At 40.0% G+C, this 62,080-nt stretch overlaps 2 long non-coding RNA genes across 2 annotated transcripts; one reads left to right on the top strand and one right to left on the bottom strand.

Annotated features, from left to right (window-relative positions):
• Positions 1–1,720: 1,720 nt before the first annotated feature.
• Positions 1,721–6,304, bottom strand: LOC121889702. Its single transcript, XR_006093605.1, has 4 exons — positions 6,257–6,304; positions 4,789–4,939; positions 2,919–2,957; positions 1,721–1,880 (listed from the first exon to the last, which is right to left on the bottom strand). It is a non-coding gene; the product is annotated as an uncharacterized LOC121889702 (long non-coding RNA).
• An 11,987-nt stretch (positions 6,305–18,291) lies between these two features.
• On the top strand, positions 18,292–21,408 carry LOC121889691. Its single transcript, XR_006093602.1, has 3 exons — positions 18,292–18,434; positions 20,845–20,980; positions 21,065–21,408. It is a non-coding gene; the product is annotated as an uncharacterized LOC121889691 (long non-coding RNA).
• The last annotated feature ends 40,672 nt before the right edge of the window (positions 21,409–62,080 follow it).

Raw genomic sequence — 62,080 nt, 5'->3', positions numbered from 1 at the left:
ATACAATGTTTATTCTGTGTACCCCTGTATGAATTATAACATTTGTGCATTGGCCACTTTATTTTACTACAGTACACTGAGGAATTAAAATTTTTGAAAAATGTATACATCTTTATATTGTGTTCATCATGTAAAGAGGTTGTTCTGGGGGAAAACCATGAGCATCATTATTCATTGCAGTTACAGGTGTTTACGGTAGTGTTGAATTGATCTCACCAGTGTGTAATGGCTATTTTGTAGGTGTGTGTGTATTTTATGGCTTTTGTGTGATGTCTGAAAGTTTGGTTTAGATGTAAGTTTACATGGTTTTGAGTGGAGAGTTTGGTTTTGACACAGAAGTTGGAAGTTTGTGAAGATGAGTGTGCAGTTATGTAATTGTGTTTAGAGTTTTGGGAAATGGAGCATAATTTTAAGAAATGTGTCTTAACAATTGAGAAAAACTAAGTATCATAAATAGAGAAATGATCCAGACACTGGAATAAATTTACATCAAACATAAATAATTCAGAATAAAAACAAAGGAGGAGTTCCTCAGTCAAACAACGGGGATCTGTGATTGGTTTTTAGGTTCGCACATTCACATCTCACTCACACCTCTGGCTGATTGGTCGACTGAAGGTTCTGCTTCTTCAGGTGCAACACTGCAAAATATATTCTGTTAACTATCATAGAAGACTAAAAGTAACCAGAAAACATTCACATTTTAGGAACTGGAACCAGAGAATTTTGAGCAAAAATGACTCAAAACAATTAATCGATTATCCAGATAGTTGGCGATTCATTTTCTGTCAATCAATTAATCAACTAATTGTTGCAGCTCTTGTTAAATGTGAGGTTTCTGTGATCCAGCTTAACATACCCACCACACTTTCCCAGGAATTAAAGGGGGTGGCCACTCCCACTGACATCATCAGTCAAGTAAGGGGCGAGTTTGTTGTTTGTTAGAGGAGAGAGAGAAGGACGTCCATGTAGCTGTGTGCATGTGAACACACCTTAAGTTTGTTGACGTCTGACCTCCTATCATCTTCCTCGTTGCTCTAATTAAACTTCTCCACATGCTTCCTTGTAAAACATGACTTCCTGCTGACATTTGAAACAAGGACATACATCCACTGTTCAGTTAGTGATAAATACACAGAGTATTAAACAAAGTTAGACTGATAATGGATTTTTAAATGCAGATAACAATATAATTATTTGAGAGTAAAAAAAAAAAGTTAATATGAATAGCTGAACATAAACATAAACATCTTTCAGTAAGGGTGCCTCAAATGTGCTTTTTAAAGATGACCCTAACATTAAACAAAACAATTTTGCAATGTAAACTTGGGTATCAAATTATACTAAAATCTGATTCTGGTTCTGATTCTGATGAACACAAGCTCTGATCCAGCAAACTACCCTGTTTGTGTCCTGTGTGGGGCCACTGAGGGCTGAAATGCATCATGAAATGGTGTCCACATGTGGACTCCAAGTTATTGGGCCCTAGTGGGCAGCCCACACCAAGCCCAAAAGGGTGGACACAGTGTGGACTGGACACTAAAAGCCCATTTCACTGGTGGTGTGGGCCCACTGAGGGCCCGCTTTGGGCCCACAGTTTATTTTACAGTTGTGACTGACCAACAGTGGGCCAAGAGAATCCCAATAAGACAAGCAGCTTTTTCAAGAAAATCAAAATTTATTTTTAAAGTTTTTAAATGATATAATACAACATAATAAACACAATTCAGTATAACATAGGCCTAAAACTCTCAACAATAATCATAAAACATTCTAATAATTATAAAAAAGAACAAAACAACAATGAACCCTTCAAGGCAGCAGGAGGCAGGAACAGAGAACAGTCTGTTGTACGGAGGACCAGCTGTGGCATCTTAAACCTGAAACATTTACACACACACACAAAAAAAAAGTCCACCTAAATCCATACTGTGCATGTGCCATACCCCGATCACGGCTAGTGTCCAGAGCTAGCTAGTTATGGGTGGATACGGTAGGAAAAAAAATGCACTTATTCTCTGGTGCACCAATTTTTTTTATCTCATACACAGATTTTCATGTTTTGAGCACGGTCCTGGCACATTTTGGATAGTTGGAGATTTTTTTTCTGAGAATGGTGATAAGGTCATCAACAGAATTTTGGGTCACTCCAAACTGAACTGCCAGTTGAGAAAGGTCTCCAAGTAGCTCATCAAACTTCTCTCTGCATTGTTGTTACTCTTAAGGTCACTGGAAAAATCAACGTTGTTTTCTACATTACACTGTTGATTATTCACTAGAAAAATCTATAAACTGTCTGGACATTACTCCCAGGTGTCCGTAAGGTCAGTGACAGTCTCAGTGTTCATCAGATTTGCTGGAGGAATTAAAGTAGTTTGTAGGTAACTGACAAGTTTCTGGACTCTTCTTCATTTTGTCACAGAACTCACATCTCCAAAATGTTCTATGTTTTCCAGTGTTTTATAGATACACAAAAAAGAAAAATAAGGAAAATACTGTAGTTTGGGGCAGCAATCACAAATGGAAAAAAGGTCAGATTAACTTTCTCCTACTTGAATCAATGTATTGTGAAGTGCAGGCATATATACTGGAGATCGTCTGTTTTTTCTCTCTTGAATGTTCCCAAAAAGCTGTGCACTTATATATTTAACAAGTGTTTATATTTCATTGTTTCACTGTATTTGTTAAAAAGACTACAGGGATTATTTTCACATTCCTCAACCAATAATGAAGACGGATTATCAAACTGGACTTTAGATTGTGCATTGCATTCAGCCTCTACTTTTACATAATTTAATTATTTATTAATAATTTATGTTTAATTTTTTTCCATTGTGCAGTCCATATTTCCTTTCTACAACAGGCACAAAAGCCTCGGAGCATCTGGACATCTGTTTTTTACAGCAGTGGTTTCAAACCTGGGGGGTGAGGCCCTGCAGAGGAGTCATAAGATGAATCTGAGGGGTCATGAGATGATTAATGAGAGAAAGAAAGAAAGAATATTAGGAAACATATTCTGCTATACCAAATGTTTTTTAGACTACTGTCATATTCTCTCTTGTGAAATACTGATAGTTTTATCCTCACAGCTTCTAAAAAATATTCACATTAAACAATCTGAGAACTGCAAATATCTCCGTTAACAAATGAATACTGAGTCAAAACAGGTTCACGTTGTTCTACAGGACAAATACTGTTGTTTTGATGTTATTCTTGTCTTATTGCTTTCTTGTCATGTTAGTTCTGTGTGAATGTTTTTGCATAGAGCTCTATTCTGTACACACAACATCTATTTCCTGTCTGTCCGTCCTGCAGAGGGATCCCTCCTCTGTTGCTCTTCTTGAACTTTCTAACATTTTTCCCTGTTAAAGGGTTTTTTAGGGAGTTTTTCCTCATTTGAATCGAGGGTCTAAGGACAGAGGATGTTGTATTGCTGTACAGATTGTAAAGCCCCCTGAGGTAAATTTGTAATTCCCATTGAGATTAATAACTTCTCTCTGGCTGGACTGCAACAGCAGGGTTAGCCATACACACACACACACACAGTTGTCCATGAGTGAGTGAGTGATGATGATCGGGGGCTTTACAGAGTGATTTAGAAATAATATAAATGTATTTATATATTATTATAACTAACTAATTACTATGTAATCTTTTTATCTCTTTTGATGTTTTCACATCACAAATGATGATCAACAGCATTAAAATATGAGTCTAGCAGGTAAAACATGACACTCGTGTTATATCAGATTAGCGTAGGTGTGTTGCTGTAAGTGCAGTAACTGGACGGAGAGATGAGCCTCCTGAATTTGCAACCAAAGTTGTCAAAACTTTCATTTATAATTTCCACTGCAGCCTCTAGATGAACATTTAATATCTAGGAATTCACATTAAAGCGACTTTACTGACTATCACTGTAACAGATTCGCCACAATTTTGCACACCTGTACATGTTCCAGCCATGTATAATAGGTTTTGATCTGGTCTAGTTCAAGGGAGACATGGACAAGAAAGGCAGCAGCACAGATAAAAACAAGCAGTATCAGACAGATTACAACAATACAATAAGAACTGATATTGGAGCAGAAGCATCGACTTATAAACGTTTTGAAAGGAAGAAATATCCACCAAACAGTGACATTCAAACGAATCAGCATTCAGTTCTTTCATTTTGGATTTAAAAGCATTTAACAAGATTAACTCATTAAATTTAAGTCTGTCAGAAACAGATTCCAGGTTAGAAGCTGCAGAATACATAAACATCCTTTTTTTTCCAAGCTGCACCAAAAGCATAAAGAGCGTAAAGAGTATTATCCAGGACTTTTCTTTGAAATATACACACAGATTGGAGGGGGAGCATGTCAAGAATTGCTTTATAAATGAATATGCACCAGTGTAAGAGCACATGGGTGGCTGGAGCAGGCCAACCTACCCGACTGTATAACTCACAGTGGTGAGTTAGGGACTGTTCGTTATTTACCAGAGGGAGGTGGGGGTGGCTGGGTGGTGGTTTTTCTTTTTATCTTGACCCTCCCCAGAGCTACAGACATTTTTTCCGTGATCCTCTCTGAGTGACTGGGGGGAAAATGCATGACCTTCCCTAATAAACTTGCATCTATTTTAAAATATAGACATTTTTCATGTGTTAAAGGGTAAAAAAAGCCCTTAAACTGTGGTTGTTTTATATCTCTTTAGCCCTGAAAATTCTTCTTTCAGATTTGTTTAATTATTTATTTTTTATTTCTCTCTTAATTTTGTGATGCTGCAATTAATTTTTTTTTTTTTTACCTGAATCCATACCGTGCATGTGCCGTACCCTAATCGCACCCTCGGTGTCGCTGCATATGATGTTTGGGACATCAGGACATCGCATTGTGGCCAATCTTCAGGATGTAAGAAGTATGCACAACCTGTGCAACAACCATGCAACCTGATGACTCTGTAGCATGTAAGCAGAGTATTGTGGGATAAATTATTATAATAACAATAAGTCACGTTAGTTGACCATTGCTTAAGTTAAGCACCTTGGAAGTGGCTAGGGTCCAGAGCTAGCTAGTTATGGGTGGATACGGTAGGAAAAAAATGCACTTATTCTCTGGTGCACCAATTTTTTTGGTTTCATCAACAGAATTTTGGGTCACTCCAGTTGAGAAAGGTCTCCAGGTAGCTCATCAAACGTCTCTCTGCATTGTCACTCTTAAGGTCACTGGAAAAATCTATGTTGTTTTCTACATTAGACTGTTGATTATTCACTAGAAATCTATAAACTGTCTGGACATTACTCCCAGGTGTCCGTAAGGTCAGTGACAGTCTCAGTGTTCATCAGATTTGCTGGAGGAATTAAGGTAGTTTGTAGGTAACTGAAAAGTTTCTGGACTCTTCTCCATTTTGTCACAGAACTCACATCTCCAAAATGTTCTATGTTTTCCAGTGTTTTATAGATACACAAAAAAGAAAAATAAGGAAAATACTGTAGTTTGGGGCAGCAATCACAAATGGGGAAAAAAGGTCAGATTAACTTTCTCCTACTTGAATCAATGTATTGTGAAGTGCAGGCATATATACTGGAGATCGTCTGTTTTTTCTCTCCTTAATGTTCCCAAAAAGCTGTGCACTTATATATTTAACAAGTGTTTATATTTCATTGTTTCACTGTATTTGTTAAAAAGACTACAGGGATTATTTTCACATTCCTCAACCAATATCAGTTCACTGAGTCTTGTGATTTCTGATTCTGTGCACAATGAGTAGAGCCACATTTTAAGAATTGTGATCTTGTATTGTTAAAGGGCCTAATTTCTCAGTGTGCATACCAGGCAGATTGTGCAAGCTTGGTGTGATTGGACATGCCAGGATAGGATGCATTTTGAAATGAGAGATGTTGGCTTGTTCCTTGTTGTGTGTTAGAAGGATGAAGTGTGTGGGATCGTGACCTCAACCAGAGTTACTGTGGTGAAGCAGGGCCTGTAGTGACAGTTGTTAAGGTGGATACACTACTAAGGAGTGTAGATTACTAAGGAGAAAAATACTATACTGCCCCATATTTCAATAGCTATTAGGCTAATAAGTGGGCATCCTCAAGTGACAGAAAAAGAGGTGGGTACACTCTGTATAGCTGCACTGCATCCCTGCAGTGTGGTGTTTCATTATGTGAGGTTGTTTTGTATTCTCAGACAGAACTCTCTCCTTGTGCTGTCAGGCAAATAAAAATCAGGAAGACTAGCTAGCATCATTAGGCTTGACATAACTGGCTTACTTTTCTCCAAATGAGAAGAAAGTCGTCCAGAAAACAGTAGAAACACCTGAAACAATATTGTGACATGATCAATAGTTGGTCATAAAAAGCAATTAAACTATATAACAGAATTACAAATAATGTCAATTGAATTAAAGTCTTAAAGAGTAGAATATTGATCACTATATTTCTATTTGTATGTACGTCTAAATATGTGTAAATACACACACATACATATATACACTATATACACACACACGTTAAATAAGTTATACATACAATAAAAGTCAGAATAACACGTATTAAAATTCATTTTTATAACATTTATTAAAATGTATATTTAAAAGGCTGCAGCCTGTACACAAGCAAATGAAGAAAAGATCATCAATTTGACAACATATGCTGCAAACTCTGTTAACACAACACAATACAAACACAACACATTAGGAATGATTTATGTGAGGCTTGGATGCATCTTCATCACACAGCATCGAAACACTTGGGTTCATGCTAAAGATAATTATGGCTAGGCTTGATAGATTTCACTGTTTGAAACCTCAGGCCAATGTTCTTCAAAGTTGCTTAATATGCCCATTATGTAAAAATGCTTTCAGTCTCTTTTGGAGTAACTATGATAAAACAAAATCTGAATACACTTCTTAACAACAGTAGTGGGATATAGGGAAGGGTAAAATAGATAAAATAGTAGTAAAATAGTTAAAGCTCTCTGTGTCCACAGTACAGTCAATGTCACAAGGGACATGACCAGGTCTATGAAAGCTCTGGAGAGAGAAATAATGGAGCTGCGAGATTTGGCAGAGTTAAAGGAGAAAGAGAACAAATTAAACCTCTCAAAAGCAAAAAGTCACTTCTATCTGACCTGCTGGGTTTTTCAGCTTGAGGTGCTCTGGTTCGCTCCCGTTTCCAAAATGTTGCCAAAATGGATGCTCCCTCTATCGTTGTCTTCAGCTTCAAATGCAGGAATGGACAAAAAAAACTTGTGCAATCCCAGTGGTCGGACACTCGGCACCTGCTGCAGGAGTCTGCAGAGATTTGCAGATCTCCAGTCACCGTCTATGAGGAGCTCTTCAAGAAGGAGTTCCAGGAGAGACCAGAGGTGGTGCAGTCGTTCTTCGAGGGCCTATTCAAGGTTCCCATGGAGGCCAATGCAGACTTGGATGCACAGAACTCCACTGATGAGCTACATGCTGCACTGCAGAGCCTTGAGAGTAGTCAGGCATTGATGGCCTTCCTGCAGATCTCTACAAAGTTTTCTAGCCTGTGATTGGCAAGGATTTACTGATCATTCTCAGAGACGGCCTTAATAAAGGACAGTTTTCTTTGAGCGGCAGGAGAGCAGTCCTCACCCTTCTCCCTAAGAAAGTTGATCTACAGGAGATTAAGAACTGGCAGCCTGTAGCTCTGCTCTGCACTGACTACAAGATTTTGTCCAAGCTGTTGGTCATGAGACTGAGCAAAATGATGGAGCATGTCATTCATGTTGACCAAACCTTTTGTGTACCCAGCAGGCTGATATCTGACAACATTACTCTGAATGCCAGGATCCTACCTGGTGCATCTGCGTTGCATATCCGATCTGACACAGTTTTGTTCTGTTCTCTACATGGCGTCCTACCCCACAGGGAGTCTGCTACAACTTGTTGTTTTAAAAGCAGACTAAAAACATATCTTTTTTCACCAGCTATTAGTTAGGATTAAAGTGTGTGATTAACGAGTAAAATCCTCATTTTAGAATCAGTATTATTATTGTTATTCCTTTTTAATGATAATAATACCTCTATATCCTACTCTCTTTATTGTAATACCTTCTTACCTTCAAATTCTAGATGTTGTCTTATATGTTTTTATATATGTAACTCTTTATTTTATGCTTTTATCTCATATGTTTTATATATGCAATGTTAATGTAATTAAATATGTTTTTGTCATGTAGCTTTACCTATTTTTTTGTTTTTCTTTTTAAGCACATTGGGTTTATACACGTATGAAATGTGCTATGTGCTATATAAATATGCTTGACTTGACTTAATTGTGTTTATTTCTGATATATGAGAGTGTGGGAATCTGTGCAGGGTGTTTTATTTTGAAAATTAACCGGATGCTCTACGCTGTTTCTGTGTTTGACTTCCTGTCTGCTCAATCTGCTCTTTGCAGCTTTGATTCCATCAAAAATAGACTTGGTGCGTATGTTTAGCAAAGCGGAGCAGAGAGCCACTTCTGGGACGCTTCTGAAATGCAATGAAGCACGTCTGGTTGGATGATAAGCATTCACTAGAGTGTCCACGATCAGCTCTGGCGGTTGTGTCGGAGCCAGAGTGTGACGCACACCCGCCCAGTGGAATCAAGCTGTAATTTGTGATATTTTAGACCTCTCCAGACCATTGGGCTGTGAACTTGGTCTGATTTATATAGATCAAGAAAATGCTTTTGACCAAGTTGAACACCAGTGCTTGTGGCAGACACTGAATGCCTTTTAGTTCAGCTCTGATCTCATAGCCAAGATCCAGGTCTTGTACAGTGACATTGAGAGTGTACTAAAGGTTAACGTTGGTTTAAGTGTTACTTTTATGGTTCAGAGGGGAGTCAGACAGGGCTGTTCCCTGTCTGGCATGCTGTATTCCCTGGCTGTAGAGCCTCTCCTGCATAAACCAGGACTGCATCTTTCAGGTATAAACCCTCCTCGTTGTGAGAAAGTTTTTAAATGATCTACTTACGCCGATGATGTTATTGTCCTTGTTATAAAACAAGGTGATGTTAATGTCCCTGTTGAAACTGTTGTTACTATCCTCTGCTAAGGTAAACTGGGGAAAAAGTGAATCCTTAGTCTGTGATGAGCTGAGCAGGTTTTACCATGGACTGTTTACTGTGTGGGGAATGTTCCACAAACAGAACCTGACAAACTGTGTTTCCCTGTCTTGGCTTTTGAGAGAGCCAGTAGCGCAAGGGACCTGTTTCAACTCAGAGCGCACAGCGGGACCCTTTGTGCTGCAGTGGCTCTGCTCAGCAGGGATCATCATGGTGGGTCATGTGATGGAACAATATGGACCTCATCGGGGCGGCTGTGGCTCAGGAGGTAGAGCGGGTCGTGCACTGATCGGAAGACCAGCGGTTTGATTCGCGGCTCCTCCAGTCTGCATGTCGAAGCGTCGAAGATACAGAACCCCAAATTGCTCCTGATGGCTGTGCCATCAGTATATGAATGTGTGTGAATAGTTAGTTCCCTTTGATGGGCAGGTTGGGACCTTATATGGTACCTGTACCCATTCAGCGTATACATGTGTGTGAATGGGTGAATGTGACACGTAGTGTAAAAAGCGTTTTGAGTGGTTTGAAGACTAGAAAGGTGCTATACAAGTACAGTCCATTTACCATTTGATCAACAATACAGATCTGGCCTCTTGTTTGGGAGAGCTGCTCAACACCTGGAAATGTGAGCTGACAGACTGAGCTCTCTTTATTACATGCACACGATAACTGACACTGTCAACCAAATGTTGATGATCCTTTCCCTGCAGTAACACTTGTTTCTGATTTTAAAGACTGCACTGGTCAACTGTTGGAGTCCAGCGAGGCTCCAGCAAACAGGTTAAAAGTCATGGGAGGCAAAACTATATACAGGACTGAAGCCCCTTGGAGAGCTCATCTATGGCTTAAAATTGAGGTCAAGCCTGTGTGGAGAGCACCATATAAACCAAAAGGGTTGGAGATTTGCAGTGTAGAATTCTGCACAGTATTGTGGCTGTCAATGCTTGTTTCTGTTATTAACCCCAATGTAAGTGATATCTGTCCTTTCTGCTGACAGAGAGAAAGTTTATCACTGCTTTTTGGACTGTGGCAGACTGTGTTCCCTGTTTCAGAGGATGTTTGGATAAACTACAGTCAGAGGTGGGGAGTGAGATGGGAGTTGTTTGGGTTTGGGTCGAGCAAAAATGACTAAATCTACCTCAGCAGAAGGAATAAGATAGAAGACTCTTTGGACTTGGTGTGAATACTATTTCTGTCAGGACATGAAGGCCAGATTGAAAGTTGATTTCAGTTTTTATAGCACAACAAACAATATGGAAGAGTTCACAAGCATATGGCGCCTTAAAAATGTTTTATGTTCTGTTGTAGAGAATGACCTGATTTCTGTCCTCATTTTGAGCTCAATTATGTTTTTTTCTATTCATTTATTTTTATTTATTTACATCTTTTTTTAAATTTTCTTTTTCTGCTTTTTGAAAATACAGCATCACTGTATTTAGAAAACTCTGTTTTGAACAAAAAGAGGTTTTTAAAATTAAAAAACATAAATATCTGTCTCTCTTTTGGCACCTGCAAGTCTAAGATATTCATTTACTGCATTTACTGTTCATATTTTTTGACATAAATGTGTTATTCCCAATAGTAGTTTTTAAGTATGGACATAGATACAGCCTACAAACTTGTGAAATTACAATAGTAAATGTTATGCTTACTATGCTTACTACTGTGATTAATAAACACCTGGAACTATCCAGGAACTCACATTAATCTCAGGTTCCTCCAGTAAAAATGCAGGTTTAGTTCCTGAGTTCCTCAAAACTTTCTTGGTGCCACGCAGTAAACTTCCTGAGGTGGAAAAGCCCTAACAGTAGTGAAAACACAAGTGTAGCATCCGAAGTGGAGGTTTCAATTAAAATGTGGCTCCATAATGCAAGAGACCAGGATGGGGGAAGGACCAGAAGGACCAGAGGATAAATGGCAGAGATCCACTGATGCCCCTGATGAGATTCATTATATTATTATATTATATACTTATTGTCTTCTAATGTGGTTCTATGTTGTTATATAAAAAGAAATGTTTTTTTTCTGGCCACATCCACATGCTCAGTTTTGTACTCAATTTTCAATATATTTTATTCATTTTTTCCTTCTCACCTGACTGTAAATAAATGTAAGTATTGTATTTATTACTGCTACTTTTAACAAGCGCAATTATTCTGTATAGATCCACAGAGCATGGCCACAGGGACACTGGAGCACTGTGCCCACGTGGGCCCACAGTATACTCACTAGCATGCTCCTGGTATTCCCCCAGTATGCAATATGCCCACAGTGTGGGCTGTCACACTGTGGCTCATAGAGGGGCCCACACATGCCCTCCATTCCATGCTGGTAATGTGGGTTGCTCCTGCGGGCTTAATTTTCTGCCTGCATTGGCCCCACATGGGCCTCAAAGGGGCATGTTTGCTGGGTTTGACCTGCTGGTGCAGAAAGAAGCTGAGGAGAATGAAAAAGAAGAAGAGAAAGCGCAAGGAGGAGATGGCAAAGAAGGAGGAGGAAAAAAAGACAAAACAGGCACCTCCTCCAGCTGAAGTAGATGGGAACACTACGCTATCTGCAATAGAGTGGTCTCACTCAGGAGATGATGCCATAGATGAATGGGTCCAGTGTGACCTCTGCAATTTATGATTTCATGTGGAGTGTGCAGAGGTGGAGGAAGTGCCAGACGATGACTGGCCGCACCATAAGTGCTGTCTGTCCGCATAAAAGTGCACACAGACATGTACATTTGTCATTTTAATCAGTTTTATCATTAATGTTTTTTTTAATTTTGGTTGCCTTTAACTGTGTTTTTAATTTAAATCATTAACTTTTCTTAGTCAGTTAATGTAAATTATGCCATGGTCTGGGTGAATACTCGATTCTGGTTGGCTGCACAGTGTCCATTAATTCCTACTCTGCTCTCAATTAATGCACTGGCTAAAATGAGTAACCGTAGCAACAGGGACGCAGTCAAAATCTCCGTTTACAATTTATTGCATTACATTAACAAGCTAACATCTAATTACAACAATGACTTAAACATTTCTTAAACTTATTTGGATAATATGACATCTTTGATGACTGAGATGCAGCTGAAGAAAGATAAATTGAAAAGGAAAAAGGAGAAACAGCACGAGGAGTTAACGCCAGGAGAATTAAATCAAATATAAAATTAAAAAGATGAGATTAACACAAAAAAAGAACGAATTGAGAAGGTAATACATTAAGTGCTTCGTCCTCTGAGCACCATTGGATGGTGACTGTAACACAAACTGCAGGAAGTACACTGCCCCTCTGAACTTAGTGATACTTCTCACATCCTATTCGCTGTTCAACTTGCTAGTTCAGGTTGCGGCCGACAGTACACATGGTCTATCATTTGTTCGTGAAAATCTTGATAGTGGAGTGGTGAACAATGTTTCCATTATATAAGAACCTTATGGGATGGTAATGATTGTTCCAGGACCCTCAGGTGTTACCAGGGAAACTGAGATATGGCTTGTTAAAATCATTAGATTTTGATTGCAAAGTGCATGAAAATATAAATTAAGTCTTTTTTTTTTTTCTTTGGCAAATGACCATAGTATAAGCTGGATAACGCCCTTTAAGGTGTCCATAATCAGGAATTAATGGAGTCCATGGAGGCCACCATGTGATGTGTGGCCTCCCCATCGTCCATTAAATCTAAATAAAAAGGTACTCACCTTTCTTCTTTGTAAGTCCTAGTTTAAATCATGTTTTCTTCAGTTAAAAATAAATAAATGGCTTTATCGTCGGTTTTATCGTCCACTTTCGCTGTTTAAATCAAGTTATGCACTCTGTACGGAACACCGTTGACCTTTATGATCTTCCGTACGCAGGCAGGCACTTTTCTCAAACACTATTGGTCCAAAACACATCAATCAAAGTGTAAACTGTCCGATGGATACTCCCCCCAGAGAATGGGCACACAAACATGCTTGTCTGTCTCTTAACAACAGAGGAATGGTCGCTGACGTGTGCTGAAGGCCGAAAAGTGTATGGAACATGATTAGTCTACGTTAGCTTGTTGTCCTTTGCTATTATTAGCAGCCAAATTATTTCTTTTTGTCAAAAGTTATTTGCAGCACTGAAATACAAAACAGCATGGACATAAAAAGATATTTTTATGGAGTCAATTCAAAAAAGTCAATTTGTGAGCTTTCTTTACTTAAATAATCAACAGTGCTGCTAACTAATGAGCTAACGTTAGCCCTGAGTTTAAAGCCTTTTCACTAACATTTTCTTTAAGCTGTCTTGAGGTTGTTATGGCCAAAAATGAACTATCAGCTAAATTAAAGTAAGACTGAGGTCCTCATTATTGGTCCTGAAAATATCGCTCCTGATATACTACTACTACTACTACTAATACTAATAATAATATCTTTATTTATATAGCATCTTTAAAAACAGAGTTTACAAAGTGCTTTGACAGACAAAGCAAAGGCAGTACAATACTAAGTCTGACATTAAGAAGACAGCAGTAGAAGACAAAGAAAAATAATAGAGAGATGATAAAAAGATTAAAAGATGATAGAGAGATGATCGAAAGACAAAAGCAAGTCTGTAGAAATGGGTTTCAAGACGTGATTTAAAAGAAGTTACTTATCTCCTCAGGCAGGTTGTTCCAAACAAACGAGGGGCCCTGATGGCATGTTCATCTTTAGATTTAAGCCTCGACTTTAAGCCTCGGCAGCCTGGAGACCCAGACGTGCTTTAAAAATGATCAGTAAAATCTTAAAATCAATTCTAAAATGAACAGGGAGCCAATGGAGAGAAGCCAGGATTGGGGTGATGTGATCTGTTAAAACCAGTAAGAAGCCGAGCTAATGCGTTCTGAACTAGTTGGGAAGCAAGAGAGGGATTTTTGTTTTATGCTGGAAAGGAGAGTTACAGTAATCTAGTCTGAAGAAAATGAAAGTGTGAATGATTTTTTCAAGGTCAGAGTGGGAGAGCATTGGCTTAATTCTAGAAATGGTTCTTATTTGGAGGAAGCAGGACTGGACAACTTTTTTAATGTGTGGTTTGAAACTTAAATCAGAATCAAACAGTACTCCTAGATTTCTGGCAGTGGGGGTTCATGTAGGTGGATAGGGGACCAAGACTGATGGGGTTTTTCGGATTAGGGGGACTGAACAGTATGATTTCTGTTTTTGAGTTGTTGAGTTGAAGGAAATGTTGTGCCATCCAACAGTTGGCATTGCTGAGATAATCTACAGCAGCAGCTAGGCTTCTTGGGCCAAAGGGTCTCAGGGGAAGGTGTATCGGTGTCGTCTGCACAGCGATGAAAAGAAACGTTGTGTTGTTGAATGATTTGGCCGAGTGGAAGCATGTAGATGGAAAATAAAATTGGACCTAAAATTGAACCTTGCAGAACACCACTGGTAATGTGGGCTGAGGAAGAAGTGAAGTTACCGATGGTGACCGAGAGGGTTCTTTCTAAAAATTAAGAATAAAACCAATCAACTGCAGTGATTAAAATTGCGCTCTCCCCCCCCATCAGCTGCTAAAAGGAGGTCATTAGTTACCTTGAGGAGGGCAGTTTCTGTGCTATGTAAAAGCTCTAAAACCAGACTGAAATTTCTCAAAGATCTTTTTGACACAAAAGCTAAAAGTTGGGTTGAAACCGCTTTTTCTAAAACTTTGCTTAAAAAGGGAAGTTCAGAAATTGGTCTAAAATTATTAAAAACTGAGGGATCAAGGCTGGGTTTCTTTAAAAGTGGTTGCACCACAGCATGTTTAAAAAAAAAAATATATATATATAGTCAACTCTCTAGAATCTCTGTCCTCAAATCTCAGCAAACACGCAAGAAATCTATATACATTAAAATTTGGTAAACAAATAAATTCGGTCTTCAGCAGTAACTTTTTTCACATCAAGTCAATGGCAAAAATAAAACCTTTTCTGTGAGTCTGGAGACACTTTTTTTTACATGCTTTTATCACCTCACATCTCACTTACTCCCTGTATGTGGGAGTCAGTCCGTCCTCCCTGTCTTGTCTGCAACAGCAAGACTCTGGCACCAAAGAGAGAGAAAGATGTCAGCTCTGTACTGGCCTCCCTCCACTGGTTACCAGTCAAAAATATGGGATTGATTTTAAGATGGCACCAACCTACATCTCTGATCCTCTAATTTGCTGCTGTCTGACATTTGATATGATTCCTTTTGGAAGATACATTTTGGGTTTCTTTTTACTGGACAGAACAACAGCACTGCCTCTGTGGACTTTGGGTTCCTTATATGACTAGATATCAACACATCTCAATAAAGTCTATAAATGCAAATATATTAAAATGAACAGATCAGTCTTTATTAAATTCAGATTTATTTCATATATAACAGATAAGAGATTGGATTTTTTTTATCTGCATTACAGATTGGATTACGTAATTGACTGCATCTCACAAGGTTATTTTTCCTTCTAAGAAAGTCCGTCAGTGTCAGTATTGAAGCTGAGCTGGTAAGTAAGCAAGTACACAACTACCAAACTTCATGTACTCTATTGAGAAATATAACCTCCGGGTCTGAAAAATTAAGCCGATGCGAAAGTGCCAAAAACTGCAGTTCCTCAAATGGCCATTTGAGGCTGCAAAAGCAAGTGAATCCCCATAGACCCCCATGTTAAAATGTCCAACTTTACAGCAGAAATAAACATGTTTACAGCCTGGTATTAAGAATGATTTTGTTCTCTATAGCTAATTTCCCTCTTCATGACAACTGTACGGGGGTTTATATAACTCATCTGTTTAAATTTTATTAAGGCTTAAAGTTATGCATAATTAAGGGTGTTGCCGCTTTGAGTGACAGGTGGGTGCTGTCACAGGCAAGTCGCTACCACGGCGACAACGTTGGTTCAGTAACGTAACGTAACCCCGGATTCACAGAGCATAGGTATAGCTGTCGCTAGCAGCTAACATTTTGGTCACCTCAAAAAAAGTCTTGTTCAGCATTTGGTTGTATTAAAAGACCTTCTGAGGAGTCAAATGCTCAGTTTTTTCCAGTAAGTACATTTTGTTTTCATGGTTTCAATCCTGTTTTTCGCTAGCAAAAATTAACATCAGCATCATCACGGTTAACCAAAGACTGTAAATGCACCGTGCTAACCAAGCTAGCAGCTAGCATTACAGTCAGATCCACCCTCTAGTCCAAATATGGTCACTACTGGCTACAAAATAGGAGTCCATTACAGGACTACATCCATGTTACAGTCTATGATTGTTACCAAATCTGCTTCTTACCCACCACAGCTATTAGGGTTTCCTGGTGGTTTTGCTGCATTGTTCTTGTCCACATCTGATTGTAACGTTTGTTCTTGATCACCACTTCTTCATTAATAACACAGTAAATGCAGTAAGAGTTGTTTATTTCTTCTTTTTCCTCTTTTTGGAGTGTTCAGCCTTTGCCCTAATTGCAAGCCGCTGCAATGACTTTGGACAACAGAACAACAAACACATAGTTAATATGTGGTGAGAAATTGAGGTAGTTACAATGTTTTCCTTGAAATATCTTTCTCTGTTTCTCTCTCTTGTGGAAACCTTGTTGCTTTCATCGCAGGCAGATGGTTCATGTTCCCTTGTTTTCTCTTTTTAGCAATAGCAATCGTTCCCCCTCTCCCCTTAATACCACAATAATGAGCTCTACTGCTCTAGCAAAACAATCACTCCCCTTATTCTCAGAGGTAAACAATTCTTTCAGGATTATGGACCAGACTACATGTCACACCCCAGTGGTTCACTTGTAAAGGCTTATTTGAATTATATTTAAAAAAAAAAAAAAAAAAAAAGAAAGAAAGAAAGAAAGAAAAGAATTAAATCCCTGACATTGTTGGCAAACATACAGAGGTAATTAGGAGTCACTAAGCAGTTTACTGAAGATGCAGACACAAAAAGGTTAAATTACAACTTATTGTGTGTGGGGGTGGCGGGTGGGGGGGGTTAGTTTTTGGACTTTTTCTCTAATCTTTGATTTTTGCTGAAATATTGGATCATTTGAACATTTATTGAAATGAAAGCATGTGAGAAGTTTAGAGGGAAAAATCACTATTTGGTGGAGCTGTTAACAACTCATAGACATGTGAAATGTGACCCCGACTACACACTGCTTTTTGTAAGACGTCAAAAGACAAAAAGGTTGGAAACCACTGGTTTCATCTTTAACAATGTGTTGTATTTTAAAAGCTTGTTATATTATCCATTGTGTCAAATCTTCATCTGAAAAGTAACTAAAGCTGTCAAATAAATGTAGTGGAGTAGAAAGTACAATATTTCCCTCTGAAATGTAGAAAGTAGCATCACATGGAAATACTCAACACTGCTGCAGTTATTCATGTCCCCATTGGAAGATGAAACTTAGTATTTTCGACCTCTGACCTTTCTTCCTGTACTGCTGTCAGCTTTAATTTCCATTTGTACACAAGAAGTGTCCACATAAAACGGGCAGGTTGCTGTGATATTCACTGTGCCATCAGTGTGTGAACGACTAGATCTCCTCTGATGGGCAGGTTGGGACCTTGCATGGTAGCCCCTGTATCCATTCAGCATATGAATGTGTGTGAATGGGTGAATGTGATTCGCAGTGTAAAAGCGCTTTGAGTGGTTGGAAGACTAGAAAGGCGCTTTACAAGTACAGTCCATTTACAATGATATGATGGTTGTATTAATGAACGCTAAACACTAATTATGTGGTTTAAAGGAGCAGAGGTTTGCCAGAAGTTACCTGTTGAAGAGCTGAGAATGATTACTTAACGATTTTAGTACTAAAGTACAAGTACCTCAAAATTGTACTTAAATACAGTACTTGAGTAATTGTACTTAGTTACTTTCCACCACTGCATCAGACACAAAGAAGAAATGTTCATGTGCTAGTTTCTGCTTTATTTTCTTACTGACTAATGTTGTTTACCAGCATCTATCTCCAGACAAATGATTACCTGTCCGTAACTCTGGTTTCTAAACATCATGTTTAATAAGGTTCTGTAGTTATGTAGTGAGTGGAGCAGGTGGACCCAAATGCAGGAGACAACAGGCAGGATCAGACGCAGAATATTTAATGATAAACATGAAACACTGAAACACTAACCATAACCGCAGATGACTCGACAAAGACTGAACTGAAAACTGGACTATAAATACAGAGTCTGATTACAAACTGAACACATGTGAGTGAAACAAGACACAGGTGAAACACATGAGGCAATCAACAAAGGCGGGAAAACACAGGAAGTAAAAGGTAACAAAACACAAGGAGAAAACATTTCAAAATAAAACAAGTAATCAGACAACAGGTGACACAACACACGAGCAGACTGGGAGCTGATAAACTGGGGAGGACACTATGAGCAGGGCCGGGCTAACGAGGGTGATGCAGGGCAGGTGAGAGGAGAAGCACATAAACACGGGAGGAGTTAAGGAACACACAAGAGAAATACAGAGAAAAACAAATACAGGCGACACAAGTGCAACATAGAAAACCCAAGAGAACAAAAACACAAAGAGTCCAAAAACAACAGACAAAGTCCAGGCAGGATGTGACAATTGAGGGGACATCCGGCTTTGGATGATGTAATAGGCTAGTGATCTCCTCTCTTCTCATCAGGGTACTTCCAGATCAAAATGGTAGCAGCCAGGTTTGACTCCTGTTGATACAGAATCTTATATTTTTCACAGAACTGTTCCGCTGTAACCAACCAGTCAACAAACCATGTATTTTTTAAATAAGGTTCGAAAGAGAATCAAAACCCATGCCCTATTAAAACAGAGTCTTTACATCCAATATGCCTCCTAATGGTTCAGTCCCCTTGGCTTATTTTCCAAAGTCCTGAGTGCACTAGTGCGCGCTCACAAAAGCAAAAGCTATTCATCACTTTGTTCACGTATTAGTCATCAGGTCCAACATGTTGGGGTAGGCTTACCGTAATACCTGGCTTAGTTATTACAACTTTATTACTATAACACCTGAAAGTGTGTTGTATTCCAGCACTAGTGTCTCCTGCTCTCTTGGTCTGATTAGCTGATTAGCTTAGTTAATGATCGCTGTCTTGCTCTCAGCTCAGGGGGGAACTAAAGGTCCTGAAAGAATGATCAATTAAGGTAGAAGTTATTTTCTGAAGTTGTAAGTAAGACTGATGATATTTTGCCTGAGGCTTTGGGGGGGGCTTTTAACCCTTACAGTCCACACACACACACACACACACTTCCTGAACTGCTGCTTCAAGGAGACAAATCAAATCAATTCACTTGTAAGAACTCATCAGAAAAAATAGAAATAAAACTGCACTGAACTAAAAAGACAGCTCAACAAAGTTAGGTTTGTATAAGAGTATCGCTAAAGGAACACAGAGAACTTCAAGAAAAAGCAAAACCTCATTCAAAATCTCACTGACATTTATAGTAATGTAGATAATACAAATCCAGCCCTGGAACGTAACCTTACTCAAATGTCATTTGGTTCACTCCATGTTTAGATAAGAATGGTAGTTTTTTTAAAAAAACAACAATCTAATAAAATCAACATTTATGCTCTTAAGTTTTCAAACAGAACATGAAGTGGATTTTTGCCTTGCATCCATTCATCGTGCAAATTTGGGATTATTTGCTCAACCAGCCAATTTGTGAGTGTTATTCCTGCCATAGTGTCATCACTTATCGAGGCTGAAGCTGTGATACAGCGTTGAAAGATGGAGATCAGCTAAAAGGGGAAACAAGTGAAGGAGAGAGAATTGAGATATCTGTGTAGTTCCTTAATTTGAGTCTTGGATAGTTATTTGGGTAACCTTACTTAACCTCATGATTACATAAGCACAAGTTGAAATATCTTCAATTCACGCAGATATGTCTTTGCATCTATTTACGTCTTTCCATTGACTTTGTCTGCAATCACATCACCTCTAAAATTCAAAAAATCAACATTACTGTGAGATTCAGACATTAATCTAACAGACCTGTCACATTAATAGCTGTTAGCTATATTGATGAACATTTCAGTAGATTATGTTATAACTACAGAAGTTAAAGAAGCAAAATACATGAAAGTTGGTTTGTGATTGTGGAGAGCTGTGTGTGTGTGCGCCCCTCTGTTAATTAAAGACACATAATTTGAGGCGTTTGTGCTCTCTGCAGTTTTCATTATGGACCAATCTGTGGGCTGAAATGTGGAGAAACGCCTGAAACACTAGAAACAGCTTCACTTAGTTAATCAGACGCAAAACAAGGACAAATTGCACTCAGCCGGGTGGTGACTGAATAAGGGCCGTCATGCCCTGACTTTCCAGTGATCACGGCAGCAGTGATTGTAGCCAGGCGAAGGCATCGTCATGCCGGGCGTGCTCGAGCAGATATTTCAAATGAGAATATCACTTTTTGATTTAAGTGAGAGAGACATCGTTTGCACATACAGGTTGCCAGATCATACAGTCCTCGCTCTAGTCAATGACATCAAGGATGACATTTAGCGTGCCCACTCAAAGATGCCATGCAGTACCTGGCATTGTGAGACTGATGTCAACACTTCAGATTTTTGCATCTGGCTCCTTCTAGACACCCACCACATGTCTCTCTGGGCTCTCACAATCATCTGTCTGCAGGGCCATGTGGGCAGATTCATAAGATTCCCCCAAAACTGATGGGAAATAGAGGAGACAAAGTAAACATTCTTTAATGTTTCTGGCTTCCCTGAATGTTGTGGGTGCTATTGACTGTACACATGTCTCTCTAGTACCACCATGGGACAGCGAGAATGTGTTCAGAAATAGGAGTCATTCACAGTCATTCTATCAACGTACAGGCAGTGTTCGACGGAAATAGTGTCCTAATGAATGTAGTTGCCAAATTCCCCGGGTCTGTGCATGACAGCTACATCTTCAGGAACAGCAGTGTCCACAGAATGGTGCAGAACATGGATGACAACTGCTGGTTAATGAGTAAGAAAGTTTTATTTTAGAAAACATTTGTACTGTAATAATGATGGCAAATGTAGGTAAAAAATATGTGGTTTTGTATTATAGGTGACGGCGGCTACCAACTGCAACCATGAACGATGAATCCAGCGCGCAATCCATCAACGGACAAGGAAGAGGCTTACAACCGGGCAAACATCAGGACACGTGGTGTGACTGAGCGCACCTTTGGCATCCTGAAAAGCTGATTCAGATGCCTGGATCGTAGCGGTGGGGCAATGATGTACAGTCCCCCCATGGTATGCCAGATCTGCTACATCTTCCATAACGTAACCATGAGAGCCAGTCTGCGTCTTGAGGAGCACGAGGATGAGCCTGAAGAAGAGGAGCCACCTTGCCAGATGTGCGAGCAGATGAGGGCAGGCATGTCAGAGAAAACATCATTAAACATTATTTTGGGTAAAATGCTGTGTTTCCATTTTTCAACGTTTCCAGTCGTCCGTTTTTTTTAACGATATTTAAACCTGCTCTATATGAAAAGTGTCTTGAGATAACTTTTGTTGTGATTTGGCGCTAAATAAAACTGATAAGCTGTGTTTTCAGTTGCAAACATCTCGGCAACAGTTCCTCTTCGCTCGACCTAAACAAGACAATCGTCTGTAAATACAATCTGTTAATATTTTAACATCCATACACTCGGCGGCAGCTGTGGCTCAGGAGGTAAACGGGTCGTTCACTAATCGCAGAGTGCTTCACAAACAAAAGCAAATACATCAGTAAAACCCAAACAATCAACACAACTCAACTTATCACCCTGGAAATAGTAGTTCACTAGCCTCACTGATAGGTCACAGTGGGATTTATTTTAGCTTAAAGAACCAGGACCATGGACAGCTCCGCTCTAACTCATATATTCTGTTAGGTTGCAGTGACAGGACACAGTTGCTGGATAAAACTCCCCATACGTCCTCATTTTTGGAAACACATGGGAATAAAAACGAGAGCACAAAGTGAAAGACAAATAGGGTCATTATATAAACGAATAAACAAATCATTTAGTAAACTCATGGGCTTACATTTCCATTCAGTTGAGTTTGGTCATTTTCTTATTTTTTCCTCTCTCTTAATAGCCATCAGGTGGTTTGGATGGAAGTGGCACTCTAGCGGGGCCCTCCTGACGTGACCTCTTACCCCTCACAACCGATGCATTAGACTCAAGCGCAGCAACGATTCAACCCATGGCCCCTATCGTTTCGGTGTGGCTGGCCTGTGTTTGGGCTCTCGAGCCTGAGATGTTTTGGTTCAGGCCTGCCAGAGCACCGACCAGCTGACGTGAGCTACTGGCTATTGACCTGATGCATATGCCTTTCAGCTCAATTTTTTTAATCCCTTTAGGGTTGAGGTAGGGTTGAGGTATATTGTTGCTTTGCAGAGGTTTGTTTTTGTTGTCCAGCATAGAGGAGTTGGTCAGTCTCCTCATAACTGACAGGCACTGAGGCAGATGGGGGGGAGGGTCAATATAGGAAGGGCCAGTCATCAGCTGATCTAAAAAGGGGTGGCACATCTTAATATGTTATATTTTTAATCAAACTAACGCCAGTTAAACATATGAAAGATGTTGCATACAGAAAAGGGCATTTTTGGAACGTAGTAGCCTATAAATACCTTATACCTTACCATTACCTCATGCTAACATGCTCACAATGACAATGCTAACATGCTTATGTTTTATAACATTCGGTAATTAGCACTAAACATAAAGTACAGCTGAGGCTGAATGTCATTGTTCTGCAGGTATTTGGTCATAAACCAAAGTATTGGACAAATTAAAATCAGATGATGGCAATAGATGTTATTAAAAGTTATCCTGAGGGAAACATGAATGTGTGAAACTAATTTCATGACAATTCATCCAATAGTTGTTGAGCCATTTCACTCAAAAGCATGAATATCAACCTCATGGTGGCGCTAGAAGAGAAATCAGAGGATCACCAAAGTCGGTAGGATTTATCCTGCAGGGAACATGAATGTAGGTGCTGAGATATATAAGTCTAAAATCAGTACATGTGTAGAAAATGTTTAAAAATTTATTAAAAAAACAAAAAAATATGATTTGTATATATTTAACTGATTGATTGATTTTATCAGACACACTTGTACAATCTAATGTATCTGATACAACATTATATTCAGTCCATCTTGTTTGTACAGTGAATTAAACTACAGTAGAAGATCACACCGGATCATACGAGTGTATCTAACGTGTGTGTGTGTGTGTGTGTGTGTGTGTGTGTGTGTGTGTGGCCCTTGAGAGCAGACAACACATTTATTCAGTTTCCACAGCTTTAATCCCAACGATGTTGGAGGGATTGATGAACAGACTCCAGATCAGCGTTCAAATGACACCTGAGCTTTTACACTAATACCTGTAATACCCTGAACCTGAAGTCTAATCTTGTCTTCATGACAACCTGATCATGCAGCCACAGTGACACCGGCGCTGTGGGGTTGCACCACAGAGGTCACAGGTTAATTACTTTTTAATGCAAAATTTAACTGAAAGTGAAATGCATTTAAAAATCATTAAGTATTCATTCTCAGATCTTCAACATGTCATTCCTGGCAAACCTCTGCTCCCATTAAAACTCCATAATTAGTGTGTAGCGTTCATTAATACAACCATCACATCATTGTTTAGTGAATGTCACAGCAACCTGCCCGTTTGATTTAGATGTTTCTTGTATACAAGTGGAAATGAAAGCTGACAGCAGTACAGGAAGAAAGATCAGAGGTCAAAAATATTAAGTTTCATCTTCCGATGGGGACACGAATAACTGCAGCAGTGTTGAGTATTTCCATTTGATGCTACTTTATACTTCTACTCCACTACATTTCAGAGGGAAATATTTCTACTTTTTACTGGACTACATTTTTCCTGCAGCTGCAGTTACGTCTCAGATTCAGATTTTACATTCAAAATGTTAAAAATACAGAACATTGTTAAAGATTAAACCAGTGGTTCCCAGCCTCTTTAGCTGCAACTGACTTTTTTTTTTCATAATTGATTAATCTGACAAATGCCGTTACAATTTCCTAAAGCTCAGTGTAACAACCCAAAAGTTTCAATTTGCTATATACAATGGAAAACCCACAAATGCAGCAAATTTATATAAAATAAGTTAATTTTCTGTCGATCGATTAATCAATTGACTAATCCTTGCAGCTCAAGGTCAGCCTGGTCACGCACATCTATTTGTTCATTTTATAGAAACAGCTCTGTATCGTTTAGCCTGCCATGCAGTGCCACAGCGAGTGAGGATGAGGAGGAGGCACTACTGTGGAAGCGAAAATAAAGAAGAAGTAATACACAAAACACTAAAGGTTGCACAACACCAATGACTAGGTGAAAACAACTCCTTTAAAGGAGATTGTTTTTGAAAGTTCTGGTTACAATCTCTGGGAAAACAAAACTTTTACCGGATCGATTTGACCTACGCCGGTCATTGACCCCGTCCAAAAAACATCAGGCCACCAGACAAACAGGAGACACCTGGAAATATTAGGAAAGGGGGGAGCAAAGTACACCACAAACACACATAGCAGACATTACGAAATGTCCAAATGGTGCAGAGACATCTACACCCATTGGTCAAAATCCTAGTGATCATTTTTCTCACCAAAGTACCAAAAACACAGACAGGAAGTCACGTCTGCTTTTGGTATAAATAGGTGTGAAGTTGAAGGAGAGCTGCGTTGGTGATTTTCTGAATTCTTTATGTTCGTGTGTAATGAAATAAACTCCTGTTGGTTGTCTGCTCATCTCTCTGGTCTCAGCGTTTGGTGCTTTTAATATAACCTGATTTGAAACCCTTATACTACCATCCTCCTCGACTTTGTCCTCTTTGTAGACAACAAAAACAAGACGGGGCAGAGCGAGAAGGAAGATGATAGCACCTACGGCCACGGAGCATTCGCTGGACCCAGATCTTGAGACGCTGATCAATATCTACTGACTGTCTTGTGTCTCTATCTACAATACAAACGTCTTTCAGACGACAGTAGATGTATACAGGTTTTTATTGTGAATTACATTTGAAGGCGTGGTGTAACAACAGGTGTGTCACTGCAGAGTCCTTTCAGGCCCAAACCAGTTTCTTCCAGATCAACAATAAGTCGACAGTGAAAAACATTTAAGGATGACTGGACTGAGAAATATTTGATTTGCTATAAACAGCGTCCATAATAAAGAGTGGGAACGCAGAACACCACCACAACACAAACATGACTGTTTTGAACAAAGATATTCCAAAAACATGAAGTCATGATATCAGCAGACTAACTGGTACATTACTGGTTACGTTCTGGTACAGAAACAGGCAGGTTGTTTAATGTCTCCCTGAAGAGAAAACACTCCGTTTTATGTTTTATTGCTCATTATGTGATGATTTATTTAGTAAAATATCCTTAATTGCTGAATAATTTTTTTTCTGGATGAATGATGATAAAGAACTTGAGCTGTGTTTGAGGACAGGAAGCTTTTTTTTTGTGGCTGATTTTATTTGATGCAGAAAACAAAGTTCTTTTTTATTTATTTTTTTTTTTTGAAAAATGTGTTGTTCTTGTCTGTTTGACAAATGTTTCACCACAGCAGCTGTATTTTGGTGTCTTATGAGTCCATGTGGGGCTGGACGCTTAATGTGCATGACACAATAAATAAAGAACTACACACACACACACACACACACACACACACACAGTTGTGTTTCTGTCACTTCGGAGGACATTACATTGACTTACATTTATTTCCTGGAGACTTAACCTAACCTTGACCTCAAACCAAAGTATGCATTCTAAAATTTTATGATTTACATTATGGGGACATGCTGTTGTTCCCCAAAAGTCCCCACAATGTCTGTTAACTGGTTTATGTCCCCACAACATGAGGAATACCTGTCTCACACACACACACACACACACACCATTACTGGTAATGAGTCATGTTCATGTATAGATATGGACATCCACTCTCTCATATCATATGTAGACCTACACACGTACAGGAATTCTCTCTCTCTCTCTCTCTCTCTCTCTCACACACACACACACACACACACACACACACACACACACACACTCCTGCATGTCTGATGCAATCAGGTTAATGATATTAATCCCATGTTTCAGGCGATTACTCAAATGTCCATATGACCCGGATACTGTGTGTATGCCGTGAGCTCACAAAGCTTTATTATCGTCATTATTATTATTGTTATTATTATTATTATTTTATGCGGCGAGATCTCCTTGTCAGATTAAATTGTAATTAAAATGCATTCACCTACATCTGATATCCGGATTATAACAGCACAGCAGCAAAAAAAAAAAAAAACGGGGACAAGCTGTTCTAAAAACATCAGGCCTGCTGGGGATGAAAAGTAAATACATGTACAACTGAGACACAACTTTGTAAACTACAGTTTTTTTTTTTTATTAAAGTTATAATCCTTCAGATTTTTATGAAATCAAACCCAGTTTTTGACACAATTTATGATCAGTATTTTGTCATTAATAAACATGAATTTACAGTGTAATTATACAGGAAACAATGCAGCATGTGTTTCAGTGTTAGTGTTTGTTTATTTGCACATAATATAATCAAATAAATACATACAAACTGGGAAGTATCAAAATTTCTGTAATTTTGCTTTTAAAAAAATTATTTAAGAGATTAATCATTTTTTTAGTAAAATAGTTGAATAACCTCTTATATTGCTTCTGAAAATGTATTTTTTATTGTAAACTGTTTTATAACCTTAATCAACTTGGATAGATTTGTGTATTTATAGGTGCATTTTTTCATTTCTTTTTCCATTTTGTCCCTCCAAAACACTTTGTAATCTCTGGTTTTGATAAGTTCTATATGTAAATAAATGTTATTATTATCAAAATAGTCACTGATTAATACAGTGAATGATAAAATACTTCAACTCTGATTGTAATGCCCTTATAGTCCTGTGTATTTAAAGGTATAATATGTAATTATTCCACATTAAAATGTCTAAAAACAACTAGACCTATGTTATATATGTTGTTGAGTTGTGTGCTTACATTATCCCAAATGTTTCCAACAATGTTCAAACCCAGAGAAATCTGTAATTTAATCAAAGTAACGGACCGTTTCATTTGGTCGCCTGTCGATGGCGTCATACCTCCTCTACCAAAGAGTAAACACGCACAAGATGCACATGGCGGCGCTGTGTTTGTCCGCTACAATGGCGTCTACCAAAGAGTAACTTACACACATACAAGATAATACATCGGCATTGTGGTTGTTCCACACAAACTGTTATAAATGGACTTTTATTCAGTTTTATGCCACATTTTCATGATAAATTTAGGTGGTTTTTAACTATATCTTTTAGCCGGAAGAAGGATTTTAGTCATTGGACATCTGGATCTTAAGTTATCAGAGAAATAAACTGGACAAACGTTAGCAGCAGCTCAGCTAACAGCCACTCCAGGAAGTCCGGTGGTCACCGTACATCGTCGGAGAAATATTGATTTTTTTAGGTGAAACAGCTTTAATTAGTATTTTAACGATTTTAATCTGCGTGTACGTTTGTTTCTGGAGAGGAGGAGACCTCTGTGGATAATTCAGCTCCCGGTAAAAACATCCCGAACGATTAACACTGGAGTAATCCTATCCAGGAGAAGCTGGTTATTTAACAACAAAGACAACAACTCCCATGATCCCTTGCTACTTCACACCGTCATCACACTCCATCTTTTGTTATTATTTTGATTGAGACGCCTAGCGACTGATATTACATATTTTGCGTTTAAGTTAGTTCCTATAATGTAATTTCAAAGTTTATTATGGAATATGAGTTAGTAGTTTTTAGTAGTTATTAGTTTGCACAGACTGTGACAAAGAGTAAATTGTAATGTCTATGGCCAAATCATTTTTGTACAACACATTTCAAGCAATAATGTTGTGGCTAAAATGTCAAACTACAGTGATAATGAACAGAATCTGTATTTTTCCTTCATAATACTCTCGTGTCTCTTCAGTTTTTGTATCTCACTGTGTTTCAATCTCCTCTGTGCTGTTTCTACGCGAGTTCCTGTCCTCCCAGTCAAAGGCTGCCATGTTGCTCTGACTCAATCATTTGTCTGCTCTATTCAGCAACTGCCAAGAACAGAATATCTCAGACAGAAAATTTGGTCTTGCAAGTTTGCAAAAGCAACAAAAGGACACGACAGCTCCGGGGAGGAAAATACACAGAAGCCAGTCAGTCGAGTTCAACGGTTTAAGAGTTTTCTCCGAAGCACAAGGTGGAGAAACTTAAGATGTAACACTGCGAGCAAGCTCAGTGTTTCTTCTTTTCTATAAATAAGACAAAAGAAGTGCAAACACAGCAGAATAAGATAATAAAAAAAAACAAGGAATTTAAAACTGCAAGTGGAAAAGATAAGAAGTGAACCAACTAAAAGGAAATTGATTAAAACTAATCAAGTGGCAGCTCTACTGATTTCTGCAAGAAACACAAAACACAAAGCAAAACAGCTCCAGGATTCATTCTCATACTGGGTAAAAAAAAAAAAAAAATCCATGCAATGGCAACTTCCCGCCATTTTATTTACCACATTAAAAGTCTACATTGCACTTATCACACTCCTCTCTTTTCTCATTATTCACAATTTTCATCATGCAACTTTCATATTGCCTCATAATGCATTGTCTCACACATTTACACAATTGATTAGCGCTCACAGGGAAGTCAGAGCTAAATCTGATACTGTTAAGTTCAGGGATTCATCACCCTCAGCTCTGCAGCAGTGTTTCCATTTAAAAAAAAAAAAAAAACGTTTCAGAGGTGTGTTTGCCAGCTGGAGGCCTGCAGCACATTGACAGAATCAGAATATTTATTATACTGTTAATGATTGAATGTCTTGTGCAGCGTTGTAGAGATTCAGTCATCCTGTCCAAAAATGTTGAGGTGGAGTTTTGTTAACTGGTAATGTGAGACAGACTCTGGCCACCAACTATATTTCTGACCTCTGGACACCTAATGAGCATGTATGTAACTGCAGGTTCCTTACATATCTGAATATACACATTAAGGCGCAATATAGGACACAATGACACACAGCTAAGCATAATATAATGTGGATCCTTATCTCCTTTTTTTGCCCTCAACAAAGGATTCCTCAGAAAGAGCAAGACATGCAGCAACTTGTCCCCAAATCTCTTAATTGATAAATCCATCAGGTCCTGGAGCTTTTGCGTTTTGCGTATTGTAAAGGGCTGCTCTGGTTTCCACCGTAGACAGAAGTTCTTCTGATTGCTCCATGAATGTTTCACTAACTTCAGGTAAATTTGTGCTCTGAAAAAAATCAATCGAGTGCTGATGGGTCATGGACCACCTCAGAAGTATAGAGAGAGGAATAAAAGATTATAAACTCATTATTAATGTCCTGCTCATCATTATAAATCTGAGATTTGTGTTTAAGGATGCTTGTGATCAGAGTAGAGGCCGTCGTATCTGAATGTTCATACAGGCTAGAGAAAGATTGAAATAGTAGCTGTTCTGTACGGCGGATGGTCATCATATGAAACTCTGTCTGCAGAGTTGACCTCTCCTTGAAAAGTTTAGGAGTGGGAGCAGTTGAGTATTTATAGTCAAATTGTTGAATTTGGTCAGAGAGATCTTTAAGATGCCGTTTCCTAGTAGTCCTGCCCTCTGAAGAGGCATATCAAATAATCTCTCCTCTTAGACAAGCTTTAAGGGATTCCCAGAGAATGGATTTGCTAACATCTGGCGTATCATTTATGGACAAGAAAATATCAATTTGTGTATTGATACAGGTAACAAATGCCTCATCAGCAAGTGAGATGTTGTTAAAATGCCAAGGGTCCATGGTCAGAAACGACATGTCGTCATACGTGCCATCTCTAGAAAATAATCAATGCGAGTATAGGAATGATGCACAAGACAATGAGTAATGTCTTAAATCAGGATATAGGAAACACAAGGGATTAGACATATTATACATCTGTAGAAAGGAATTAATAGTCTTCACTGATCTTCTTACATCGTAGGAAGTGTTAGAAGAGGAATCCAATACCGGGCTTAACACACAGTTGAAGTCTCTCCATAGAATAAGCCTGTGTGTGTGTTGAAGTTACGTAGTGAATATATGATAATATGATGATGAATAACACCCTCGGTGTTCTAAAACAATTAACTGTAATATTGTCATCATTACTCCTGGTCAGCAATGAATTAGCCATGATCATCAGAGGTTAATAAGGGATTGACTGCTGACACCATCACACACACACACACTGACACAAAATATGTAGTGATACGTGCAAACATAAAATACATACCCCCACAAATTACTACTCCCTGAACACACTCGGTACTTTTCAATTACGCTGCTGTATGCAGAGACAAACGGCGCTCCTTAGTGTGTTATAAGTTTCAGTTGTCACAACTACAGAAAAACTAAAATCCCCACCATCAATATCCAAATATAAATTAGAGATCAGCTCATGATAAAATAGGAAACAAAAAAAGAAAAAGAAATAGCAGTCTCGTCTGAAATGAGGATAAGAAGTTACCTTTGTAGGCTATATGTCAAAATGTAAACATACTGGTACCATAACTTGGCCAAGACTGGGTCCAGTCCAGACAGACTTGTGATCACAAACTGATCAGCAGAATAATGATCCCTTAAAAAAATGTCCCTTTCCTGCAAGAAAAAGCCAAAGAACTTTAGTCCACGCTTCACCAGATTGCAGGACATGGATGCAACAACCACTTTCTTCTTTACTTTAGAGAAGTCAGTTGTTCGGAGAATTAAAATGGTGCGTCTTTGTCTCCTGATGGAAAGGTGACCTGCAGATTCAGCTGAGATGAGGAAGCATGCAGTGGACTCCTACACAGACTTTTTCAGGGCAGGCAGCTGTGATGTGGACTCAGCTGAGTCTAGAGGATCAGGACACCTTAAGCTCGCACATAACTCTGGATGAACTGACCACTACCAGGCAAAGCTCCAGGAATAGACAGCTTACCATCAGACTTCTGGAGGGTTTTGGGACAGGAACTACTGGACGTTTTTAAAGAGTGTATAAAAAGACACTTCCTGCTCCCTGTAGGCATGCAGCTCTCTCTCTGCTGCCTAAGAAGGGAGATTTAATCCCTTTTAAAAAAACTGTAGACCAGTACCTCTTTTATGCACAGAATATAAGATTCTCTCCAAGGTTTTATCAAACACTGAAAATCTTTATTGAACTGTTGATAGTTGATGCAGGTGCAGATCAGTCCTACTGTGTTCCAGACACTTCTTCTATGCTGGATAATTTATTTCTGAGATGTTTGATATCTGTAAATTATATAATATCAATGTTGGTATTATATCTATTGATCAGAGGAAGACTTTTGACAATGTAGATCATGCTTTTCTTTTTTCTACCTTGCAGGCTTTTGGTGTTTGGGGGGGCAGCGGCAGGGGGGGGGGTTCCTGTCCTGAGTAAAGCTGTTTGCTTTGTTGTGCTTGTTGTGTAGTGAGGGTGGGGGGAGGGTTGAGCTGTCGGGAGCAGGCCCCATCTCAGGCAAGATTTACAGCATGGCCATCGAGCCTCTTCTGTGCAGGTTCAGGCTGACGGGTCTCTCTTTGCAAGAGCTGGCTTCAGCCCTCCTGTTGTTGTATCAGTATACACCAACAATACAAATGTATTTATCCGGGAAGGGAAGGGACACCTATGTGAGGATGGTGCTCATTTATTACAGCTCAGCGTTCAACACCATAGTGACCTCCAGACCTGTAAGTAACTCAAGGATCTCGGCCTGAACACAGCACTGTGTGACTGGTTCCTGGACTTTCTGATGGACCGCCTCCAGGTGGTGAGAGTGGACAACTGCACCTCTTCTCCACTGACTGTCAGTATGGGAGCGCCACAGGGCTGTGTCCTCAGCCCCCTCCCATATTCCCTCTACACCCAGGACTGCGTGGTAACACAGGCTTCAAACACCATCGTGAAGTTTGCGGACAACACAGCAGTTGTGGGGTTGATCTGCCGCGGTGACGAGATGACCTACAGAGACGTGACCACCCGGGAATAGTAGTGCCAGGACAACCACCTCTTCCTGAACGTCTCCAAGACCAAGGAGGTCATTGTGGATTACAGGAATGGAGGGGCACTCACCCCTCAGTCACCATCAACAGCACAGTGGTGGTGAGGGTGGACAACTTCAAATATATGGGAGTTAACATCCATGAGTACCTGACGTGGGCTAGCTACACCACCACTGTTGTTAAAAAGGCTCAACTGCATCTGCATAGCCTCAGGCACCTGAAGAAATTTGGCCTGAGGCCCCAAATCCTCAGTGACTTCTACCAGGGCACCATAGAGAGCCTGCTGGCAGGCTGCTTCACCACCTGGTACAGCAACTGTACCATCATGGACCGCGAGGCACTGGGGAGGGTGGTGTGACCTAAGACATCACCTGGTGTGAGCTGCCCAGTCTGCAGGAGCTGAACACCCAGCGCTGCCTCAGGAGGTCCCTGATGGTCATTAAGGACCCAGCACACCCACACACAACAGCCTGTTCTCCCTGCTGCCCTCAAAGAGGAGATACAGGACAAATCATGCACCAGCAGACTGAGGAACAGCATTTTTCCTCACACACACACACACACACACACACACACACACACATAGAGAGGAGTCCAATGTAACCATCTGTGCAATACCTGATTAATGATTATATATGCACCTTTATTGCTTTTACACCTTTTATTGCTGTTATACTTTTTATTGCTAGATATATTCTCTGTTTATATTTATTGCTTTTATACCTTTTATTGCTTTTACCCCTAATTGCTATTTATATTCTGTTTTTATATTTTTATGCCTTACATATGGATGACTTACAATGAAGCCTCCCAGCCAAAGAATTTCACACCAGTGTACTTGTACAACCAGAGTGACAATAAATATCTTGCATCTTGAATCTTGATCAGGGAGATGTCCAGCCGTTAAAAAAAGCTTGGTCTTATATGAAAAACTTCTTCATCCAGGGTTAACTGGGGAAAAATGAGGCTTGTTTGATGGGTCAGTGGAGCTTCGGGAGCACTCCTGGTCTTCCTGGGAACCTTAGGTGTAGAAAACAGGACAGTGAGAAGTAAAGACTTTCAGAGGCAGAACTGGGAGGGAGTGCTGGTGAATCTAGATGCCAAGTTGTCTAAATGGAAATGGTTGTACTCCAGCTGTCCTACAGGGGAAGAGCTCTGATAGTCAACAACCTGGTCGCCTCATCTCTATGGCACAGACTCATCATTTTAGTACCACTGCCAGGCCTTGTGGAAGAGGTGCAGTGGCTTCTGGTGAACTTCTTCTGCTCTGGTCAGCACTGGCTGGGGGTGTCGGCCCTGTATCTCTCTGTGACAGAGGGAGGACAAGGACTTAAAGACATTCTGTCCAGAACTGAAGCCTTCAGACAGCAGAGAGGCTGCTGTATGGCTGCGGTCACTACTGGTTGGCTCCTGCACAGCTGCTTCTCAGGAAAGCTGGCTGGCTTGGGCTGCATAAAAAGCTTTTTCTGCTTAGATCATCTGAAGCAGACTTGACTAGACTTATACCTTTTTACAGCTTTGTGGTAGATGCCTGGCAGATGCTGAAGGTCACACAAACTCCTGACTTCAGACTGGGAATGTGGCTTTTTGAGGAGCCACTGTTTTATAATGACTTTCTTACAAATACCACACTTTCCTCTGCTACATGAAGGATTAAGTTTGTTGAGGCTGGTTTCAATACAGCCGTGTGAAGGTGCTGAACTTTTGCTCTCTGGCAGAAACCAAGGAGTCAGGGTGGAATGAGGTTTTTGCTTCAGACTGTACCCCTAGGGAAACATTGGAGCATTTATTGGTCTTTTGTCCTCAGTTGGTGGGCTTATTTAGAGCACTGCTGGAATGGATGGAAGCTTTAGGAGAGAAATCCTCTGTCCCCTTGTTTGTTTTTGGGGCCTAAATATGCAGTAAGAAAAAGACTGACTCTGGTTCTAGTCAATTTGTTGTTTGGAACTGCTGGAAGACCAGAAAGAATCAGATGTTGGGTCGGAGCTGGACTGATGTGGTGCAGAGTCTGAAGGGTTTGATTGCGTTTTGACCAGTAATCTGGACTCTTTCAGGGCTCTGTGGGGGATCAGACAGGTTTAATGTTCACTGAGGGAAGATGGTTCACTGGTCCTTAATTTTTAATTTATGGCTTAAAAAGTCTGTGTGTGTGTGTGTGTTTGTTGTGTGTGTGTGTGTGTGTGTGTGTGTGTGTGTGTGTGTGTGTGTGACAGAGAAGTGTTTTGTGTAAATGATATTTGATGGAGCTGCAGTAATGACGATAACACAAACTATACAATCATATTACAACAACAATAACAATACAAAACGGCATGAAGAACAAGAGAGGCTATGGAAGGTAAGTAAGAGTAACATAAGATATAAACAGAACAAATTAATTATTCATTGACAAACATTAATTATTAGCCATGTGTGACAGGGGGCTCACAGAGCTGTGGAGCTCATGGCAGACTGCTGCCAGTCTACAGCAGTCCTCCTTCTCTCACTGCAGGACCGGAAGTTTCTCCGAATCATTTAGATAGAGGAACGCTGGGGATATTTTTATTACTTTTGCAAAATATTGGTTGCAGTGAGTTAGGAAGTGCAGCTCTCTGGTCACAATAAGAACACAACCTCTCCTCTCTGGGAAGCAGGTCTGTCTGTGCCGACCTTCTTCCTCTGCCAGGTTTTGCTCACTCAGTCTGTACTTAGTCAGTGTTCTCCTCAGTTTTGTATCAGACACTGTTGTCAGGTAGGTTGCCACAGTGTACTGTCTGTTTAGGGATATGTATGTACTCACTTTGTTCTGAGATTTTGTTATTTCTATCCAGAAATGTAAATACTGTATATTTAACAGTAGAGGATATTGAGTTGGAAGCTCTTCTCTGCATCTGGAGGATACTTTTGCAGAACTCTGCATGCAGGATTTCAATGGGATGTTTGTCCCATTTTTTCCAGTCTTTCTCAAGATTTCTTGGATCTTATGAGTCTTTTAGTTCAAACTAAATTGTTGCAGGTGCCACACACTCTAAAGGCCATACTTTAGATCTGGTACTCACCAGTGATTTCCTCCCCATCATTGTGAACCTTGTTGACTTTTATGTCTCAGATCATATTGTTTTTAATGTTCCTTTATCTCCTCCCACTGGTAAGCCTCGTGCCCCTGTCCTGTCACGTGTTCTTAATGCTGATTCTACCAGTAATTTCTGTAACGTTTTCTCTAACACCTTAACCTCAAACTCTTTTATGCAGCAACAGTGCCTGGATGCTCCGGCTAATTCTTTCAACAATATCTGCCTTTATACCCTTAACCATATTGCTCCTCTCAAAATCAGAAAGAAAAAGCATAATCCTTCTCCACGGCTCAATGAGCACACTCAGGCCCTCAAGAGACAATGCAGAAAAGCTGGATGAATATACTTTTTTAGGGTTATTGATTCTGTTGTGAGCGGTTCCTCTACCTCTAATACTGTTCTCAGCACTGAATTAGAGGAGGAATTTCTAATTATTTTGTTAAAAAGGTGGAGAATATTAGAGCTCTGATTGTTTCAGACATGCGATCCTATCTGTCCCCCCACTCAAACTGTGCAATGCTGACTCAATTTCAGCCAATTTCCCTCTCAGTCCTCGAAAACCACCATCTCTCATATTAAATTCTCTTGACAGTTTAATATTATTCGCTCTAAACTTTTAACAGACGTATCGCCTACTGTCATCCCCTGCATTTTGTCAATTAATAATTGCTCCTTGGCCACTGGTATTTTATCCTTCTTATTTTAAACATGCAACTGTGCAACCCATGTTAAAGAAACCTAACCTTGACCCACTCATCTTCAGCAATTACCAACCTATTTCTAAAATATTTTTCTTATCTAAGGTGTTGGAGAAAGTTATTGCCTCTCAACTGATTGCTTACATGAAAGTTAATAGCATTTTTGATAACCATAACTGTGATTTTAGAGCTCTACACAGTACTGAGACGACCTTAGTTATGGTGACAAATGACTTACTCCATGCTGCAGATAAAGGCGAAAGCTCTAGACATGAGTGTGGCCTCTGATATAGTAGACCTCAACCTCTCAACTTATTATGCTCATATCTGTCTAATAGAACCATTTCTGTTGTAGCTGGAAATTCCCCATCTTCTGTTTCCCATTTTCAGTCATGGCGTTCCTCAAGGGTCCATCTCCTGCTCCCCTGCTCTCCTTTTATATGCTGCACCTGCGTCAGGTCATTGATAAACATAATGTACGGTACGATGTTATGCTGACGACACCTTGTTATATGTTGTAAGGGAAATTCCACTTACAACTTCAATTTCACTATTAAATGATGTTTAATTTCCACTATGTTTAATTATTCTAAATCTTAAGCATGTAAACATTAACTGAGAGAGCTTCCACTGTGAAAGATGTCTTAGTCTCTGAGAGTGTGAACAAAGAATAACTGTTCATAAAGGCCGAGACTAAAGGTGCAGATAACGTGTGAGATGGTGTCAGGTGTCTCAGCAGCTGCGGAAGCTCCACGGGAAAGAGAAATATGATACAGGCTGGCTGTTGTATCCTAATTACTTCTGAGAGTGACTGAATGTTTGTAGCTATCATGCCAGGTGGCTATACATCTGTACGTTTCACCTTGCCTATTCGCTCTTTGTCTAACACTGAGCCCGTGTGCATGCGTATTAAAAGTGTAATAATATTATACAAAATCTTTTTCTCATTCCTCTTTGTCAGAGTCCCGTTACAATCCACTAATCATAGCAGCCTAACCGACTTACTGCCTGCCTTTCCGATATCGATTGCTGGACTTCTCAAAACTTCCTCAAACGTAATGACGACAAAACAGAAATTCTCTTGTTTGCTGCACCCAGTTCTTCCAGTCAGATAGTCTCCAATCTTGGAGCCCTGTTACATAACATAAAGACAACTGCAAGAAATTTGGCTGTTTTATTTGATTCTGGCCTTTGTTTTTCTGACTAAGTAAAGAAGGTTGTTCAGTCATGTTTATTTGAACTTAAGTTAATTAAAAAAAAATAGATCCTTCTCATCCTTTGAAGATTTACACAGGGTTGTCCATGCCTTTATTTTTTCTCTTCCAGATTTCTGTAATTCCCTCCACACAGGTATTACACACTGACTATCACTGGTTCAAGAGGATGAGATCATATAACTCCAACTCCGGCCTCCCTGCTGGCCTCTGGCCTTGTTCATGTTCGCATTGATGTTAAAATTTCATTGTTGACCTTCAAGCCTTTACATGACCAGGCCCCTAATTACATCAAAGATCTACTAACCCTCGTATGAGCCTGCGTGCCCTCTCAGATTGGCTGATAGTGGCTTACTGGTTGTTCCCAGAGCCCGACTGCTGACTAACTATCAGGCTGGAATGACATACCCGTTGAGATTAGGTTTGCTGAATCTATCACTGCTTTTAAATCTCCTCATAAAACATTCTTTTTAAGAAAAGCTTTTACCGCTGGGTGAATTTTATTTTATTTTGTTTTATTTATTCATATTTTATTGTATTTTATGTTTTTGTGAAGCATTTTGTAACAATGTTAAGAAAAGCGCTATATAGATATAGTTATTATTAGCTTATCAGCTGACTGAGTTTTGGGTTTTTAGTGCTTTGAATGGAAGTGTGTCTTATGGACTTGAATTTAGATGTGCCCAAAATGTTATTACCCATTTTTGTATGTTTAACTGTAATGAGAACGTCCCAGTTCTGCTTGGCAGGCATTATTCGGTGTTTTCCTTTGAACATTTAGAGTTCTTTGACAGAATTCAGTGTGGAGGGCCTCTGAGCGGGCCCCAGACCTCACGTCCATATAACTCTATTGGTAAAATTATTGGATAATTGGAATGTTAATGCTGAATAACTTACAGGAGGGCTTTAAATCAAAATCCTTCGCATTTGATTGGGCCGCTAAAAAAGTGGGCAGGGCTTATTAGAGTTGATCAGATATGGAGCTATAAAGGTCTCCCACACCTGCTGTTCGATCAGGAGGACGAGGGAGAGATGAATGAATCGGACCTCAGCCACATTCTTTTTGAAATGAAAAAGTTTTTCCCCCACTGATATCCAAACACACATCTCTTCCTGTCTCTCTCCATATCTACTACGACCCTCAAACAGTGTAGTGTGGTTTTATATGAGCGGTGTGACATTTGATTGGATGAATTTTTGTAAACACCCCTGAGGGCAGGATGAGTCATCAAACATTTGAAACCATTTTACAGGAAGATAAAAGACATAAAAAATACTCTGATACTGATTTTCTGACATATATTTGACATATAACAAGAGATAAATGAACACTGAACACAGTAACTCAGGATTAAACCTGGGGAAATGTATTTTTTCATTTCATGGGGCCTTTAATCTGTCTGTGATCTGAGAGGGGGGGGTTTGTGCTCTGACAGTGAAAGCACTGAATGAGGAGGGGTCCATATCTGAGACGGTATAGTCAACTACATTCATCCCAAGAGCTAAGCAGTAGGTGAAACGTGCCAAACTGTCCCCCTCTGATCCTCCCATTTAACATATACAGGCCTGAGGCTCCTTCCCATGTCTGTTCATTGCTTTGTCAGGGTTGCTCCTCATGGCTGTGGGTGACTGTCTGAATATATGTTTATCTCCTGTGTGGTCTAGTTTCTAAGTCTGTTTGTGCATTGAAGTCCCTACACAAGTATTTTGCCTTTGGCTTGAAAGTGACATATCTCTTCATGGTGTGATGACTGCACACAGATATAAATCTACCTTGCAAATGTCTATGTGTTTTATCATTTCATTTTTTTAGCCAAATGTGGTTTTGCTTTGTTTTACGGTCGTGATGTGTTTGATGAGATCAGCTGTGAGCCACATCTCCATCCCCCTGAGTCTCTACCATGGTGCACTGTGCTCAGCTTAACTGAAGGCTCTGTGATTTCACTGCAGCCTAAAGGGACACTGACTGCATCAGATCGACACCACGTTTCTAATACAATCAAAATATCAGTATCCTTTATGTTATTTAAGAAGTCAGGGTCTGTGCTCTGAGGCTGTAGTCAGACCAAATCAGGTGGTGCAGTGAAAACACCAGTCCTCCCCTTCATTTTAATGGGGGTAATGTGTTTCGGCTGCGGCCGGAAAGTTGAGCCAGAGTCAGCTTTTGGAGAAACGCAACCCGACATCAATGCAGCTGTAGGCTGCGGTGGCCAATCACAGCTGGAGATCAGACTGATCAGAGTTGTAAACTCTGCCATGAGGGAGCACAAAGACATCACTAGGATTAGGGGAGGACATTTCTCTTCATATGATAACATTAAAAGTAAAGTTAGACTTTGCTGTCGGCTTCTCGACTCATTTTAGAAAAGACGAGAGAAAAACAGAGAGAGCTGAGAGCACCAGAGAGAGAGAGAGCAGCTGTGGTCGAGCAAGGTAGAGAGTGAATGAGGAGAGGGAGCGCTGGTAGCGAGGAAGTCGGTGAATCAGATCAATAAAACGTTATTTTCTGATTGTTTCACAGCAGTTACGTTCTAGAGTACAAATAAACACACCCACAACCCCCCCACACCTCCGCTCGACCCTGCAGCTGAACGCCGCACCGCTGGATTTGAGAATTAATACTTGTGTGTGTGTGTGTGTCTCTCTCTGAGTGGTCGCGTGAGAGCTTCGTCATGCTAAACACTGATATGGAGTTTACCAAACTCACCAGAAAACATGGCTTTAAAATCTCGCCTGGTTTTCCTTGTTCAGTGGAGGATTGTAGTTTGGTAGTTAGAGAGGTACCGACAAAAAGAGTCACGATTTCAAACACTCCGCTGTTTATTAATAATGAGTTTTTGATAAGAGATCTGTTGAGACATAGAAATGTAGTTTCACCGATCAGGAAACTGCCGTCTGGCTGCAAGTCGCTGCTGTTGAAACATGTAGTTTCACACAGACGGCAGGTGTATATATATATTATCTTGAATAAAAAGGCAAAAGAGCTGAATCTGGTTGTTAATCTGAAGGTTGAGATTATGTAATTTTTGTAAACTCTGGGAGAGTCGTTTGTTTTTGTGCATGTCCTGAGAAACTCTCCTCTGTTGACAAAACGCAGAGTGAAGACGTGAAACAAACAGAATAAAACCAGTTCAGAGTCCAGGCGACAAGGACAAAACTGAAACACCCAAACAGAGTGAAAAGTCTGAAAAAGAAAAAGAAAAATGATGAAGAACAGGCAGAAGTAGAACAGGCTGCAGCACCAAACACTACAGGTAAAGCTGCTGAAGGTGTAGTGTTGAGCAGCAATGAGGATTTGATGGAGGAAGAAAATATCTGTAAGGTTCCTGTACCGAAGAGAAAGTAGACAGCTAATACGAGTGGCTCTCCAGCCAAAAAAGGAGAAATAACCAGGGGAGATGCAGGCAGCAGGAGGTACAACTGTCAGAAGCTGAGTTAAGTATGGAGGAGGAGGAGGAGGAGGAGGAGGAGGAAGACGACTGTGGTGCAGAGAGCCAGATTCACTCTGTTGCTACACAGCAAGAGAAGAATTATGATACACGACAGATCAAGAAATTCTTCCAACAGACATAAAATGAAAAATGTTAAAATTGAGTTTGCAGATAAAGAGATGTTTCTACATGCTGGTAAATCCCAGATGAGCAACAAAAAAAAAGGGAGGATGCAGCGATCTACAGGTTAAAGAAAATAGTCCTGAAAATCAAACAGGAACTACAGCATGAAGAGTCAGTAGCAGAATAAGACGGATTATCTCTCGTTCTGGTTAATGTTGTTTGTTTTCTCACATCAGTCTCAATGAGCGACTTCAAAGTCTGTACACTTAATGGAGCGAGAGATGTGAGAAAGAGAGCATGTCTTTTTGAACTTGTAAAGCTAAAGTTCATTAACGTCATGTTTATCCAGGAAACAGAGCGACAGCATGACGGAGACTGACTGGAAGAAGGATGGTGAAGTTATTTAAGTAAAACCAGTAAAGTAGTGGCACTCCTCTTTTCTAAAAACTTCCTACCACAGTCTTATGCGGTAGAAGAAATAGTGAAAGGTCAATTGATGGTAGTTAGAGCCAAATATGAGTCCTTTTGTAAACATATAGGCTCCAAATGTAGGGCCTGACAGAGTTCAGTGTGGTTTTATGTCAGTGTGGGCCTGAAGAGCTTTTATATCTGGAAGTAGATTTTAACTGGTAGACAGGAATCATATTGAACCCCATGCTGCCTCCAGACATGCAATCAAGCAGCCGACAGAAACTCAGTTTATTTGATGTATGGAGGAAGATGCATGAGGAAGATAGACAGTATATGTGGGTTCACTGTAGAGAAAACTCTTTTACTATGGAACAAGTAGATCGTTTTTATTCTTTTAAGCATCATTTTAGTATTTTTAAAGAATGTAGGATTCGGCCTGTAGGGCAGATGTTTTTTCAACATGCAATGTTTTTATAAGTCAAACAAAAGTCTGCTTATTGGCATTTTAACACTGTTCTGTTATTAGATGCACATTTTAAAGAACATTTTTATATTTTTGGGGGATTTTTTTTTAAAACTAGGAAAAGTGAGTTTACATGGTTGAAACAGCGAGGGGGGGGGGGGGGGTTGTGTGAAGGTACAGATTAAGCAGCTTTGTCAACAGTACCCTCTCAATGTCTCTCTTGACATCACCAAATCTATGAGGGATCTAGAGATTGAAATAGTGGAGCTGCAGAGTTCTGCAGAGTCCACAGGAAACCGAGGCTGCTTTGAAGACCTTAAATCCAAAAAAAGACATGCTGGCTGACCTGCTGGGCGTTAAGGCAGTCTGGTTTTGCTCTCAGAGCGCTGCTCTGATGGACTTATCTTTGAAGATTTTCTTCAGCCTGTAAAAGAAGAACGGTTAGAGCAGGTTCATCCACACTCCGCGATCGATTACAGGACAGCTGCTGACTGAAGCCACTGAGATCCGGCAGAGAGCTGTGGACTTTTCCTCTCCTCTGTACAGCAGTCAGTACACTGAGGATGAGCGGGTGTTTGATTCTTTTTGCAGTGGGCTTCCCAGAGTCTCAGAGGGGACCAACAAGGAGTTGGTGGGTCCTCAGACCTGCAGAGCATGCAGGGGGGGAAGCTCCTGGGACTGACCGACTCCTACTAAAGTTCTATACGGCTTTTTGGACTGAACTGTGTGATGACGTCACTGAAGTCTTCACTGAATGCCTTAGTGACTCATCTTTGTCCCAGAGCTGCAGGAGAACAGTTCTTACATTGTTGCCCAAAAAAGGCGACCTACAAGATATGAAGAACTGACGACCGGTCTCTCTGCTGCATGCGGATTACAAACTGCTCTCCAAAGTTCTTTCCAACAGACTGAAGATGATAGATCAGGTCATCCACCAGACCTAAACCTGCTGTGTTCCCATCATGTCAATTGTTGACAATGTGTCACTAATTCGGGATGTTTTGGAAGTCTCTGGTTCAGGGTTAGGGTTAGGGTGGTTAGGGTTAACCCTTTGATGCTAGTCTGGTTTCTTTGGACCAGGAAAAGGCGTTTGACCGGGTTGAGCACCAATATCTTTGGAAAGTGTTAGAAAGGTTTGGCCTCAACCTTGGACTTATTGCCAAGATTAAGGTTCTGTATGAACCTTATATCAATGATCTGTTTTTACCTGATTTCAACACACAAGTTTTATCTGCATATGCAGACGATATCGTTGTCCTTGTAAAAAAAAAAATCAAGATGATGTAAATTTGTTTGGAAAGTTTGTAAAAAGATTTGGAACAATCTCGACCGCTAAAGTAAAAGAGAAGCTTTGACAGTTGGAAGGTGTCCTCATGTCTACCTCAGCTGCCAGGAGGGATAAATTGGAAGAAGGGGGGGGGGGGGGGGGGGGGGGGTTCAAGTACCTAGGAGTGTTTTTAGGAGATGAAAAGACTGTTGGGAAAAACTGGGAGGGAGTGGTGGAATAGATGGAGGGGAGATAAACAAAGTGGAAATGGCTGCTGCTATAAATATCTTACAGAGGAAGAGTTTTAATTGTTAATAACTTGGCAGCCTCCACCCTCTGGCACAAGCTAGCACGTATGGAATCCCCCGTTGGATTGCTACAAAAAGTACAGTCTATTCTGGTGAACTTTTTTTGGGGGGAGGGATAAACTGCACTGGGTACCACAGAATGTAATATACCTATCAAAAGAGGAAGGAGGGCCGGGTTTAGTGCATCTAGAGAGCAGAGTAGCAGCTTTTAGACAACAGTTCATACAGCGTTACCTGGAGACCATCATGAGCTGTATTTTAAAGAACATACAGGACTTGGGTTTAGAAGCCTCTTTGTTTTTATTAAACTGTGGTTTTTAAGAGTGTGCATTACCTGCCCCCTTTTTTTTTATCAAGGACTGTTCAGAGCTTGAACTCTTTTTATGAGGTGCAGACTGGAGCCTACAGTATCATTGTTTTGGTTCCTAGAGGAGCCTCTAATCCACGGGGCCACGCTGGACATTCAGAATGACAGCAAACCTGGTCTCACTCGGAGACTATGCTCAGCTGTAACTGTTAAACTTAAGCATATCGTGGATGCTGCAGGTCTGACTGACTTCGTTGCTGGGCTTGAGGGACATTCTGAATGCCTGGATTAAAAGATCAAGGGTCTCAAAATAGACCAGACCGGACTAACGGGACCTTTACTGGTCTCTTATTTGGCTGCTAAAATGGACCTTTACATGTTAAATGGGAAAGTCTTGTACAAGTGTTGTGTTGTAGCCTTGAACAAAAGAATGCTGAATGAGAGAAAGGACACTGTATGGAGAACAAAGTTAAAAGTGGTCGATGAACAAAAGGTCAGGTGACCTGTAGTGGAGGATCCTGCAGGGAGTGCTGGCAGTCAACAACTTCATTTCAAAAATAAATCCAACTGTATCCGTTAAGTTTCCTTTCTGTCGGTCGCCTGAGACGCTCTTTCATTGTTACATAGAGTGTAAAAGACTTCAGCTGCTTTTTTAAGCTCTAAAAACCGTTTTCTCACATTGTAATGAGAAATAGACTGAAGTTGTTTTTATCTTTGGCGCAGGGTACAAGAGGAAAGATGCAGAGTGTCAGCTTCTATATTTTGTAGTGGGACAAGCTAAACTATCGATTTATAAAAGTAGGATAAGTCGAATTTGAAATGGTTCAGATTTATTTCCTCTGTTCATTGCACCGGTGAAAGCCAGAGTCCGAGTGGATTTCAGATTCTTTTCCCTACTGGAGAACTTAGATGAGTTTGTGTGTGATAAATGTGTCCTGACTGATACATTTTTTATTTGTAAATAAAGGTTTTTTAAAAATCAAATCTCTCTCTCTGTCTCTCTCTCTGCCCCACTGGATTCCCTTGTAAAGACATATGAAATTAATTTCAAGCCTCAATGAATTGCAATGACTTCTCCAACTGGGAATCTGCGTCTCTGTATTGTAGATTTTTGAAGCGAAGTAAGGGATATGTATCTAATGAGGCGCCTGCCAGATTGCTGCCTTTACCCCTCCAGCGGGGCAGGAAGTGAGGGGAGAGAAAGCAAAAACTTCTAGAGACACTAAACAGCAGATGCAAAATGTAGATTTCACATTCACTGCTGTCGAAACCTTTGACATCATCTCTATCAAAACTAGAAAGATGAGTTTAATTTGGAAAAAGTAAAGTAGACTCTACAGAAGAAGGAGAAAAAGACTCATTTTTCTGTCTCCTGTAATAATTACAGTTGCAATCGCTGACTGTTTTTCAGTGAACTCGTTGCTCCTCCTGTCATTTAAATCCTGTCACGTCCTTCTGAGATTTTCTTTCATGGGAAAAAACTGCTTGTTCTTTTACTTCAAATTTGACTTTTGTGTGAAAATGAAGGAACACCAATATGTCGGCCTGTTGGGGAACCAATAAGATGCAAAAAACAGAGATAAAAGCATCAGGAGAGCAAGAGCCCATAAAAGCTCATCAGATGTGCTGTTGTAATGTCAGCTGCAGGACTTTCAGACATGTTTTTACACCAGAATAGTCTCCATTAAAAGTCATGTGAATCAGCTGTTTGCAGCTTCTGTTTGCAGTGTAACATGGAAGCACAGACAACTATCACTGGATTACTTTGATACTGAAGAAAACTTGAAAACGTTCTGCAGCCTGTTTTTTCTCTGGTTTCTAAGTGGATTTATGGAGGTTTATTTGCGATGGACATCAGAGATAATGATGTCCTCGGGAAGTCACAATGAATGATATCAATATGTGTTGTCTGTGTGTTTAGATTTGACTGAGTTGTGACTCTGAGACGGAGGACGAGTTTTTTGCTTTGTCTGTTACAAACTAGGGATGTGCAGAGAGCCCGGTATTTGTATTTGTATCTGTATTTGTTGAGGCAGCAAAATTATTTGTATTTGTATTTGGATAAAAAGTGGACAGAGGCTCAAAATTCCTGTTTTTGTTTTTATTACGCTAGAAAATTAAAGTGTTACAATAAGTGTTCATGAAGCGTGTGTCAGTAGTTCAGCTTTATCTCTGGGGAACACTCCCAACTCTGGGAGTGATGTCCAAATTAGGAAATGTGCGTCATGTAGCAGGTGGATGTGACTCCCCTCACTGAGACCTGCTGATAGACGTCACAGCGGAGCAGAGGAGAGACACTGAGATAGTGATGTAACCGACCTGCACTCTGGTATTTGACAGGGTTTATTTTTCTTTCTGAAAACAAATAATTTTTGAAATATTTGTATGAAACAAATATTTGTAAAAAAACAAAACAAAAAAAAACACACTATTTGTGCTTTGCTGAATAATGTATTTGTATTTGGGCACACCTCTATCAAAGACCGTATCATTTGTCTTTTCCCCATAGTTAAAATACAGATCTTGAGGTAAACTGCCAAAGAACTGAAACTGAAAATGTAATTCCCCACCTCCTCCTATGATGTTAATCTGTTCCAAATGGGGGTTGAGGTAAGAAAAACAAAAGATTGGTGCGCAGTTGCATCAATGAAGAAGAAAAAGACAAAATATTTTAATGTGAGTGAGAGGCAAACAGATGGAGATGGAGAAACTGGTGTAATTCCTGAGAGACACATTTCCAATCCTGAGATGGAGGCACAGAGGGGCTGAGGGACAGACAGTCATCTGGAAAAAGGGAAAGTGATGATACATGATCGAGGTCTGGACTCTTAATAGAAGCGACTACTTGGCTTTTCACCCGTGGGACCTGGTCCTATCTGAGCGGGAGAGGTCAGGTGCAGGAGAGGAGGGGGTAGCAGAAGGAGAAATGAAAAGGAGACGGGATGGAGAGAAAGAGGAGTCATGTGGAAAACAACATTTACTTTCCACATTCACACCCAACAGCTGCAGACCTGCAGGGTTCTCTGACAGCCCCATATCTGATAAAACATTTGATGTTTAGACTGCAACCAGATGAGAGGAGAGAAAAAAACCGAGTGTTATTGTGAAATAGATGGGGAGATAGAGGGAAAAAAAGGGGGAATGATGGGAATCTCATAAATCCTCGAGACAGAAAGGGAGGCAGAGAGCAACAGAGAGTATTAGTGAGTGAGTGAAAATGAGATCCAGAGAAAGAAAGAAAGAAAGAGAGAGTGAAGGTGAGGGCAGCGGAAGTGATACGAATCTCATAGATCCTACAGACAGAAAGAGAGACTGAGAGAGAAAGTAAACAGAGTTAGTGAGTGAGGTTTTATTGATGATCCGGTGTGTGAAGGCTGACGTTAATAGCTGCTATTTTGAGAGTAGCAGGGTTTTTATGGATGTCAACGTCGGTCGCATCGGGCTGAAATATCTCAGCTATTGGATGGATCGCTATGAAGTTTGTACAAACATTCATTTTCTCTTCAGGATGAATTTTAATAACTTTGATTCTCTGACTTTTTATCTACCGTCACCATCTGGTCAAAATTTAAATTTGCCCAATACTTTATATTATTATTATTTATATTATTATTATTATTATTATTAATAAAAATTGCTGGGTTAATATTTTACCCAGTTTGGGTCAGTAAAGCATCAACACAACATTGTGTTAACTTGAACAATCAGTTATTTTGAGCCAGTGTTAAACACAACAAGCTTCAGCTGAAAACTGCCACAAATATTTTGTTTCTTGTACACAATGATGTGCATATGACATTCAAAAGACACACAAGTTATTAACAATCAATAACAAACCGTGACATGTAAGTTTAAAAAGAGTAGAGTAAACTATAACAAGCTTTAGTTTGGGTGAATAACTCAACTAGTAAAATAAAAAATAACACCAAAACTGGGTCAAAACAACATTAATTCAGTTCAATTAAAATTTTATTTATATAGCACCAAATCATAGCAGAAGTTATCTCAGGGCTCTTTTCACATAGAGCAGGTCTAGACTGAACTCTTTAATTTACAGAGACGCAACATTCCTCCATGGAGGAAAAACTCCCCTTTAACGGGAAGAAACCTCAAGCAGAACCGGACTCTTGGTGGACGCCATCTGCCTCGACCGGTTGGGTTGAGAGAGAAAGAAGGAGAGAGACACGGAGAAGCATAATAACAATAATAACAATAACAATGATGATAATAATAATAGAAATATGACTACTTCTACTAATTATAATAATAATAATAGCAGGCCGTTGGTGTCAAGCTGGACCACGTCTGCACGGGTTCCCCGCAGCTACAGTCCTCGGAAGCCCACCATCCATAACTAGGAGGTCCATGACCCCGATCCAAAGAAACCTGTGAGATGAGAATGCACAAAATCTCTGGGGAAGAAGCCAAGTTAGTAACATACATTAATGGTACATGAATGCATACAGATGGAGAGGAGGAGAGAGGAGCTCAGTGCATCATGGGAAGTCCCCCAGCAGTCTAGGCCTATAGCAGCATAACTAAGGACTGATCTAAGGTGAGTCTGGTCGGCCCTAACTATAAACTTTATCAAAAAGGAAAGTTTTAAACCTACTCTTAAACATAGAGAGGGTGTCTGCACCCTGGACCGAATCTGGAAGATGGTTCCATAGAAGAGGAGCCTGATAGCTGACGGCTCTGCCTCCCATTCTACTTTTGGAGACTGTAGGAACCACCAGTAAGCTGCATACTGGGAGCACAGTGTTCTAGTGGGGTAACAGGGTACTATGAGCTCTTTAAGATATGATGGTTCCTGACCATTAAGAGCTTGGTAGATGAGGGGAAGGACTTTAAATTCTATACTGTATTTTACAAGAAGCCAATGCAGCGAAGCTAAAATGGGAGAAATCTGATCTCTTTTCCTTGTTTTTGTCAGTACACATGTCAGTATTGTGTCAGTGTTGTATTAACCACTGGGTAAAGTTAGTTAACCCAGTGTTGTGTCATATATATACATATATACACACACACACACAATTATATGACTTAATGTAAATTAAAGTGTCTTGAATGTCATCTGGATTTGATCCTGACACAAGATGCTTGAAATGTCAAATGAAGCCTCACAGATATATGTTGAAGCTCACGATTAAAAGGCAGAATATGCAAACTGGGTAAAATTAAGTGTCTTTTACTCTGTTACAGCGTTGTGTTTTTGTTTAATGAGAGACGGACATTTCTGTTCAGAGAGCCGTTGAATGCCAAAACCAATGAGGTGTTTATGTGAGATTTGAACAGGAGACAGGCTGCTCGGGGATGTGGTGGGAGCCTCTCTCTAATTACACAGGATGTAATTAAATTTCCTCTTGTCTTGTTCTGTGATTAGAAAAAAACGAGGTTATTAATTCATCCCCTTAATTTAGTTACGAAAGTTATTTTCTTCACATTTGCTGAACATGAATAAATGTTATAATTGAGACAATAAACTCTCTCTTGTTTTTGTCAACAACGGTTTGAAGCCTTGAAAAAGAGGAAACAATAGCAGCTTGCTCCATTTTTCATTAAGATATTGTAAAGTAAACGTTATGATGCGTAAAAACAGACAGAGATGATGTGAGGGAGTAACAGAGGGGGTGTTACATCCTTAAAAAAATAGATACAGATACATGGCCACTGAGAAAGATGGAAAATAAAACAAAGTAGAGGAAAAAGGAACAAAGGTGGTCGAAGCAAGCGGGTTGGATTTTAAAACCACAACATGAAGAGATCAGCCTGCTGCTTTTTGTTGGCTGTTTTCATTGGATAGATGATCCAGTAAATCCTTCCTCTGTTGCAGAAAAAAAATCATTACGACTGGGAGACATCTCCCAGACTCAGACGCTAACAAGCACACAATGACTGAGAGCCGCATGAAAAGAAAAAGGCTTTTCTGCAGCAGACGAACGCTTTACCAGAGCTGTCTTTGGAAACGAGGAACACTTTGAAACCACAAGTCCTTCAGCTGGAATTGAACCTCACAGTGTTTGAAGTGGCACAAAACATGAAATCATATACGCTGTATAATAAACTCAAAGTTTGGCTGAAGTTCTCAGCATTATTTTTGGAACAAGAATCAAGTCTGTCAGTGAATATAAAGGCAGACTGGACATTTGTAAGTAAATCAATAAGATAAAGAGTTAAAATGATTGAAATAGTTGATAACGCAAAAGCCATTAGATGAATAAATTGCTGATGGTTCTTCAAAAACATGTTTTATCTGCTGAAGTAGCTCTTTGTGAAAAGCTTCTATATAAAATGGATTTGAAAGCATCTCCTGTGACGGTACAAAATATCAAAGCACTCACATCAGCTTCAATCCACTTTAGGCTTAATGGAGTATGACTGACTTAATGATATGTGTTGGGAGCTGAATCTTCATATGAATCACATTGATCATCTTTTTTTCCCCTCAGGAACATTGAGCACAGGTGACAAGAGTTTAAAAACACTCCACCATCAACAGATATTTGTCAAAGGCAGACATGAGGCCTCTCTAAATCTGCATACTTGTTTGAACAACTGATGTTTTATGACACTTATTAAAATTTTGATATGAAAGTAACCACTTAGATTTCCAATATGTGGTCAGTTTATCCAAATAATGCCTGTTTGGAGATTTAGTCCAATGTTTTGGGAGATGAGAGGAGCCACTAGCCAGAACAGTCAGATCTCTTCAGCTGTTAACTTACCGCTGGCTCTGATGTCTCTGCATAGAGTTTTGGAAGATAAATTATGGTCTCACCAATGAAATCTAATGAAGTGAAGCTTCACGTTTTTATTGGACAGAACAGCTTTGCCTCTGTTGACTCTGGGCTGCTTATACAGTACTGTGCAAAAGTTTTAGACACTTTAGATGTTTAGATTCTTCATCATAATGCGACACCATCAGGCAGGCGTCTGATTGGTCCCAAATTTATTCTGCAGTAGGAGAGTCATAAAGAGTCATAAAGAATAATCTTCAGCAACAAGAGGAACAAGGAGTCCTGCAACAGATGGTCTCTGATCTCAACATCATGGAGTCAGTCTGGGATTAACATGAAGAGACAGAAGCAGCTGAGACACTGAAATCCACAGAAGAACTGTGGCGACTTCTCCGAGATGCAGGAACAACCGACCCGCCGAGTACCTGAAACACTGAGGAGAATATAATATAATATTGATTTCATTTAGGTTTCTTCTGTTTACTCAACTTTGTATCAAGTTAACTGATAATTAAAAACTATTTGCTGCCTAAAACTGCTTAAAACTTTCCTTTTTTGGTAAAGCTTATAGTTAGGGCCGACCAAGCTCGCCTTGGACCAGCCCTTAGTTATGCTGCTGTAGGCCTAGACCGCCAGGGGACTTCCCATGATGCACTAAGCTCCTCTCTCCTCTTCTCCATCTGTATTATGTAATATGTATTCTTTTACCATTAACTACTAATATTAATAACTTGGCTGTGCTTTCTCATGTGCAGGAAACCCCATGGACCATGCTGACGTGTTGATCTCCTTCTTCTGTCCTTCACCAGCTGTTCCTGCTGTGGTTGCTGCTAGTCAGGTATCTATTGTTGTTGTTGCTGTTGTTGTTGTTGTTGCTGTTCTGCTTCTCTGTGTCCTCCCCCACCCTCTTCACTCTCTCTCAACCCAGCCGGTCAGGGCAGATGGCCGCCTACCTAGAGTCCGGTTCTGCTTGAGGTTTCTTCCCGTTAAAGGGGAGTTTTTCCTTACTGCTGTCACCAAGTGCTGCTCATGGGGGAATTGTTGGGTCTCTCTCTCTGTAAATGAAAGGGTACGGTCCAGACCTGCTCCATGTGAAAAGTGCCCTGAGATGACTTTTGTTGTGATTTGGCGCTATATAAATAAAACTGAATTGAATTGAATTGAATTGAATAAAGCTTCGGCACAGTGCTGTATGTACAGAGATCAACACATTTCAATACAAATCAATAATTATACATTTTCAGACGCTTATCTGGGACGTCTTCTCGCCAGCTCCTCCTGGGCGTCCCGTCCTCCCAAGAAAAACGACAGCATAGGTCCTAAATTCAGTTGCCAAAAACCACCTATAGTTACATTTGGGTGCCAGACACCATCAGTGGCTGTAGCAATCATGACCTGGAGAAGTTACATAGTTCAGATGTTGTCTACGTAAGGTGACAAATGACAAATTTCCATATTGGGAGGTGGTGGGTCGGGTGGATGAGTAGATGGAAAAAAAGTGGACTTAGCTACAGGAGACGCTTCCCTTTTCCAACCATGAGTCAGGAGTTTTTTTTAAAACCGTGACCATGATTGTTGTGGTGTTTACTGTTGCCATGCCGACGAAGGTCGCCTAACTTTAAGGAAGTAGTAATTTGTCCTGGGAGATCCTGAGGTCTTTGCAGGAGATCCTGTATGTAATCCCTCCAGCTTGTTCAAAGAGACGAATTCTAACCAGATGCCCAGACCATCTCCGCTGGTTCCTTTCAACATGAAGAGGCTCTTCTCAGAGCTCCCTCCAGATGTCCGAGCTCCTCATCGTAGCTCTGAGGCTGAGTCCAGACACCCTGCAGATGTCCCCAAGCTCGTGATCACAGATGAGGATTGGAACGTAGAGAAGAACGTTCATAGTGGATGATTCTACAAAAAACCTGGATTATTATCAGTCACATCTTTTTTTTTTTTTTACATCCAATGATGACGTTTTACAGCTTTCTGGTTTCATAAACATACCTGTGTCAGATCATAAAACAATTCTATTACGGTAATGGCATCAGATGAAAACCCTTAATTGTAATGTTCTGGAGTTCATGGACCAACTAATTATTTTGTTGTTTAATTCGGAGGGCTTGTTGGTAATTTCTGGCCCCCATCTTTGCTTGGATCAGCAAACATAGGCGGATTTAGGAGACAAGTTTGTGCAGCTGACAGAACATTTTTTCATCCAGATGGTTAAAAGAGTCTTTGAGGATTCTTTAAATACCTTCAGAAAAGCAGTAAATGTCATTAAACCACCTTCTGGGTGTTTCAAACATCACAGAGTATATATTTCTCTGTGATGTTTGATGCTCTGTGACACACGAGAGGCACAAACAAACCAAACAATCCAGTCATGTTGTTTTGTCACCTGCTGAACCCCAGGACAAACCCAAACCTGGGCTTCATCCTGGACTCCACCCTCTCCTTCCAGTCACACATCAAATCCGTCACTGAATCCGCCCTCTTCCACCTCAAGAACATCTCCTCAAACACCGTTGCGGAGACCTTGATCCATGCCTTCATCTCAAATCGTTTGGTCTACTGCAATGGAGTCCTGTTCAGGGTACCCAGTAAAATCCTGGACAGAACCAAACCCTGGCAGTACATCACCCCCACTCTCATTCACAGATACTAGCTCCCTGTGAAATACCGCATCTCCTACAAACTCCTCCTCCTCCTCACCTACAAACCCCTCCACTCCCTGGGCCCCTCAGTACCTTTCAGACCTCCTCCACGAGCACACACCTTCCCGAAGCCTGCGGCGGTCCTCTGACTCAGGGCCGTCCCCCGCACCAGCCGACGCAATTTCGGAGACAGAGCCTTCAGCGTGGCGGCCCCCACCCTCTGGAACTCTCTCCTTTCCGAGATACGTAACGCTCCTACCCTGGACTCCTTCCATCAGCCCTCAAAACCTTCCTGTTTGCTCAGGCTTTCAGCCCACAGTTGCTTATTATTTAAGCTCGGCTTGGTTTTCTTTTTCTCCTTTTTTGTAAAGCGTCCTTGGGTGTTTTGACAGGCGCTGTATAAATCTAATTTCTTCTTCTTATTATTATTATTATTACAAACCTCAACCTGAGTCAGAACCTGAAAATCAAATGTTTAACCACATGACAACCTGCTGATGAGAGCCACAGAGTTAGTGTCTGAACATGTTCTTGTCCCCACAGTGTGATTAATGTAAATATAAGCACCGAGACAGAAATACACACGAAACCAAAAGGCACTTTGTCTGCACTGCCTGAGCTTGTCACTGAACATCTGACAGATGGGAGGCTGCAGAATATTGCTTTGTAATTAGTTTCCTGCTTTATTGCAACACATGTCGATGACTTTGCATCTCAGTGGTCAGAAACTTTTAAGTTTGCGACAGTATTTATACATCAGCCACAGTATGACATTTAATATATGGATTCCAGGAGCAAATTTGATATTCACTGTTTTTAAATTTGTCATTTTTTAAAATTCTCTTCGTACCATGTCTGTCCGCCTCTTTTCCATCAACAGTCGGTAATGGTTAAAGGCACCTGATGTCCAAGTTTTATATACAAATGTAGAACAAAAGTCAGGAAAAAATAGTTTAGAAGTTGAACTTTGCTGCACATTTTTGAAAGAGAACACAGAATTTGCTTGTCATGGATATCATCATTATGGCACCACACATTTCTCCAAGATATTTATTATATCTCTATGTATATATTTTGTATATTTAACTACTTTTTAAAATTCTCTCTTTATTCGGTTTTATCCAAGCTGCTACACTGAGGATTGCTGCCAAACTGTATTACGTTGTGTATTAATACAGTGACAATAAAGAATCTATATCTATCTATCTATCTATAAAACCGGGTAAATAACACTTCTGATTGTGAAAAAGTGTGAGCTGTATTCATTAACTCTTTGTTTTTCTTCATTTATAGGCTTATAGCAGACCCAGGCTGCCATATATTGTTATTTTTTCAATGACCAGTTAAATGCCATTAATTTGAATGTAAGTAGTACTATTCATGTTCTATAGGAGACTTTTTATAGAGAGCAAAAAACTAAACATGTAAATGTTTTTTTTGTTTTGTTTTTATGTCCAGAAGTTTTCCCTCCAGCACAAATCTCCATATCTGGATGTATAGAGGTTTGTCAGGTTTCCAGGGATATAAGAACCATGACGTCAAAACATGTACTGATAAAGCCAAACCAACATTTTCATTGATCTGATCAGTGATTGATTTGCTGATTAAAATTGTTCTGTATCAGCCAGCAAAGGATCAATATGTTCAGTGACGTCATTCTTATTGATATTACATCATGATGTCACGTTTCAGCACCTCCGATTCACACACAGGCTTGGATGCAGCTGCAGAAACTTTACTACTAATTTTGATGCATCCTTCAGGCACAAAGGGTTAAATAAATTGGTACAAATCACACTAATTGTTTCTGAAACTTATGAAACAGGTATAATTTAATACTGTCAGGCAGCTCAAATATACATAAAGAGTGAATAATATTAGTAATATTGCTTTGCTGTTTTGTTTGCTTTGTGTTTGTATTTCTGTTCTCCGGCTGCAGTCCATCATTATTTTCTGCTGCAACAATGAACTGAACGAACGAAGCAAAAACAAGTTCAAGTTTTCAATTTCAACTCTTTTTATATTGAAATGAACCGAGGCAGACTGTCATGTTCCTCTTTGTTGTGCTGCTGACTTTTAATATTTTTTTGCAACACAAAGTCACAGCGAGCGAGAGTATCGACTGTAAGCCGCCACTGAATATGTAACCGCATCACACTGACTGATGTTCCTTCCGCATGCTGACCCGTCCGGCTCCTCAGAACAAATCCTCGGTCATGGATAGTTTATTGACTCCTTGCAAATCATAGGAGCAGCTGCTGCTCTGTCTGCGCGCCAAATGGGACTCCCAAGGCTCATGTGAGTCAATGTATTGATATAAAGCGGGACCCCTGGGAGTGAGGAAGACTTTGAGAGCCAGATTGAAGACACAATCTTGAAGGTCAACTGAATGCGATGACTCTCAGATAAGAGCCATCGCTCAGTGAAGTCAAGTAATTGGGCTCTACAGTAGGAGAGTGGACAGATTTATGCCCCCCCCCCCCCTCCCTCTCCTCAAGATCTCTCTTCCTGCTAATGTGACTGTGTGTCCTGGATTCATTAAAAAATGTGTTTCCTCCAAAGAAAACAGAAAACTGTCTCTGTAATTATAGAAACATTATGCTGAGCATGTGTAGATTTCTGTTAAGCTTTTTGTTGTGTTTTATTTAAAAGACAAAAACCTTTGTGTGTTCAGGAGTCTGATGAGAAACCGAACTGACATGAAATACGCTGCGTGGATCCTCGCCACGGTTTAAATCTGTGTGTTCAGCAACAGATTAATATTAATCCTTGTGTTTAAATAATGCATACAACACAGGGATTAATGCATATAATACATTACATTGCATGACTTCCTCATTGTTCGGGGTAACACGGACCCACATGCAAAACAAAACCAATTATTTCCCAACAACATGGTCACAATATTTATACAAATATTTGTTTTCTTTCCTTCTTATTAAACCTGAATATGTAGAAAAGTATGTTATGAGTAACCCTACTCTAGGCCACAAACTGGACCTGCACAAAGTGTGTAATTACTGAATCAGGAAATATTTCATATCTTAAATGGGTGATGTATGGACACACACACACACACATACATACATACATACATATATATTCTTTTTGTTTGAAAGTACAGTGTTGTCCTACAGAGGGATTTGGGAGTAGTAGTACTGCATAAAAAGTACTTTTAACGCAATCACATATAGAGCACAGGGGTGTGCCTGAATATAAATACATTATTCAGCAAAGCACAAATAGTGGGTTTTATACAAATATTTGTTTCATACAAATATTTAAAAAGTATTAGTTGGGGGTGTTCCCCAGAGATAAAGCTGAGCTACTGACACAAGCAAAGTGCTCCCAAGAGACTCTCCATAACCAAAGTGAGGTTGTAAAAAATAGGCAATAAATGAAAAGTGCAAAGCAATAATCGCCTTTGTTCCTCCCTACATGTTACACGCTGTGCTGTCTCTGTGTTATGGGTGTATAAATAGGTAGAGGTCTGTCTGCAATGAGGTGATGAGTAAAGTTTTAGCTCAGTAATCAGCGCAGTCGTCTCTGATCTGAGAGACTCCAGTTAGAGACCCGATGTGTGGACCTCCTGCATAAGGTAGTTTATTCATGAACACTTATTGTAACACTTTAATTTTCTAAAATTAAAAGTGTCATAAAAACAAAAACAGGATTTTTAAGCCTCTTTACACTTTTATTTAAATACAAATACAAATAATTTTGCTGCCTCAACAAATACAGATACAAATACAAATACTGGGATCTCCGCACATCACTAATAGAGCATTTAAAAATCTATTTAATTATGTTGCACAGCTGGAGTCTCTGAGACCTCAAACAAAGGTAATTTTCTGTAACAGACGTCTGAAACATGTCGTTAGTTCAAAATCATGTTTTTAAGAAATTCTCATAAAATCAGTGAAAAAAAAGGTCAAAATGATAAAAAAGAAAAGATCAAGCTGATAAAATGTTGAAAGAGAATCCAGAGTCCTCAGGACCACAAACACAACATTAGGATTAATGGTTTAGGGTTTAATTAATAAAAAAAAACCACACACACAAGCAGATGCCGACTCGTGATGCAGCGCTACAACGTCCACGGCTGCTGTCTCCTGTCTCACTGCACTTTCAAATGGTCAAATATGCAAAAATATATATTAAATTAACCATAACCATAAATTAACTTTTAATATATTCATATTTACAAAGCACGACCCGATGTGAAGGGGGCCCTGCCTTCTTTCTTATAGCTGCGTTATTAAACACAGAGTAACGTTGGATGACATCATTGACAGGATGTAAACCTTTACAGAGTTTTGTCCCCTAATGACCAGAATACATAACTGTAACAGAGCGACTGTGTTTCCCGCTCCGACTCCGACGCTCTCAGCTCCGGTGTTGAATGTCGGCGAAGTCGGCTAAACTACTTTTGAAGCAGACGCTGGTTCAACCTCCTCCACTCCCCCTTTTGATTGACTCTTCGGCCGACAGCGCTGTCAGCAGCCAATCAGGAGAGACGCTCCGTGCTGCATAAAACCAGGACTGTTTTCACAACAACAGCATTAAAACACAAGTCTTGCAGGTAAAATATGAGACTCATAGAGCTTGTAGGAGGTTAAACCCCCCCCCCCACCCGACCAGATTAGACTACACTAATACATTTCCACTTTTAGCATGATATGTGTTCTCTGATACTTCCTGTCCGGTAATAATGAACAGAGAGCAGTTTGAGGTTGTCCAGCAACAGTATTGACTTATTCTCAGGCCTCAGCAGGGTTCAGGTTCATTGATAATCTGTCTAGAAAACATGTAGATGATCAATAACCAGCGGCTAAGCAAGGTTATATCTCAACATTATTAAAAGGTGATCTATTGGCAGCAACATATGTAACACTTGAGCTGTAGTTATTGATGATCATGTGGTGAAAGAATAATGAAATAATTTAAAAAGCAGGACCTCTGGCTGCTGCTGCTGCTGCAGAAACAGCAGACCTGTTATCAGATTAAATTAAATGTTTGTCAGCATAAACATCTCTGTCAGCGCCAGGTCTCCTGATAATGATTTTATAAATTAGTTAGAGTTTTTACATGCAAATGAGCTTCATCTTGCTGCCGTGTTGACAGCGAAACATGAACCTGTTTCCCAGAACATACAGCCGCGCTGCTGCTGCCAGCGCGCTCACAGACTGACGGATTCGTCTCTCGACGGCTGCCGAAGAAAGTTTAGTTCAGCTTTCAGAGGGACGAGCTGATGTTCATAAATCTCAACTGTCAATCTGTCAGCCATTATTGGAATACTGTGAGAACGGCTAACAGGCTTGAATTGTCCTTTAAAATGTTCAAAGAAGAGAGGAGGGAAAAGGAAATTGGATCATTTTTGCTTTTCACCTGCTGTACATACATATATGTGACTCTGGAACTAAGTGCACATGTTGCAGAACAGCTGCAGGTCATCATGTTACAGTCATTCATGTAATCTGAAGTGTTTACTGCACTTAAGAGACTTTTGTCCTCTGACTCCTTTAAATATATTCTATATTTATATTCTGGGGCTCTACTCCTTATTTATCTTCTACTGGTCCTTTATGCAGCCCCTCAGTTCAGCCTCTGTCTGAAACAGGCCGTTTTAGCTCCTGTCTCTTTAAGGCCCCGCCTCCTGATGAGCCCACTCTGTTCTGATTGGTCAGCTTCAGGAAGCTTCCTCCGGCTCCGGAGGCTACGTAAACAAACTATAGTAGCAGGATTTCACTTCTCAAATCCATCCGTACATGTTGGAGCTGAACAACACCTTAGCAACCACCTTAGCAACCAAGGCTACAGAATGGACGCCCGTTTGTGGGCATGCGCAACGAGCTGACGTCAGCTCGTCAGCAAAGGTAGAAAAAAATGTTGTAAACAAAGCAGGTTGAAGCCCTGACTTTTGACTTGCAGGCAGCATTTTTACATATGTTCACCTCAACTTTTGGAACTTTAACCATGTTTAACATCCGACATCAGAACAGGACATAAATAACAGAAAACCACAAGGTCCAGAACATGTCCCCTTTAAGGCAGTGCCACCTAATCCCAGCCAACATTAGTAGCTCCATGTAGTATCTCCTAGTAGCTTCTTATTGTCAACAAATCTCATGTTTGGTTTGAAGAGTTTGGTCACGTTAGTTTGTTTAGAAACGGCTCCAAAGACTAACAACATATTACACAGTTTTACAGTGTATGTATATTATGATTGATAACATGATCACGGTTGGTTGAATGATTGGATGGATGGATTGATTTGACAGTCTCTGGAGAGTAGTTCTGTGTATGGTAGACGCTACTGAGCATGTGCAGGAACGTGCTTCTGTTTACAGCTTCACTAGCTTGTTGTGCTGCACATCACAACCTCTCCTACATTGTTAATTTCTAAAAGAAGTTCAGTAATCAATCAATCAACAAGTTAGTGAAGCTGTAAACAGAGGAGCGTTCCTGCACATGCTCAGTGGCGTCTACCACTTACAGCATGTGCTGTAACACCCGTATGACATGACACAGATTGAAGTGTTTTCATCGTGTTTCTTCTTTCTCTCCCATCTCGTTGATCTCATTGATGTTGATAGAACTCATCTCTATAACACGGGGACAAAAATATCTGAACGTGTTCCGCTGAGTTTCCGTTACAGTGCAAACACATCATCACACGCCTGCTGCGGCAGGTTGGCAGGAGTCGGCGTGTGTGTGTGTGTGGGGGGCAGCGAGCGGCGTGGGCATCAGATTAAACAACATGTCCGACAGCAGACAGGTTCTGACAGCTGGGACATAAAAAAAAAAAACGGTGAAAAAGTAAATATTATTAACATCAGAAGAGCAGAGTAACAGAACAGACGGTGTCATGGAGAAATAATGATCCTCAGAGATGTTTTCACATCACTTCTACTTTCAAGATGTTTCATCTGTCAAGCGAACGCCAGCTCAACACCTCGACACTTTATTTCATTATTTCTGCTGCAGTGAATCAGGACTTGCATGCATGTGATGTTGAAGTTTGCGAGTTTTTTTTTTTTTTTAAATGTAATCATGATAAACACGTAGCGTTTTGTTGATACTGTCACTGTTATTTTACAGTGGACTGATACCGAGACCACAAATCAAGGTGATAAAGCAGGTTTTAATATTATTTTACTGCAGCTGCACAGGAGCAAGATTTGGTTCAAATAAAGACTCTGAAGGCTGTGAAATGAATCGAAAAGTAATGAAAACATTCCTCCTGCAGTTCAAACGATGTCCTGATTAATATATTTTGTTGCAGTTTTCTGAAAAATAAATATAATTGATTGACTTTTTCCCTTAATTTGTCACGGCCTACAAGTCATAACAATATGAAGATTATTTTACCATCCAGTCCCTCCTCTCCCTCATGAAATCATCTCTTCTGGCTAAAAATACTTCTTCCCTGGTGGTATATATTTTCATTTATGATGTATATGTTGTTTGTCTCACGCTTACATACAGCAGGTTTAATACAGGCGCGGTGACAGAAACGATGCATATTCATGAAACTTACGGGAACAGAACAGAAAACGCTCGATTCGTTGGGTTTGAATCTGATCTTCAGAGTAACGTCTGCCTCCAGCAGCTGCTACATCAATCAGAGTTTACCTTCTTAAACCGAGTTCCACCCAAGAACATGAATTATAAAGACAGTAAACAGTGGAAGGCGAATAGCAGCCGGCGGGCCGACCTGGCCCTGCAGCAAAAATATATATTGACGACTATGAAAGTTTTGACTTTCATAGTTTACATCAAAACTTGTGCATGTTGTTTTTTTTTTTTCACAAAACTCCTGTAGATAAAACACAAGACATTATTGTAATATAACTTTAAACAGTGAATGGTGGAGAAAAGTCTAATAAACCTGCAGGAAATTAAAGTTTAACGTGTGAATTACACAACTTTAGCCTGTGTGATTAGAACAGATTTGTTGTTTTTTTTACAAAGATAAACGGTTGGCAGTCAAATAAAAATGTGTGTTGATGCCATTTTTCTCCCCAACAGTCCTTAACAGTGTTATAAATCTATTTTATTCTTAAATATATTAAAAGAAATAAACTGGCCCACGGTTGAACCCAATTCCTGCTCCCTGCTGTCGACTGTTTACTGCACATTAAGCTTCGTTTTCATGCTGGAAAATTTCAGGTATAAAACATTTACTTGCGTAGTTTACAACATTTACACTTTGTGAAGTATTTTTAATATATACAGCACAGCTTACAGACATGCAAACTTACTTTAAAATGCATTCAGCGTCATCTTCATCACCGCAGACAGCCGTCGTAAAGGAGCTCTTAACGGTGCGAACGGGAACTCGCTCTTAAGCGCCGCTTTGCAAAACACATGTTGTCATGGAAACGCGCTATTCTAAGATCGCTCGGATGTTTTCATCTCTTCAGTTGAAGCTTAAGTAGCGTTTGTGTCACATGCTTCATGTACGTCGTCATTTATTCACTGTTTATATTTGATTTTTATCACTTTATAAAAATATTTCTGATGTTTCCACTCTGCTTTTTAAGCGCAAAATTGTAAATGTGCATAAAAACAGGCGGATGAAAACTTAGAGACGAAGAAATACATCTTGAAAACATCTTTTAAAGTTCACTGATGGAAACACACACACACACACACACACCAGCTCGCAGTATATTCAGATTTTTGTCCGGGGTTCCCAATTGGTGTTGTTAGTGTACATAACTACAGTTTTCATTACGGAGCCATAAAACTGCTTTTGGTTGGATGATTCACGGACTCTCTGCTCAGCCAGGACTCAGAAATACATTCAGTCTGACTCCAGAGAGGCTGCACTGAATAAACCAGACTACTCTGCATGCTGATAGCTGTTGCATGTTTTTTTGGCTACCTGCCTACACACACACACACACACACACACACACACACACAAACCAGACAGACACAAACACACCGTCTCTGTGATTTCAATGTTGAGAATAAGAAGACAAAACCAGTTGCTGTTGTGTTTTTTCAGTGTGTCTCTTACTTACAAGTGCGCGTGATATACATCACTATCTCGCCCCCTCTCAGAGGCAGAAGAGGAGCCCAGCTGGGGGCTGCAGTGATTGATTAACACTGTACTCTTCCTCCAGTTCTGGCTGCAGTGATACCACGCAGGAGAGAACAGGTGTCCCGTTTGTGGCTTCCCTGAAGTCCTCACTGTCTCTCTGTCACACACACAAACACACACACTGGTTCATGGAAACCGATCAGCTTCAGAAATAAAAAAGAATATAAGATAAAGACTCTGATGAAGTCAGAGGATCAAAACACGACTCAGATT

This window comes from Thunnus maccoyii, chromosome 3 (genome assembly GCF_910596095.1).
Source record: "Thunnus maccoyii chromosome 3, fThuMac1.1, whole genome shotgun sequence".
In the NCBI taxonomy this organism is placed as follows: Eukaryota; Metazoa; Chordata; class Actinopteri; order Scombriformes; family Scombridae; genus Thunnus; species Thunnus maccoyii.
Note: the sequence above shows the minus strand (reverse complement) of the source record. Positions and strands in the feature narration are given on the sequence as shown.